Below are 72,089 nucleotides of genomic sequence, written 5' to 3'. Positions count from 1 at the left end.
TGTGACCTCCACGTCTCTTCCAAGGGGCATTAAAACCGTCTTGTTAAACCACTCTGAACTCCACAGCTCTTCCAAGGGGCATTGAAATGTTGTTTTTAATTACCTCTAACCTCCACGACTCTTCCAACGGGCATTGCATTTCCTCCTAATTTTAGTCAGCTTTTGCTTTTCAATGCATAGGCGAATACTAAGGGAGACGCACTCCCCAATAATGGGTAGAAGGTTTTTAGTACGCTGTAATCCACGTCTGTTTCAAGGGGCATTGCAGTTCCTCATAATTTTTGGAAAGCCTTCCATTCACTGCTTAGGCCAACAGTGCACAGGAGACCCAGTTGCTATAAATGGAAAAAACGGTTTAGTTAAGGCCCTCTGACCTCCATGTCACTTCCAAGGGGCATTGGAGTGCCTCGAAATTTTTGGTAGGCATTGCACTCACTGTATGCCCTATAACTGTGTAGCCGAACCGCTCCTTTTGGTACAGAAACATATCCTACAAGACATGTGTGGTTGACTGGCCTGATATTGATGTGAATGGTCCCTGTTCCTCCTGCTCTTTCTCCTTTGCCACCACCTCATCCATCATTCATCACCTGAAGCTTTGTTTTAACGGGAGTCATAGAACTGGGATAGTAGCAGGAAAACATCCAGCAAACCTCGGAAGAGGTAGGATATGTGCCAAAACGCTGACCACCTCAGGCCTAGCCGCTACTACATACATGCGCTTGCATTCCAAGGAACAGAAAGCTAAGGAGATGGATGGCCTCATGATCATGAATAATTTACTCTTTGTGTAGGAGGCCGACCACTGCTGCTGTCTACCTTCTGAACTTTGTGTTGAAGCCTGATTGACCCAGGACCCGCAATCCTCTATGTCTGGAGGATGTGTTGCATCCCAGTGTCCAACTGTGTCCCGGCTTCCACAATATTAACCCAGTGTGAAGGCGTCAGTGAGATGGACCAGTGAGCAGAACGCTGCCATCCAGCTTGCCATGCCGCAGACACTGAGAAGCTCCTCAGTGAAGCTCCTCAGTGTCTCGCTGTGACGGCATCCAGATGAGCCAAGTTCATGTCCAATGAACTCAACTCACCTCATGCACATCACTGACAGCGTGGGAGAATTCTCCTGCTCAAGCGGTGCCGGCAAATGACGTCACCGCTTGAGCAGGAGAATTCTCCCACGCTGGGATGGCATTGAGATGGCAGGCTGGATGGTAGCAGAACGCTGCCATCCAGCTTGTTATCCTTCAGAGACATTGCCTACGCTTCTCAGTGTCTCTGAAGGATGAGAAGCTGGATGGCAGCGTTCTGCTACCATCCAGCCTGCCATCTCAATGCCGTCCCAGCGTGGGAGAATTCTCCTGCTCAAGCGGTGATGACATTTGCCGGCACCTCTTGAAGCAGGAGAATTCTCCCACGCTGTCAGTGACGTGCATGAGGTGAGCTGAGTTCATTGGACATGACCTCTGCTCATCTGGATGCCGTCACAGCGAGACACTGAGGAGCTTCTCAGTGTCTGCGGCATGGCAAGCTGGATGGCAGCGTTCTGCAGTGATCCAGCCTGTCATGTCAATGTAGCAGAGCTGAAGACGTCGTGGGAACCATGGAAAGGTGTCACGCTGTCTCTGTGTACTGGAGGTAGGGGGCCTAAGCTGACCCTAAGCTGGGGCCCTGACTAATCCCTCAACCTGGAGGTACTGTTAAAGGTACAGAGGTCCAGGCCGCCAGCGTAACCCCTACCTCCTGAGGATCCCTGCACCTAAGTAATCTAGTCCTGAGAAGGACCCCGATCACAACAAAAGGGGACAAGTAATAATATGCCCACACACAGTACTTAGACGAACGAGACAGTACAAGGGAAAAACCAAAACCACCTTGCATACAAAAACTACACAACTACAACAGAGGGAACACCAACGGGAAAGGAGATAAATGATAAAGCGAGGAAGGGAAAAAACTCTCCGAATACACTTATCTCTGAAACTCCAAATACCACGATCCGCTGTTAGTCTGCATGAAATGCTTTCACCGACACTTCCCTAACAGACCGGCAGGCATATGAAGGAGTCTCACTACAGCAGCATTGATTGCAGCTGGGCGAGGCTGGACCTCGTCTAGCACAGAGAGAGAGAATTAACTCCCTCACTGCCGAAAAACACAAAGCACCAAAAAGTCAGCTGCGAGAAGTCAGGCTGTGTAATCGTGACGATCTTCGTGGCGACACACCTGTGACCGTACCCCCCCTTCTACGAGGGGCCTCCGGACCCTCAGGGCCAGGTTTATCCGGGTGAGTCGTGTGGAAGGCCCGAACTAATCGGTCTGCGTTAATATCCGACGCAGGAACCCACATCCTCTCCTCAGGACCATACCCTTTCCAATGAACCAGGTACTGAAGGGACCGGCGATTAAAGCGTGAATCGATGACCCTCGATACCTGGAACTCCAAGTTACCCTTGACCACCACTGGAGGGGGAGGTAAAGGTGACGGTACCACCGGCGCCACATACCTCTTAAGCAACGATCTGTGGAACACGTTGTGAATTTTAAACGTAGGGGGGAGGTCAAGACGGAATGCCACCGGATTAATAATAGAACTGATTCTGTACGGCCCGATGAACCTGGGACCCAGTTTCCAGGAGGGAACCTTAAGTTTTATATTCCTGGTAGACAACCATACCCGATCGTTCACACTTAGGTCCGGACCAGACACTCTCCTCCTATCAGCCATACGTTTGTATCGGTTCCCCATAGTATTCAGATTCTTCAGCACCCCTCTCCATACTGAAGCGAGTGATGAGGAAAATCGTTCCTCCTCAGGAACCCCCGAAGAGCCCCCCCTACTGAAAGTACAAAACTGGGGGTGAAAACCATATGCCCCAAAAAACGGGGACTTACCAGTGGACTCGCTCCGCCTATTATTAAGAGCAAACTCTGCCAGAGGTAGGAAAGAAGCCCAGTCCTCCTGGTTCTCTGACACAAAACACCGGAGATATGTCTCCATGCTCTGGTTCATACGTTCCGTCTGACCATTGGTCTGAGGATGAAAAGCCGATGAGAACGACAAATGCATACCCCGCCGTGCACAAAACGCCTTCCAGAACTTGGACACAAACTGAGACCCCCGATCAGACACCACCTCGGAGGGTACCCCGTGAAGCCTCACAATCTCCCCAATGAACACCTGCGCAAGAGTTTTAGCATTAGGGAGAGCCGGAAGAGCGATAAAATGTGCCATCTTGCTGAACCTGTCCACTACAACGAGTATGATCGTTTTACCCGAAGACGGAGGGAGGTCCGTAATAAAGTCCATAGACAGATGAGTCCAAGGACGCTCCGGGATCTTCAAAGGTAAGAGGGCCCCAGACGGACGGGTATGTGAGGTCTTAGAGCGCGCACAAACCCCACAGGACGCGACAAAAGTTACCACCTCCTTATGTAAGTTAGGCCACCAAAACCGACGCGAGAGGAGATCCACAGTTGCTCTACTCCCCGGGTGTCCTGCAAAAACTGAGTTATGGTGTGCCTCGATCACCTTTTGTCGCAACTGATCTGGAACAAACAGTCTCCCCGGAGGTCCAACAGGGGCGTCCCCCTGAGCCTCCAATACCTCCTCCTCCAGCTCAGAGCATACTGCCGAAACCACCACCCCCTCCTGAAGGATAGGAATCGGGTCGTCCGTATTCCCGGCCCCAGGGAAACTACGAGATAAGGCATCCGCCTTTACATTTTTTGACCCAGGACGATATGTAACGACAAAATTAAACCTGGTAAAAAACAATGACCACCTAGCTTGTCTGGGATTCAGACGTTTCGCGGACTCCAGATATAGCAGGTTCTTGTGATCGGTGATGACGATGACCGGATGGACTGCCCCCTCCAAAAAATGGCGCCACTCCTCAAAAGCTAACTTAATGGCCAAGAGTTCCCTATTGCCGACATCGTAATTCCTCTCAGCGGACGACAATTTTTTAGAGAAAAAGGCGCACGGATGCCACTTACCAGGGGACGAACCTTGTGACAATACTGCTCCCACCCCTACCTCGGAAGCGTCTACCTCTACAATGAATGGCTGTGACGCATCCGGTTGAATGAGTATGGGTGCCGAGGCAAAACATTTTTTCAAGGAGGAGAATGCTTGACAAGCCTTGTCAGACCACCTAGAAAAATCCGTCCCCTTTTTAGTCATGTCTGTGAGAGGCTTAACCATGGACGAGAAATTACGAATGAACTTCCGGTAATAATAAGAAAACCCCAGGAAACGTTGTAGTGCCTTAAGATTCTCTGGCCGATCCCACTCAAGAACTGCCCGCACTTTCCCAGGGTCCATACGAAAACCGGACGCTGAAACCAGGAAGCCTAAAAACTGGAGTTCCTGTACGGCGAACACACACTTTTCCCATTTGGCATACAGTTTATTATCCCGCAAGATCTGTAACACCTGCCTAACGTGCTCCTGATGAGACACCAGATCCGGCGAGTAAATTAAGATATCATCCAGATATATGACAACAAACTGTCCCACCAGGCGGCGAAAAATGTCATTAACAAAGTGTTGGAACACCGCCGGGGCATTAGTCAGACCGAATGGCATGACAAGGTTCTCATAATGCCCCTCCGGAGTGTTAAACGCCGTCTTCCACTCATCCCCCTCCTTCATCCTAATCAGATTGTACGCCCCCCTGAGATCCAACTTAGAGAACCATTTGGCGCCCACGATCTGATTAAAGAGATCGGAAATAAGTGGGAGCGGATACGGATCTCGGACCGTAATCCGATTAAGTTCACGGAAATCCAGGCAAGGGCGTAGGCCTCCATCTTTCTTCTTAACAAAGAAGAACCCTGCAACCACCGGTGAAGATGAAGGTCTAATATGCCCCTTAGCCAGACTTTCTGAAATATAATCCTTCATGGCCTGCCTCTCAGGACCAGAAAGGTTATACAACCTAGCTTTAGGTAACTTGGCCTCAGGGAGCAGTTTTACAGAACAGTCATACTCGCGATGAGGAGGTAGTTCCTGACACCCTTTCTCCGAGAATACATCCTCAAAGTCCGCCAGAAATGGAGGTAAGACCCAAGGAGTAACCGCACCGATGACCGTGTTCATGCAGTTTTTATTACAGAATTTACTCCATTGGCTTATCTCTCTGGTTTGCCAATTAATAACCGGGTTATGCTTAATTAACCAAGGAAGGCCCAACACTATAGAAGTGGGAAGACCCTCCAACACGTAGCAAGACAACAGTTCTTTATGTATCGCCCCCACTTGAAGTTTTACGTCATGCACAGCTTGCAAAAAACTTCCCTGACCGAGAGGCCTGGCATCGATCGAGAATATGGGGATGGGTTTAGCCAACTCACTCAATCGCATACCTTGAACCCGGGCAAACCGAGCATCAACCAGATTAGCCCCGGCCCCACTATCCAGAAGAACAGATATCCTCTCAGTTCTCGTACCCACCACCACCTCCGCCGGTACGAGAAACTGAGACGAACCTAGGGACGAAATACCTACTCCCAGATTGCCGTCCACCACACAACCTGGGATCAACAGTTTTCCGACGACTCTTCACTCTGCAAGGGACGGGATGGACACCCCCCAATAAAATGTCCCTTTCTCCCGCAGAAGAAACACCTTCCTGTCTTATGGCGCACCACCGGTCCCCTCCCCCGAAATGATGTCCCTCCTAATTGCATAGGCTCCTCTGGACTGACCAGGGGAACCACCATATGAGGGGACCTTGTAGGAGGTGGAGTCATCACAGGGGGTAGAGTTATCCCGCACCTCTCCCGAAGCCGTCTGTCAACGCGAATAGCAAGGGCCATAGCGGCTTCCAGTGACGCGGGAGAGTCATACTGTGCCAACACATCCTGTAATTTGTCGGATAAACCTTGACAAAACTGGCTCCTAAGAGCCGGGTCATTCCACTGGGTGTCCGTGGCCCACCTACGGAACTCCGAACAGAATTCCTCCGCCGGACGATCTCCCTGCTGGATCCTACGTAACTTAGACTCAGCAAGGGAGATCCGATCTGGGTCATCATATACGAGTGCCAGAGCAGCGAAAAACCTATCCACTGACTGGAGAGCCGGGGAGCCCGGGGGAAGAGAGAACGCCCAAGATTGTGGGTCCCCTTGTAGGAGCGAGATGACAATTCCCACCCTTTGTTCTTCACTCCCCGATGACCGAGGCCGCAGCCGAAAGTACAACTTGCATGCCTCCCGGAAAACAAAAAACTTGTCCCGCCCCCCAGTGAACCTGTCAGGGAGAGGTACTTTAGGTTCTGGTCCGGCTTGCTCCTGAGGATACAAAACCTTGGACCTAACGTCCGCCAGCTCCATGGACAAACTCTGCAACTGCCGAGCTAGACCGGCTACTGGATCCATGGTAGCTGGAGAAAAACTAAGTGGTCGGTGAAAATGTCACGCTGTCTCTGTGTACTGGAGGTAGGGGGCCTAAGCTGACCCTAAGCTGGGGCCCTGACTAATCCCTCAACCTGGAGGTACTGTTAAAGGTACAGAGGTCCAGGCCGCCAGCGTAACCCCTACCTTCTGAGGATCCCTGCACCTAAGTAATCTAGTCCTGAGAAGGACCCCGATCACAACAAAAGGGGACAAGTAATAATATGCCCACACACAGTACTTAGACGAACGAGACAGTACAAGGGAAAAACCAAAACCACCTTGCATACAAAAACTACACAACTACAACAGAGGGAACACCAACGGGAAAGGAGATAAATGATAAAGCGAGGAAGGGAAAAAACTCTCCGAATACACTTATCTCTGAAACTCCAAATACCACGATCCGCTCTGTTAGTCTGCATGAAATGCTTTCACCGACACTTCCCTAACAGACCGGCAGGCATATGAAGGAGTCTCACTACAGCAGCATTGATTGCAGCTGGGCGAGGCTGGACCTCGTCTAGCACAGAGAGAGAGAATTAACTCCCTCACTGCCGAAAAACACAAAGCACCAAAAAGTCAGCTGCGAGAAATCAGGCTGTGTAATTGTGACGATCTTCGTGGCGACACACCTGTGACAAAAGGTAAGGATGAGGTTGGTTTATTATTTTACTTTTATTGCAGGAGATCGTTGACTTCAGCTGGAATGGGCGTGACGGTAAGTAGAGTTTAATTTAGAACATTAAAGTATTGTGTCTTTATTTCAATTAAAGGACTTTATTCTGGGTGTTTGTGTTTTTTTTAACTTTCACTATGGGGTTAGTAATGGGGGTGTCTTATAGACGCCTCTCCATTACTAACCTGGGCTTGATGTCAGCTGGCATTATAAGCTGACATCAACCCCAACCCTATTACCCCACTGCCACAGCTACAGGGCAGTGGGAAGAGCGAGGCTAAGTGCCAGAATTGGCGCATCCTATGGATGCGCCATTTCTGGGGCGGCTGACGGCTGGTGTTTCTAGCCTGGGAGGGGGCCAATATTCATGGCACCCTTCCTGGGCTATTAATATCAGCCCCCAGCTGTCTGCCTAGCCTTTGCTAGCTATTAAAATAGGGGGGACCCCACATCATTTTTTTGGGGGTCCCCCATTTTAATAGCTAGTAAAGGCTAGGTATTCAGCTGGAGGCTGATATTAGTAGCCTGGGAAGCTCCGTGGGCATTACCCCCTTCCCAGGCTTCAAACATCTGCCCCAGCCATCTGCTTAACCTCCGCTAGAGACTAAAATTACGGGGAACTCCACGCCAATTTTTTTTTTAATAAATCCTTTATTTTAACACTAAATGACAAGTACAGTAACCAACACTGTCACTGTACTTATTATATATGTGACTGACATGTTTCTATCTATCTAATCTATGTGTGATGCTCTATTCTTTCTGTTCTAAATTGTCGGGTACCGGTGTATGCCGTTGATGAATTGCCGGCCGGCTTTTTTAAAGAGACGGGTGCATGAAAATCGGAGGGCACTAGTGTGTTCCAAGTGCCCTGCTATGTTTTTCATGCACCCTCTTATATACCCTGCCTGCCTGTTTGCCTATATATTCTGCCTGCCTGACGTTTAATTGAGCACTGTTCCCATCGATTTGGGCAATTTTTGACCTTCTGCAGACCGCCGGGGGGGACCGCCAGAAAAATGCTCGAGTTTCCCATAGACTTACATTGGGCTCGATGCTCGGGTCGAGCACCCGAGTATTCCAATGTGCTCGACCCGAGCTTTGAGCACCCGAGCATTTTAGTGCTCGCTCATCACTACTCTTTACCAATCGCTGCACACGTTCCTCACCCTGTCTTTCCCTGGCATTGGGCCCTGGCTAGGGAAGGAAGGGGATGAGCACTAGGTGATCCCCACTGAACACTAAAGACAACAAGGGAGGACAAACAAGGGAAAATTGCTTAGCTTTAGAAGACTCCAGACAAATGCGCACAGGTCCTCAAGCACCAGAGAGGAAGAAGTGCTGCTCTTGCTCAAGCCTTCATAAGGAGTAATGGATATCGCCGGCACACTGCAGGTATTTATACACCCAGGCCAGGGTGACACACCCGTGACAGTACCCCCCCTCTACGAGTGGCCTCCAGACACTCAGGACCGGGTTTCTCAGGATAAGAGGTGTGGAATGAACAAACCAACCTGGGAGAGTTCATCTCTGATGCTGAAACCCACATCCTCTCCTCTGGACCATAGCCTTTCCAGTGCACCAAGTATTGTAGAGAACGACGTTGGAGACGATATTACCATCAACCATTAGTGGGGGTGGTGGTAGAGGTGAGGGCTCAAGAGGTTCCACATACTTCTTGAGTAAAGATCTGTGGAACAAGTTGTGGACCTTAAGTGCCTGATGAAGTTCAAGACGAAACACTACTGGGTTAATGACGGCGGTTATTTTAAAGGGATCTATAAACGTAGGTCCGAGCTTCCAAGAAGGAACTTGCAATCTTATATTCCTGGTAGACAACCACACAAAGACTTTCCAGTCAGGTCCGGACCTGGCAAGCATTTTCTGTCAGCCATACTTTTATACCTGTCTCCCATGATCTTTAAATTACTCAGAACACTCTACCATACCAAGGAGAGCGACAAAGCAAACTGTTCCTCCTCAGGAACTCCTGAAGCTCCTCCCCAACTAAAGGTACCAAACTGTGGGTGATAACCGTATGCACCGAAGAATGGTGACCTGCCAGTGGATTCTTGACGATGATTATTAATGGCAAATTCTGCCAGCGGTAAGTAGAATGTCCAATCCTACTGATTTTCAGAGATGAAACACCTGAGGTAGGTCTCCAAATTCCGATTGACACGCTCGGTCTGTCCCTTCGACTGAGGTTGAAAGGCAGAGGAAAAGGACAGCTGCGCACCCAGACGAGAACATAATGCCTTCCAGAACTTGGAAACAAACTGGGTCCCCCGATCTGACACCACATCGGAGGGAACCCCGTGAAGCTCCACAATCTCATTTATGAACACCTGAGCAAGTGTCTTGGCATTTAGAAGTGCAGGTAATGCGATGAAGTGAACCATTTACTGAACCTATCTACTACCACCAAAACCACTGTTTTGCCTGCAGAAACCGGTAGGTCAGTAATAAAATCCATGGACAAGTGTGTCTATGGCCTACTAGGGATAGGTAGTGGAAGAAGAGTACCAGACGGATGGGTATGCGAAACCTTAGAACGTGCGCAAATACTACATGCAGCTACATGTTCCATCACATCCTGATGCAACCCCGGCCACCAAAAACGACGAGAGAGGAGGTCCACGGTTGCATTACCACCTGGATGCCCAGCAAGCACAGAGTTATGATGCTCCTTAATTACTTTGCAGCGCAGATTTGATGGTACAAATAACCTTCCTGAAGGGCAGGAGGCAGGGGCGTCCCCCTGAGCCTCCAACACCTCACCCTCCAGTTCAGAATACAGTGCCGAAATGACTACCCCTTTCTGCAATATCGGGGCAAGGTTCTCATGGTCACGAGGGAAGCTCCGGGACAAATCTGGCTTGCCTAGGGTTGAGACCTTTAGCTGACTGGAGATATGACAGGTTCTTATGGTCAGTAATAACAGTAATAGGATGGACAGCCCCCTCCAACTAAAGTCGCCATTCTTCGAACGCTAATTTGATCGCCAAAAGTTCCCTATTACCCACGTCATAATTTTTTAGAAAAGAAGGCGCATGGACTCCATTTACCTGGGGACGGACCCTGAGACAACACAGCCCCAACCCCGACATCCAATGCATCAACCTCCACAATAATGGGTTGGGAAACATCGGGTTGACTGAGTATAGGTGCAGTGGCAAAATGATTCTTTAAGGAAGAAAAAGCCTGGAGGGAGACATCCAACCATTTGAAAAAATCAGACCCCTTCTTAGTCATGTCAGCAAGGGGTTTCACCATTACAGAGTAATTTTGGATGAATTGCCGGTAAAAATTAGTAAAGCCCAGAAAACGTTGTAGAGCCTTCAGGTTCTCAGGATGTTCCCAATCAAGGACTGCATGATTCTCCGGATCCAGCCGAAAACCCGAAGATGACAACAAGTACCCCAAAAACTGCACCTCCTGAACAGTGAAAACACATTTTTCCAGTTTGGCATAAAGTTTGTTATCCCTTAATATCTGGAGCACCTGCTTAACATGATCCCGATGTGTCTCAAAATCAGGTGACTAAACCAAAATATCGTCCAGATAGACCACTCCAAACCTCCCCACCAAAATTATGGAAAATATGATTTATGAAATGCTGGAATACCGCAGGTGCATTGGTCAAACTAAAAGGCATAACCAGACTCTCGAAATGCCCTTCTTGGGTATTGAACGCTGTTTTCTATTCTTCTCCTTCTCTGCTTCTAACCAGATTTTAGGCTCCCCTTAAATCCAACTTGGATAATATCTTAGCTCCTACAACCTGGCTGAACAAATCAGGAATCAGAGGAAGAGAGTATGGATCACGGATGGAAATTTGATTTAATTCCCGGAAATTTAAACAGGGACGTAGACCGCCATCTTTTTTCTTCACAAAGAAGAACCCTGCCGGCACGGGCGAAGATGAGGGTCTGATATGTCCCTTCTCCAGACTTTCCTCAATGAAATCCTTCATGGCTTGTCTCTCAGGGTCACAAAGATTATACAGTCTGGACTTCGGTAGTTTAGCACCAGGTGTCAGGTTAATAGGACAGTCATAAGCATGATGAGGAGGCAAATCCTGACACCCCCTCTCAGAAAAAACGTCCTCAAAACCAGACAGAAAAGCAGGTAATATTTCCATAGAGACAGTAGCAAGGGAAATATCTAAACAGTTCTCATGGCAGTAATCTCCCCATTCAATAATCTCCCCGGTTTGCTTATCCACCAATAGATTATGTTTAACAAGCCAAGGAATACCCAAAACAATCGGTGTGGGAAGATTGTCCATGACATAGCTAGGGATTATTTCACAATGAACTGACCCCACCCTCAGTTTTACATTATGTACAATCTGAGTAAAAGCTTTCTGTGGAAGTGGCGCCGAGTCGATGGCGTGATGGAAATAGGTTTTGCTAAAGTTCAGCAAGCAAGACCATGAGTTTTCACAAACTCAGCATCAACCATGCTGACTCCGGCTCCACCGTCAACAAACACAGAAATTTTCTCGGTTTTGCTCTCTAGCACCACCTATGCTGTCAGGACAAAGCGGGAATTGCAGGTTAGCAACAAATGCACCCCTTGTTTATCCAACTCCAGACTACCAAGAGTTAATCGAGCCTCCTTTTGTTTAGGAATTGAAGGACAGGTCCCAACAAAATGTACCTTTTTCCCACAAAAAATAATACGCCTTTTTTCTTGCGAATCTCTGGGGAGATGCATGATGCAGAGACACCCCCTAACTGCATGGGTTCCTCCACCTCCCCTAGTACTGGTTCACCCCCAGACTGCTCCCCCGGCAGAGGTACACAACCCCAACAAGAAGGCCCCAGAGAAGGTGGTCTCACCCGTCTATCCCGAAGGCGTCTATCAAGACGTATGGCCAACGACATGGCAGCCTCCAAGGACTGAGGGGTTTCATATACTGCCAAGGCATCTTTCAACTTTTCAGTAAGACCCTCACAAAATTGACTTCTAAGGTCTGAGTCATTCCATTTGGAATCCGTTGCCCATCTACGTAACTCAGAACTGTACGTCTCCACTGACCGATTCCCCTGCTGAAGGCGACGTAGCCTAGACTCGGTCATTGTCATCATAGATGAGGGCCAGAGCCCAGAAAAAACCCTCCATAGACTGGAGACAAACCGAGTCCTGCGGTAAAAAAAATGCCCACGACTGAGGATCTCCCTGCAGTAGAAAGATCACAATTCCAACCCGTTGCTCCTCATTTCCATAGGAGTAAGGACGAAGCTTAAAATACAGTTTGCAGGCCTCCTTGAAAACAAAAAACTTGTCCCTACCTCCTGAAAACCTGTTCAGGAGGGCAACCTTGGGTTCAGGCTGGACAGGCCTACTTGCAGAGAGCCCCACATTGGCGACCTGTAGCTGCTGATGCTACTGCTGAACCTCACAGCCGAGGTCATTCACCTCCAGAGACAGACAGCGGAACTGCTCTGCGAGCTCTGCAACTGAACCAATACCGAGGAGAAAGGGAAAAAAAAGGTCAACGCCCAAAAACATACAGAGAAAAAATCCCAAAGTGTCAGTTTTTTTTTTCCCTTTCAAAATGTGCTCGGCCGGCGATAATGTCATGCAAGGTGTGGGAAAGACTTAGTGCAACACAAAGGGAAGAGGGAAAGGGAGCCAAGACTCTAGGGAAAGGGGGGAGTGGAAACCTCCTGGCTGATAGAATATCACCCTGTCTCCCCTAACGTCCCTACATTGGCTCTTCACCAATCGCCGCACGCATTCCTCGTCCTGTCTATCCCTCGCATTGGGCCCTGGCTAGGAAAGGAAGGGGATGAGCACTAGTCGATCCCCACTGAACACTAAAGACAACAAGGGAGGTCAAACAAGGGAAAATTGCTTAGCTTTAGATGACTCCAGACAAATGCGCATACGTCCTCAAGCACCAGAGAGGAAGAAGTGCTGCTCTCGCTCAAGCCTTCACAAGGAGTAATGAATATTGCCGGCACCTCCCTCTGACACACAGCAGGTATTTATACACCCTGGCCAGGGTGTTAATTAGCCAGAGGAAGGTAGCCACTGGGTCCTAGAGACAGCTTCTAAGAAGGTGTCTGCAATGCCAAATGTAGAGATTTCCTGCAACCAACTGCAGGGCGACTGTCTGTCACTTCTGACACACCCATTATGCTGTTTAACTGCTGCTTTCTAGTGTATTAAGAATGAAAAAAAAAGTATAACTGTAAGTGAAATGCAGCAGGACAAATGCTAGTCTGGCACTGCTGCTGGCACCTCCCCTATCGCTCTCTCTCCCTATCAATTGAATCTCTGAAGTATTTCCAGACTACTACTCATCTTCTTCAGAGCATCATCAAGCCACCGCCATTCTTCACTGTTGGTAGGGTATTCTTTTCAGCATATCATTCATTCTTCCTCCTTAATACATACTGTTGATCCGGGGGCCTGAAAAGTTAAAATTTTGTTTCATCTCTCTACAGAACAGACTCCCAAAACTTCTGTGTTTTTTTCATATGGTTCTGAGCATATTAGAAATGACTTTTCTTGTGCCTTTGGGTCAGCAGAGATGTGTGTCTTGGAGTTTGGGCATGGAGACATTCAGCGTTCATTCTACTACGCAAACAGAAACCTTAGTACCTGCTGCCACCAGACAGGCGATAGCTCCTTTTGTACCATGTCCAGGTAGTGTAGACAGTATTCCTTTAATTTTTAACTTGTGAACTCTGCTTCCAACTGCATCTCTAGGAATTCCTTTGCTATATTTTTTTTAATCCTTTTTGTTCTCTGCGCTACAGAATCATCTTTTAGTTTTTTATCACTCTCTTGACATATTTCTAGCTTGTAATCAAACATCTCAGTCAACAAACTCCTGGTCAGACCAGGGATTTGAATTTTCTTTTCAGCACAATTTCTTAGTCTCTCGATTAGTTGTACCAGGTATGCTTGATACAACCCCGGATTCACAAATGCGTGCTCTTATTACAGATTTTATTCTGATGATTGAATGTTTCTGAGTCTGTAGTAGTTGTTAAAGGGAATTTGTCACAAGGTTTTTCCTACCCCATCTGAGAGCAGCATAATGCAGAGACACACACTGATTCCAGCGATGTTTTACTTAATAGGCTACTTGCTGTCATTTTGATAGAATCACTGTTTTATCTATTGAAGATCTAGCAGTGCTCAGAATGTTGAGCTCTGTATAACCCCGCCCACACCACTGCTAAGCTCCTTTGTGCAAATGAAAAGTGTATGCAGAAAGCTGCCAATCAGTGGTGGGGGCGGGGTTATACAAAGCTCATAAATATGCTTGACTACCTGGCAGCAGGTTTACTAGTCCTCTAGTGAGAATCTCCTGCTAATAAAATTGTGATTTATCAAAACTACAGCAAGCAGCACAGTAAGTGATACATGACTGGAATCAGGGTTTCTTCTCTTACATTATGCTGCTCTCAAATTAGGTGGAAAAAAACTTTGACAGATTCCCTTTAAACGTGGCATTTTGTGTTGAATTTGGAGATTTTACTTGTGCTTAAACAAGAACAAGTGTATAATTTGTGTTATGTTACTTATTCTTGTTTCATTGCAAACATCAGAAAACTTGTAAATGCTGTTTAGAAACCTATCGTAATTGCAAGGTGGGTTAAATAATTTGGATTGAAAGTGTATGTATACTTGCACACACCACCACTTGATTTATATACTGTACATCTAGATTTCACTGATGTATAAAAGTAATTTATTGAGGATCCATCAGCTCTCCTGATATGTCAGCTTTAGTTTTCGTCATGAAATAATTCTAAAGAAACTTTTTAAGAAAAACTTTGGCCCCAGGTTATCAAACAGTTTTCACCAGAATTCTGGTCTAAAACTTTATAAAATGTTAAATATTTTTTCAACTCATAGTTGTGCAAACATTTTGCAACTTTTGCATGCCAGTCTGATGTAGGCGGCAAATTTATCATCATTTACACTACAGAAGTGTGGTAAATTAGAACAGAAATGTATCCCAGTCTTTTGCAGTGGCACAGAGCATCTGAAAGATGCGCTAAATTCATTGGGATTTGCACACCTCTAAGTTCATTTTTGCATCTTACTCCAGTGCAATGTTCATCAAGACCGGCATGCAAGTCACCAGTCATGATGAATCGGGGCTTTTGTGTTGTCCCGTTCCTCTGTTAGTCCTCCTAGGCTTTAATGATCAAAGCACCAGTCCAGCGTTTTTTTTACTGTACCGCTGGAGTGGTTCTTTAAGTGTAAGTCTCCTGCCCCCTGTCTCATACTCACCTGTCGTCCACTTCATTCTTTTCCAGAATTGCTCCTGTCCGTCTCCAGTGAAAAGTGACCTGCCGGCGCTCTCCAGAGTCTGCTGGAGCGCATCGGAGGTCACTTTTCAATACACGTCTATAAGAGCCTCGTTCTGACCTTGTTCTGGTTCTCACAGACTTGCATTGAGAGCGTGTGACGTAGCTTCTGACTCCTGACCAGTCAGAAGGTACTGTCACAAGATGGCGTCGGTAAGAGGTGAAACCGCCGGAAGGTGAGTACATGACCGGGGGCAGGGGACTTACAATTAAAGCGCCACTCCAGCCCTGAAAAAAACCCCACTGGAGTGGTGCTTTAAATTGACTACTGGGTGTTACCAGCTCCCCACAAAGTCTGTCAGTACTGAAAGTATCACACTTTGTAGCAAAATCCTTCTTTGACAAAGGAAATGGTGGAAACCAGTTGCAACATAGAAATGAGTTTATGTATGTGACCAGCCTGAGACACAGCACAGATAATGTATTGTTTGATTACACATGGTAATCCAGTATATGTAGCGCACTTAGCAAGTAACATATTTATCTGCTTTAGGATTTCCTATTTACATTCTGACTACATCAACAAGAACTCAGATAAGAAGCAGTTATCAGGCGTCTTTTAAGTGAAGTCATTAATTCAAGGTTAAGGCTAGGTTCACACTTGTTATGCGTCAGAGTCTCTATTACAAGTTTTGTCAATTTCATTGTAGGAAAAAGCTCAGAATGCTGCAATATGGTTTCTCTGTTAAAATGGCAGATAACCTATTGAAAACCAAAATTACCCCATTATAAGCCTTTTTCCAGCTACCCATCAGAAGTATGGGTCAGATGCCTCTACGTAAACTTCACAAGGCTAACAAAAAATGAGGAGGGAGAACTTAGGTCGCTTGGTGTTAACAGTGGTTGTGTGGATGGTCTGCACATGGTGTATTATTATAATAGCGCCATTTATTCCATGGTGCTTTGCATGTGAAAAAGAGGGTATACATAATAGAAACAAGTACAATAATCTTGAACAAAACGAGTCATCAACCGGTACAAGAGGAGAGAGAACCCTGCCCGCGAGGGCCATAGTCTACAAGGGATGGGCGAGGATACAGTAGGTGAGGGTAGAGCTTGTCGTGCAGCGGTATGGTGGAGCAGTGGTTACTGCAGGTTGTAGGATTGTCGGAAGAGGTAGGCCTTCAGGTTCATTTTAAAGGTTTCCACGGTAGGTGAGAGTCTGATATATGTGTATAGTGGAGCTATAGTTCACCTGTGAGTTAGTTTGGCTTAATGCCAATTTCACTTGGGAAAATTGTGATGTCCTGGAAGCCAGGCTTTGGACTTTGAAATTGGGGGCAATGTTGGATTGGAGGCTTATGCTAGCCATACACATCAGATAATTGTCGGCAGACAGTTCAGTAGACTATCGCTCTCCTGACTATAGCATAGACGCGAGTAATGAGCGTTCATGTGTTCTCAATGAGGAAAGAGGAAATAGCTATTACTAAAGAAGTATCCTCTTAAAATGAAAGGATTTTGCTGCTGAAAGTCCAACAGCCCAATTCCTCTTTCCTCCAACATCATCAGTCAGAGGACAGTCGGGAGGCCGTTATATCCATCCGATGATTGGCCAGTCCCACCAAAGTTGGTCGATTTGGTCCACTTTCATCTGCTGTGCATGGTGGCCAGTAGAGCTGTTTACCTGATGATGATTGGAGGTAGGCTGGAAACCCAATGGCGTGACAAAGGGCCTGAGGGTGCTCTCTTGAGATTCACCCGGTATATTTGGGCTAGTCTTTGGAAAGGAATTTAACAGGCTTAGCCGACAGGGGAGAGGATTTTGAGCTAATACAGTCACTGCTTATTTTTACACTAGATAGGAGGAAGACTGTCAGTGGACAAGGGTGCTTTGCAGTGTTCTGTGCTGGCAGTTCACAGATCCAGGGCACCACAAAATCTCCTTAAAAAAAAACTTTATTGATACCAGGGTACACCCAAGAAAAAATTAATGCGCTGTTTCGGCCACACAGGACCATTTTTGTGCAGATCGCTGAGGCAGTACAGACAAAATGTAATGTCAGCTTGAGTGGGGATAGCACTGTGGAAAGTCTATAATTTTAATTTAGAGGGAACCACGGAAGAGTTAGCAGTCCAGCGTTTAAGCCTGGGGGAGGCTAAAATCCCATCCAGTCAGTGCTATAAGAATAAGCCAGTTCTGCTGAGACTTAAAGAATCCAGTTCTGTGGACACAAGAGAGGATCTGTAGTGGAGGCCATACAGTCTGTGTGGCCCCGGAGCCGCTTGAGGACTTACCCATGCTACATACAACCATTGTTTCTGTTGGCTTTACTGATGGCGATGTTATATGTATGTTTTTATTAGAATGTTCACTACAAAGTAGAAAAACTCCTATTCATGAAGGTCCGTATCCTTGTCCATATAGTCAATGGGCCCAATTCATCAAAGCTTTCATGCCAGGATTCTGTCGTTAAAGCTTTGAAAAGTTGCAAAATTTAGATGCAACTCGAAGTTGCACCTAAATTTTAAGACTTATGGCGTCTTCATGCCAATTTCTTCCCGCTCTGCCGAAATTGAGGAGCTGGGGCGAGATAGAGGTGCAGCTGGGGTGGGATGCTGCAGCTCATCTAATTCATGACAAGCTGTGGTGTTCCCTATGCCAGAAATCTCACTCCATTACCTGACTGGAGTGAGATTTCTGGCACGGTACATGCACGGAAACGCACGCCCCTTGTAAGACGCTCCAGATTCATGAAGATTCTGACTCCAGCATGCCCCCTTGTGACCAATGTCGGTCTTGATGAAATCGGCACATAATGTTATAATTGTCACATCTAGTAAAATTCTACATGATCATTTTCAGGGCAGCAGACATGCAGAATCCATCCTGGACAGTACTTTTAGGATTCCCTACATGGACTAGACCAACTGGATCAAGTTCTTAAAGTTCAGACACTGTTTTATTATATTAGCATTTTGAGACCCTGACACTGCAATGGAGGAGCTATTTTATAATAAATGTTAATAATTCAAGGTACAGTGGGAGTACATTTGGTAACTCAGCTGAATTTATGACAATGTAATAAAACTTAGAGCAAATTCTCCTTAATCCTTGTAATAGCTGAATCTCGATGTTTTGTCTCAGTAGTAAAATTCCAACCAAAAACATATTCCAATTACACAGCATGAGAACTTGTTTCCTCCTGCTCCCAATTAACTATTTTCTTCTTAGTTTATTAATGTTGACATTAAATGTTTTTAACACCTTCCCTTCAGAACTTAGTCCATTTTGTCTTTTAGGACTGAAGAATTAAGTTTTCTAGCTTCCCACGTTCAGGCCTAAATGTGGCAAGCCAAAAAATGTACAAAATTCTATGATGTGACATTATGAAGCTTTTTCTTTTGCAGAACATGCTGTACTTTGTCATAACACTATGTTGGAGTACACGCTGTATTTGTCAGCTTTATTAATCATCTTTCATCAATATATTGTTAAGGTTGTTGAAGTTATGTGGCTACCAAATATGTATAAAATATTTGGTAAATATTGATTTTTTTTTTCAAGCCAATACGGAATTTTCTTTATTGATCAGTTTTCATTTGTTGTATCTAACATGCAATTTTTTCAGGAGAACCACAGAGATTCTGTGGTTCTCTTAAAAAAGAAGTTTAAATACTTCAAAACTCGTAGAGAATAAACTGCACTACAAATAGCTTTGCCTGATTCTGACTCCTTCATCAGATACACCTACTGTCTCCAAACTACCCGCAAAATAGGCCTAAAAGAGATTTATCTGACTCTGAAAAGTAAAAAAATTGTTACAAGTCTTACAGAGGGATGCACCACTCTAGAAATTGCTAAGATATTGGGGCGTGATCACAGAACCATCAAAAGTTTTATTACAAATAGTCATCAGTCACAAAAAATATGTGGAAAAGAAAAGACGCACGTTAACAGTCAAAGATTTAACAAGAATCAAATGTGAAGCGACCAGGACCCCATTATCCTTTAGTGCTGTCCTATTCCAGAACTGCAATCTCCCTGGAGGCACAGAAGTACAAGGTGTTCAGTGCTCAAAGACATGGCCGAGGTAAGGAAGGCTGAAACCCAGGGTCGTACATAGAAATCATGAGCAGATGTTCTAATTAGCCCCCCTAACAAAAAACAAACAATATTTGGCAGGTTCACAGAGAAGCATATCTCAACGTTGCAGCCCTTACGGAGTAATTTTCCTCCTATTGAAACCCTATATTCCCCTTTTATGGCACCCATAAAGTATGATGCCAACAAAGGTGCCACACAAATACTACAGGATACCCTCACAGTGGATTCCTCCACAGTACTCTCCACACGCACAGTATAATGACCCTATTGTACCCCACCTCAACTTCCCCGGCAAAGTATGATGACCCTAATACAGTATGATCCCCCAACTGTGACCCCTACATAGCCCTTCATGCAGTATAATGGCTCCACACCTCACCACACTGTATAATGGCCTCCACTAGCCCTCCAAACAGTATAATGGCCTCCACACAAACCTTCAGACTGTATAATTGCTTGCATACAGTATAATGGCCCCACATAGCCCCCCATAAAGTATAAAGGCACCCACATAGCCCTCCAAATATAATGGCCTCTACATAGACCTCCAAATACACTGCTCAAAAAAATAAAGGGAACACTCAAATAGCACATCCTAGATCTGACTGAATGAACTATTGTCATTGAATACTTTGTTCTGTACAAAGTTGAATGTGCTGACAACAAAATCACACAAAAATCATCAATGGAAATCAAATTTATTAACCAATGCAGGCCTGGATTTGAAGTCACCCCCAAATTAAAGTGGAAAAACACACTACAGGCTGATCCATCTTTGATGTAATGTCCTTAAAACAAGTCAAAATGAGGCTCAGTATTTGTGTGGCCTCCACGTGCCTGTATGACCTCCCTACAATGCCTGGGCATGCTCCTGATGAGGTTGCGGATGGTCTCCTGTGGGATCTCCTCCCTGACCTGGACTAAAGCATCCACCAACTCCTGGACAGTCTGTGGTGCAGCGTGACGTTGGTGGATGGAGCGAGACATGATGTCCCAGATGTGCTCAATCGGATTCAGGTCTGGGGAACGGGCGGGCCAGTCCATAGCTTCAATGCCTTCATCTTGCAGGAACTGCTGACACACTCCAGCCACATGAAGTCTGGCATTGTCCTGCATTAGGAGGAACCCAGGGCCAACCGCAACAGCATATGGTCTCACAAGGGGTCTGAGGATCTCATCTCGGTACCTAATGGCAGTCAGGCTACCTCTGGCGAGCACATGGAGGGCTGTGCGGCCCTCCAAAGAAATGCCACCCCACATCATTACTGACCCACTGCCAAACCGGTCATGCTGAAGGATGTTGCAGGCAGCAGATCGCTCTCCACAGCGTCTCCAGACTCTGTCACGTCGGTCACATGTGCTCAGTGTGAACCTGCTTTCATCTGTGAAGAGCACAGGGCGCCAGTGGCGACTTTGCCAATCCTAGTGTTCTGTGGCAAATGCCAAGCTTCCTGCACGGTGTTGGGCTGTGAGCACAACCCCCATCTGTGGACACCGGGCCCTCATACCGCCCTCATGGAGTCGGTTTCTAACCGTTTGTGCAGACATGCACATTTGTGGCCTGCTGGAGGTCATTTTGCAGGGCTCTGGCAGTGCTCCTCCTTGCACAAAGGCGGAGGTAGCAGTCCTGCTGCTGGGTTGTTGCCCTCCTACGGCCCCCTCCACGTCTCCTGGTGTACTGGCCTGTCTCCTGGTAGCGCCTCCAGCCTCTGGACACTACACTGACAGACACAGCAAATCTTCTTGCCACAGCTCGCATTGATGTGCCATCCTGGATGAGCTGCACTACCTGATCAACTTCTGTGGGTTGAAGAGTCCGTCTCATGCTACCACAAGTGTGAAAGCACAACCAACATTCAAAAGTGACCAAAACATCAGCCAGAAAGCATTGGTACTGAGATGTGGTCTGTGGTCCCCACCTGCAGAACCACTCATTTGAGGGTGTCTTGATAATTGCCAATAATTTCCATTGATTGTCTATTCCGTTTGCACAACAGCATGTGAAATTGATTGTCAATCAGTGTTGCTTCCTAAGTGGACAGTTTGATTTCACAGAAGTTTGATTTACTTGGGAGTTATATTCTGTTGTTTAAGTGTTACCTTTATTTTTTTGAGCAGTGTATAATAGCCCCCACATAGCCCTCCATATAGTATAATGGGTCCCTTAGTACTCCATAGAGTATACTGCACCCCATAATCCTCCATATAGTATGCTGCACTCCCCATAGTCATCCATACTAGTGTAATGCCCTCCCCATAGCCTTCCATGTAGTATAATACACTTCCCAAAGTCCTCAATATAGTATAATGCACTCCCCATAGTCCTCCATACAGTATAATGCACCTCCATAGTCCTCTATATAGTATAATGCACCCCATAGTCCTCCATACAGTATAGTGCACTCCCTATAGTTCTCCATATAGTATAATGCTCTCCCCATAGTCCTCCATACAGTATAATGCACTCCCCCTAGTCCTCCATACAGTATATGGCCACCACAATGTACTCATTGATGTAAAAAAACAACAACAATGCTTACCTCTCCTCCTCGTTTCCCCATTGCTCCGGTCTCTGCAGCAAGTGTTCCCATAGTATAATGTACTCCCCATAGTCCTCCATATAGTATAATGCACACCCCCTAGTCCTACATACAGTATTATGGCCACCACAATGTACACTGTTGGGGATTTATTCAAAATTGAAGGCATACTGAACCAGCATGGCTACCACAGCATCTTGCAGCGGCATGCTATTCCATCCGGTTTGCGTTTAGTTGGACCATCATTTATTTTTCAACAGGACAATGACCCCAAACACACCTCCAGGCTGTGTAAGGGCTATTTGACCAAGAAGGAGAGTGATGGGGTGCTACGTCAGATGACCTGGCCTCCACAGTCACCAGACCTGAACCCAATCGAGATGGTTTGGGGTGAGCTGGACCGCACAGTGAAGGCAAAAGAGCCAACAAGTGCTAAGCATCTCTGGGAACTCTTTCAAGATTGTTGGAAGACCATTTCTGGTGACTACCTCTTGAAGCTCATCAAGAGAATGGCAAGAGTGTGCTAAGCTGTCATCAAAGCAAAAGGTGGCTACTTTGAAGAACCTAGAATATAAGACATATTTTCAGTTGTTTCACACTTTTTTGTTAAGTATATAATTCCACATGTGTTAATTCATAGTTTTGATGCCTTCAGTGTGAATGTACAATTTTCATAGTCATGAAAATACAGAAAAATCTTTAAATGAGTTTAAATACGTTTCAAGCTCAATGGATGGAATCTCCCACATGAAGATGTGAGAATATGCAGTTATTTCTATGAAGAAAAATGCAGTTTTTTGTGATAGTTGTTCTGTTATGGAGACCTTCAGACATCAACACTGGGCAGATGAGTGGTAATTGTCTAGAGACTCATTTAAAAGTTTGAAGGCCGTTCTGTTGCATAATGGTTATAATAATAACCTTCCATCGATACCTGTTGCTCCTGCTGCTGATATGAAAGAGACATACGAAAACATGAAACTGCTGTTAGAAGAAATCCAGTATGCAAAATATAACTGGAATATCTGTCGAGATTTGAAGGTGATTGCTTTATTGCTTGTTTTGCAATTGGGTACACTAAATTTTGCTGTTTCTTATGTGAATGGGATAGTAGGGATAGGAAGTCTCACTATATTCGAAAAAAAAACAGCCTAAAGCTATGGCCCCACTATCAGTATTTGGTCAGTAGTTTTTCTCAGGAGTGGGAGCCAAAACCAGGTGAGGAACAATCAGAGAAAAGGTATAATAGAAACAAGTCACCAATTCTGCATTTATCACCCACTCCTGGTTTTGGCTCCCACTCCTGAGAAAAAAATACTGACCAAATACTGATAGTGGGGCCATGGCCTAAATGTGAATCTCTTGTTCCTGGACAAAAAAACCCGTGTCAAATATACCTTTAGTGAATCCTGAAGGATTGATGAAGCCATTAGTAAAAGCACTTGATAAAAATTCAGCTGCATTTATACATTTGAAATCTAAATTTCCCAAATGTATTGATGCGAAACCGAAAGAAGGCCACAAATGAGATTGGTGATGGATGATTAACAATTTCAGGAACTATTAAATCCATTGCAAGCCTGGCTGTGCTACAAACATGTCTCATCTTATTTTCTCAGAAATCAAACAGAAAACTACAGCGATATAGTGAGTCATCTTGTGAATTCATACCAAGCTACGGGATGCAACATGTCCTTGAAACTTCATTTCTTGGACTCTCCCATGGACTTCTGCCCAGAAAATCTTGGCGCTGTCCAAGACAAGTGGAGCCCCAGTATGCTGGCTGACCATTGTTGGACCACGAAGAGAGACATCCCGGAAGCAAAATATTCCAATAAATCATCATGAAAAATGTTATAGGTAAGCTGTATTTCATATAATGTTGACTACATAAGTGTTTTTTAATATTTCCATAAAACTTGAAATCTGTGTCACAAAACATCCGTGCCTGATGGGGAAAAAAAATAAATCTGAAAGCATACTCGAATTCAACGCGAAAAATATATTTGAATCCAGTTAATTTTGTTTTTGTAAAAGAAACATTTGTCAACGAATATAATATCTGTAACAGTGATACCTGTCTACATATCCATTCTGAAGATCAAATTAAAATACCCGATACATTTCTGGGCTTATTCTATGTGGCAGAGCTGAACGTTTCTGTCCCTTCCCTTTGGAACTACTGTATAATCTCCTCACTCGGAATAACTTTACTTTCTTCTTGGTGTAGCAGTTATAATTGAAGGGTCCATTAGTGAGCGGATGCCTGGCAACCGCAGAAGAGAAGCTCTTAATGAAGGACGATTACATGCTGTTTGAGTCTCTCCTGAAAATGATTAACGTGTGGCCTGTAGTAGAACTGCAGCGACCTGTGAAAATTGTCCTAAACGCTTACCCCGTGCTGTTCCAATTTCAGAAAATGTAATTAAATAAATTTTAACAAGAACATTTTCCCCGATCTTACCTCGCTTTTTAATCAGCTAGCAAATATATTTCTATTTAGTTTTTATTTGCCCATTATCAAAGCTGTAACACTAAGAGTTTGGGCCCCAATTCAATACTGGCATTTTGTACATCAGCCTTTATGAAGAAAGCGCTGGAGTCAGTAGCGCCAAAAATCACAGAGGCATGCGTCTGTTCACGAGTTTGGTGCATCTGTTAGTTGTTTGGTGCCACCGCCAGAAAATGTACACCAGATACTGGCATACATATCTGTAATTTACACCATTTTTATGGCGAAAATGATAATGGATTTGTTGGGCTCGATCAGCCCCACCCTCTCATGGCCGAGGACAACGCACGTTCCCTGTCGTCTAGGATTGGTGTAAAGGCCAAATATTGGTTCTGCAAAAATTCTCAACATTTATATGCCATAAAACTGTGGTAAGCAGCTCGCTGAATGAGCCCATTAGATTTAGTGGACTGAACACCACCACATTAGGTTCACACGAGGAGTGTATCGCCAAAAATACACAAGATACCCAAGAGCCTCACACGTCTATGTCATCTTTACTGCACATATTATTCCTCCAGTTTTTTTTTTTTTTAATTTTATTAACCCTTCAGCCTTCAGTAATGTGATCACTTCATGCATAAGAATATTGCCCATCACCACTCCGATCCTCTCCTGCACCATGTGACAGCGGATATGATTAGCCGGCTCTCAGCCGCTTGTATGTGGACCGGATGTTACTTTCTCAATGCAAGTTTATGAGACTCACAATGAACCTGCATTGAAAAAGCAATGAACAATCCAGTGTGTGAGCCGACCAGTCATAGCAGAAGCACATGGTCCTGGAAACAGACTGCAAGCATTAGAATACTTACCCAGGACCCAGAGGCTGCACTGTACATATTATAGAAGGTTAAAGGATTGCTTAACCTTTGGAGACATTTTTTTTTTACTTCAATGCATGTAATTTGGGCTAAGAATAATTGTGCAAAATTTGTAATGAAACTAAAGTTTGGCTTATTTAGGCTTTGTGTTGCGCTCCCTATTCCTTGCTGCAGAATGAGTTAACTCCTTAACGCTCCATTAAGTACCATTGGACTTTGGAACGGGCTAAGAAGCAGAGCCCACTCAACAGAGTAGATACCAGCTATATTATATAGCTGGTATCTACCTCTAATATAATCCCACGGCTCCAAATCAGAATCAAGTTGGAGACACAGAAGAGAAATATGCGCAAAAATAAAACAAATACATTTTATTTTATAATGTTAAAAATCTGTAAAATCACATATCCAAAATAGGAGGGAAAAGAAAACAGTTACCTGATCCACAACTACACTGCTCAAAAAAATAAAGGGAACACTCAAATAACACATCCTAGATCTGAATGAATGAAATATTCTCATTGAATACTTTGTTCTGTACAAAGTTGAATGTGCTGACAACAAAATCACACAAAAATCATCAATGGAAATCAAATTTATTAACCAATGGAGGCCTGGATTTGGAGTCACCCCCAAAATTAAAGTGAAAAAACACACTACAGGCTGATCCAACTTTGATGTAATGTCCTTAAAACAAGTCAAAATGAGGCTCAGTATTGTGTGTGGCCTCCACGTGCCTGTATGACCTCCCTACAACGCCTGGGCATGCTCCTGATGAGGTTGCGGATGGTCTCCTGTGGGATCTCCTCCCAGACCTGGACTAAGGCTATGTGCCCACGATGCAGAAATGAAGCAGAAAATTTCTGCAGCATTTCTGCATCTCCCTGGCAGAAAAAAACGCATGCAGATTGTGCATGCGTTTTTCCTGCAGAATACATGCGGATCCACATGCAGATTCACATGCGTTTCCGCATGCAGATTGACAAGCGCTTTCCAGGCGATAGCATCACTTGGAAAGTGCTTGACAACTAGGTCACACTGTATAAATCCATGCAAACAGCATGGATTTATACAGTGTGAACCGTAAAAATTAAAACAAATAAAGCTATACTCACCCCCGAGGCCCCGGCGTGGCTGCAGCGCTCATTCCTGTCTGGTTCCCGGCTGCCGGCATCTCGCGGGACAGAGCGGTGAAGGGCCTGCGGTCACATGACTGTGACGTCACCGCAGGTCCTCAACCGATGCCGGCATTCAGAGAGAACCCTTCGGACAGGTGAGTATAAACTTTATTTGTTATTTTATTCTTTTTTTACAGGTACAATGGTACCCAGGTCTGGATGAGAGTCTCCTCTCCTCCAGAACTGGGTACCATCCGCACATAGAGACGCATAGAAGCCGCTTGTAAAAATGTACACTCGCGGTTTCTATGCGTCTCAATGCAAGTCAATGGCGGGAGTTCCACTGCGCTTCCGCAAAATTAAATGACATGCTGCGGATTTTTGTACGCAGCATAAATGCTGCGGAAAAATCCGCAGCATGTGCATAGAACATGCGGAATCCCCTTGGGGACCATGGGGTGCGGATTACCTAGCGTTTTACAAGCGTTTCCGCTGCGGAAATTCCGCAGCATAAACGCTTGAAAAACGCTACGTGGGCACACAGCCTAAAGCATCCGCCAACTCCTGGACAGTCTGTGGTGCAACGTGACGTTGGTGGATGGAGCAAGACATGATGTCCCAGATGTGCTCAATCGGATTCAGGTCTGGGGAACGGGCGGGCCAGTCCATAGCTTCAATGCCTTCATCTTGCAGGTTCTGCTGACACACCCCAGCCACATGAGGTCTGGCATTGTCCTGCATTAGGAGGAACCCAGGGCCAACCGCACCAGCATATGGTCTCACAAGAGGTCTGAGGATCTCATCTCGGTACCTAATGGCAGTCAGGCTACCTCTGGCGAGCACATGGAGGGCTGTGCGGCCCTCCAAAGAAATGCCGCCCCACACCATTACTGACCCACTGCCAAACCGGTCATGCTGAAGGATGTTGCAGGCAGCAGATCGCTCTCCACGGCATCTCCAGACTCTGTCACATGTGCTCCGTGTGAACCTGCTTTCACCTGTGAAGAGCACAGGGCCGCCAGTGGCGACTTTGTCAATCCTGGTGTTCTGTGGCAAATGCCAAGAGTCCTGCACGGTGTTGGGCTGTGAGCACAACCCCCATCTGTGGACGTCGGGCCCTCATACCACCTTCATGGAGTCGGTTTCTAACCATTTGTGCAGACACATGCACATTTGTGGCCTGCTGGAGGTCATTTTGCAGGGCTCTGGCAGTGCTCCTCCTGTTCCTCCTTGCACAAAGGAGGAGGTAACGGTCCTGCTGCTGGGTTGTTGCCCTCCTAGGGCTCCCTCCACATCTCCTGGTATCTGCGCCATGCTCTGGACACTGTGCTGACAGACACAGCTACCCTTCTTGCCACAGCTTGCACTGATGTGCTATCCTGGATGAACTGCACTACCTGAGCAACTTCTGTGGGTTGTACTGTAGACACCGCCTCATGCTACTGTACCTCTAGGGGTGAGAGCAATGGCAAAATGAAAAAGTGACCAAAACAGCCAAAAAGGATGAGAATAGAGAAATGGTCTGTGGTCACCACCTGCAGAACCACTCCTTTATAGGGGGTATCTTGCTAATTGCCGATCATTTCTACCAGTTGTCTGTTCCATTTGCACAACAGCAGGAGAAATTGATTCACAATCAGTGTTGCTTCATAACTGGACAGGTAGATTTCACAGAAGTGTTATTGACCTGGAGTTACATTTTGTTAAGTGTTCCCTTTATTTTTTGAGCAGTGTATAATCGGCCTAGTGCTATGTGAAAATAGGTTACAACTCTAGATGATCACTCATTAAGCCACGTGGATACATAGTCCCCACGTCTAAGGTGCATTGTGCTGGAGACAAGAAACCTTAAAAAAAAAATCAAAACTACCGCATAGAAATGTATATTGGTACAAGACAGTAAACATAGTTCAAATAGAACATGGATTATAGGGAGCGGCCCATAGTAAAGTGCACAGTGCAAATGCTTAGGAGATTTTGATCCCAGTAGAACCAATTTGAAAAGGGCGGATATTCAAGACTTACTGTCAGCAGGCAGATCTAGATGTGGATGGACCACCGACTACGCCGTTTCACCAATGCTTCTTCCAAGGGGCGAACTAGCCCCTCTAATACATCTACTTCTAATAGCAGCAATTGGCACACACGCCGATCGCTGCTGTTAACCTCTTAAATGTTGCTGTCAAAGACTGACAGTGGCATTTAAGAACCACGATCCAGCCCAGACTTTAGTTGTGGCACCCATCAGCCCCCCGCGGCACAATCGCAGGGAGCTGATGGAATGCTATGACAGTGGGGATCCAGCCAAACACCCCAATGCTTGTGACTGGGCGTCATAGGAGAATGTCATCTTCACTATATACAGCAAGAATAAAGGCCATTTTTTTAACCATCTACACATACTTGTAAAAAAAAAACAAAAAAAAAAAAACCATAAGCGTGTGAAGAAAACATTACCAGACAAGCGTAACATACACAAATTATTTTATTAGAAAAACATGGCAATGACAAAGAAAGAAGACACTTTAAATAAGTAAAACACTATTCTAATGAATGCGAGTACATGGAGAAGGCAGTTACAGAAATCTCTGACATCTCCCAAGTGCATTTACACTGGAGAGATATTGGGATCAAATCTGGTAGCCGCTATTGCTAGGAATAAAACAGATCACTGAATCAGAACCTAAAAAGGCCGGCCGAGCCAAGAATGGCCGCCACGAGAGTATAGGACATGTGTACCCGTGGTGGGTGCAACCAGAAAATTCTTCAACTTTATCTAAATAGCTTCTAAGGTGACTTATGCTGAAAGCGGGGTGGTCTAAGAGAAGAGAAAAATAAATACTTTGCCAATATGGCCCACCATATTTGTTCTCAGAAGCCTGCTCAGCATAGGTTGCTTAGGACGATTACACACAGCAGCAGCTAGGAAAAGACCAGAGACCCTAAAGTATCACTGGAGGGGGTAGGTGGGGGTATTTTATTTTCCCAATGGATATGTATCAGTAATGTATGTTCCCCATGTGTAGGACAATACTTACCGGCTGCAGTCTTCTGCTGTTCTGCTTCGGTCCTACTCTGCAGCACATGACTGGAGATGTGAGCTGCCGGATCACGCCAGTGTCTGCTGTGCGGACCGGAAGACCCTTCCCAAGGTCGGTCTAAAAGACTCACAACGAGGCTTTCATACACGTCCATTAGTAGAGATAATGACAAATGACTTCTGACTAGTGAGGACTGCGATCACATGCCGGCGGAGAGCGGCCCCAGAACCAGTAGAAGACGGCGACCAGCAATTATTTGACTATACACAGGGAACAAACATTACTGTTACCACTCCGATGCTGAAATAGAAAAAAAATTAAACCGGGGATGTACTTTTAGGGTAGAGATGCCTATATCCCAGCTGGACTAGCAGTGCCAATATAGGGTGTGGCCAAGAAGCTGGGAGGTGGACGTTCATGTTTGTAGAAGAAAAGAGAGACAACCTAAAAGTATCATGTCCATCTTTTGGGACAATTTACTTTTCTTACTTAATTGCATGTATGTGGGGCTAAATATCCTATTTGCAGTTCAGTTTGATAAAACAAAAAAATATATATATCATTTGCCTTCTATAGCCTCTGAATTGCATAGCCTGTTGCACAATGAGTCAACTGAGAATCATGTCAGTGAGTTCATTGATGGTCAGACAGTTTATAACTGCTTTGTTTTTTTCTGAGCTTTTAGTTGATTTATGACTAGAGAAGTTTAATGTGAAGGGAAATAGCCTGTAAAAGCCAAATAGTACAACATTTTTAATGAAACCCAATCGCAAACATAATTTTGAACCTGAAATATATGCATTTATGTGTTAAAAAATGTGCCCAAAAGGTGGACAACCCCTTGAACAATTTATATCTGTGTGCTCGAGTATATGTCTTTATCGAGTACAGCGAGTGCTGATTTTAAACTAGGAAGAAAAATGACAGGACAAAACTTAAGACATCATAGGAAAACAAGTGTAATTTGAGGGAAACCATCAGTAGTGTTATTCAGATATGATCTTTTGCTTCATAGAAAAGGGAGTGATTTTCCTTTTCCACACTGCTTTTTCCAGGGTAAGACATAGAAATATGCAGCCAGTGCCCAGGATCGAGCATTCAGAGATAATTAATCCTATACTGAACATACTTTACATTTATGCTCGATCCTGGGCAGTCACTAACCTACATGCCCATCATTAGCTGCCTGTCTGGGATGGAGAAATACTTAAAAAATAAGCTTCTTTCCAGGCAAACGGGGCTTTGTACCCCCAAGAGACCATGTTGGAAGTCTTTTCTCTGCGCCGCCACTATGCAAAAGAGGCTTTGGATGTCACATAGCTGCCTGTACAACAAAGGCACCCAATCATCTCCTAATATCAGCTCGGGACTTCTGGTGGGACACAAGAACGCCAGCAATACCGAGGGTTCCCTATGATGCCGTTGTATCCTTTACTACATCTTAAACCCTATGCAGAGGTAAACCTCTATCGTATAAGTTCCCATAAGCCACTGGAAAAGTATTAGTACTTTCCATCTTCCATGAGTACTTGAATATGGAGAAGAGCAGTGATCTGCGATTATACTACAAGGCCAGAAGTGTGGTCAATGAGCCCACTACCTCCTCTAGGTCTCACGTTTCCTTCACCGACTAGGAGAACAAACAAAACATCAGTAATTAAAATGATGTGAAGGGGAAAAATGAAATACAAATATACACAAAAAAAATAGACTATACAGGGGAGTGCACCAGGGTGAAAAACCATGGCCAGTAGCCATAAGAATAACCTCGGTCCCAAGTAATTCTCCTCTCCTTTTTCTTCCTCCATTATGAAAGACCAGAAAAAAAGCACAGAATTCACAAAAATAAAAAAAAAGTTTTACTGGTATAAATTTAGGCCTAATTAAATTCTTTAGTTTTGTTTTTGCATGAGAGAAAAAAAAAAAAACGGATAGTTTTTCACCAGAGTGCTGGATCAGATTTTCAGCCATTTTTGATCGCGGTGTTTTTTTTGTTTTTTTTTTTACACCATCAGTTTAGCAATCGAATAAAGTACTGTAGATGATTTATTTGGTAGAATAGATTTAGACTGCAATACTATAGGGAGAAATATATATCCATAAGATCTGTAAAATATGGAACAATCTGCAGATACCCTGAAAAGAACGTGATAAATATATATTCAGTATGACATAGAATTTAGGAACTATTATCTACAATTAAATCAGCTCAGTAATCAATAGCCCAACCATATGGGAATCATTATTGCTTGCTGAGCAGAAATCTAATAAGAGCAACATCACTTCTATTACAGAAAACTAAAGTGAGCAATACTAATTATATGGTCCTAAAATACCAAAAAGGTCAGGTTTTTTGTTGTTTTTTTTCTTTTTATTAAAGTGCCTCAGTTTTTAGCCTGCACTCTAATCCACATGATTATGTACAGTCTGAAATGTAAATGTAGCCTGAAATGTATTCTTCTGATTGGAAGAGTTTAACACATTAAAAGGGGGCTGACACCATCAGCCCAGTGGTCTCCTTCATGAACTATAGCAGGATGCAAGTATGCTCAAAGTAAGACCATCCCCAGTCCTCGCTCTAGATCCATATAGTGAAAAAATAGCAACAGCCTCAACCAAGACCCATGTGTTTGTTGGGGATGAAACGTTGCCGTCTCCCTGTACTTGTGATGAAGTAATAAAGAATCAGATATTTATCGATTCTGGATGCTTTTGCTACTTTTTTTCACTATATGAACATTAAAAAGGACCTATCATATGTACATGTTGTAATATGTAAGGAAAGATGGAAAACGTGATTAAGGGAATGTTCACATGTAGCGTATTTTATGCAGCGTATTAGGTGTGTAAAATAAGCAGCGCTTTACAAAACCAGCACAATCAATGAGATTTCTGAAATCTGTGCGTATTTTGAAACCAGCCGTAACCCATTCTGATCATCATATTATATCTACCCACAAAAAGGGGATGGAACATGAAATATAATGTAATTACTAGTCTCCTCCAATCAGTATTTGTTTTTATACTGTTTTGCTAGATGTTTCAACACTTCTTGTGCACTAAAGGGGTAAAAAAAAAAAAAGACCTAGGAGCTGGAGGAAAAAATTGAGGAATTTCCTTGTTGAGTTTTCTGCAAACATACTAACACAATATTAAAAGGGCAAGAATACAAAACAATTCCAAAAACAAGTTCCATATGTCCTTATACCTCGGCATTATTGGCTTGGTAATGACTTAAGTAGAGGATGCTCCTTGCTTAATTCTGGCCATTGTGGGGAAGGTTTCTGCTGCTGCAAGCAACCTCTCACCCAGAAATACTGGAGGATAAGACACTGCAATATCCAAAAAATATTGTTGCACTTGTACCTGTAAGACATTTTACCATCCTATAAATTTGAATGATAGAAAAAAAAAGTGGAGTATTGGAGAATGCCACCTTAAATGATGATAATTTGTGTAAGTGAAATAAAAGGAGAATATTTAGGGAACATTCTTTGCAGATGTAGGAGACTTAGCAGATTTTAGACTATTATAAAACTAGCACGATTAAAATGACTGACAGAAAGATCCTATCCCGCCATGGCCTGAACACTAAAGTGAAGAAGTACACGTGTACGTTTTCGGTTTGACCACCTTTCGATTTCTCACGTTGGGACAATACACTAACCAAACAAATACCCACCTAAAAACAAACAAAAATAATCAGTCGCATTACAGAATTTCACAGTTTTGTAAAACGGAGCAGGTTACATATATTCTCAGTCTACATTTGTTACCAAGGAACACGGCTGACACAATAAGGACTACAATGAGCTACATTCGACATCACGAGATCCAGTATGCAACCACTGAAGACATCGGTACGTACACCCATGGCGTCTACATTTACAGGCCTGTATGTACAAACTTTCATGTGAGGTCTATTGTAGGATTTGTGGGACCGTACTTGTTAAACGATAAAATGGGGGTTTAGGGTGGCTTTTGAGGTATTCCATTTAGTATCACAATGCATACCATTCTGTAGGCTGGTGAATCCATCATACACAGCTGGAAGTCTTCCAGCCTCTAGGTATCATAGTAGACAGCTTGTAATAGCTCAGTAGTGTGGGCTGAAGCATAGTTAAAGGTAATGGTGGCGCAGGTAAGTGGAGACTAAGGCACCTCCTCCGTGTCTGGGAGAGCTGTGGCATTGCTTTGCTTCCCTACGTACAACAGGACCGGAGAAGTAACGGGCGATGCCCAGGAGGAGCGGAGAAGAAACGGACGAGGCCCAGGAGGAGCGGAGAAGTAACGGGCGAGGCCCAGGAAGAGCGGAGAAGTATCGGGCGAGGCCCAGGAGGAGCGGAGAAGTAACGGGCGAGGCCCAGGAGGAGCTGAGAAGTAACGGGCAAGGCCCAGGAGGAGCTGAGAAGTAACGGGCGAGGCCCAGGAGGAGCTGAGAAGTAACGGGCAAGGCCCAGGAGGAGCTGAGAAGTAACGGGCGAGGCCCAGGAGGAGCTGATGTACACAAGGGGAGAGTTGTACATAAGGTGCTTTCTTCTGGACAGAATCGAGTCAATTGCATCAACGGGGAGAAAAGCCTGTTGCCAAACTGCAACCCACTGTCGGTGTCATGTCCCAGATCTATAGAACAGAAAACCAAATATTACATTTCTGTATTTCAGACAGAAGAATACAATAAATGTAGTTAATGACCAATGTAGAATATATTTATAGATTATGAAATGCTTGTTTTACATCATAGAAGTTGTGCACAAGTGTCTTAGGCCTTGTTCAGATGATCACATTTTTGAATCGTGCACTAAAAGGACAGTATACAGACCAAATGTAAGTGAATGCACTAGTCTTCTGTTTATCAGACAATACTCAAGCAAAGAACATAATAGGTGCATACTCGTATGGCAGTGATTACATAGTAAATGGTATTAGGCCTTTTATTGTGATATATATACAGTGGTGAAAATAACTATTCACTGACGATTTTGCAAGTTTTCCCACCTACAAAGAATGGAGAGGTCTGTAATTTTTATCGTGGGTACACTTCAACTGTGAGAGACAGACTCTAAAAATAAAAAAAAACAGAAGATCACATTGTATGAATTTTACATATTTCATGCAATAAATGCAAATTAAAGTATTTGATCCAATAGAAAAACAGAAGTCAATATTTGGTACAGAAATCTTTGTTTGCAATTGCAGAGGTCAGACATTTCCTGTAGTTCTTGACCAAGTTTGCACACACTGAAGCATGGATTTTGGCCCACTCCTCCATACAGATCTTCTCCAGATCTTTCAGGTTTCGGGGCTGTCGCTGGGCAACATTGAGTTTCAGCTCCCCCCAAAGATTTTCTATTGGGTTCAGGTCTGGAGACTGGCTAGGCCACTCTAGGACCTTGAAGTGCCTCTTATAGAGCCACTCCTTGGTTGCCCTGGCTGTGTGTTTCTGGTCATTGTCATGCTGGAAGACCCAGTCTTGACCCATCTTCAATGGTTTTACTGAGGGAAGGAGGTTTTAGGCCAAAATCTCACAATACATGACCCCATCCATCCTCCCTTCAATACGGTGCAGTGATCCTGTCCCCTTTGCAGAAAAAGCACCTCAACGTATGATGTTTCTCCCACCATGCTTCACGGTTGGGACGGTGCTCTTGGGGTTGTACAAATTCTCCTTCTTCCTATAAACACGGCGAGTGGAGTTGCTACCAAATATTTTGGTCTCCTCTGACCACATGTTCTTCTCCCATGCCTCCTCTGGATCCTCCAGATGGTCATTGGCAAACTTCAAATGGACCTGGACATTTGCTGGCGTGAGCAGGGGGACCTTGCGTGCCCTGCAGGCTTTTAATCCATGACAGCTTAGTGTTACTAACGGTAATGTTTGAGACTGTGGTCCCAGCTCTGTTCAGGTCATTGACCAGGTCCTCCCATGTAGTTTTGGGTGGATTCCTGACCTTTCTCAGAATCATCCTTCGCTCATGAGGTGAGATCTTGCATGGAGCCCCAGACCGAGAAAGATTGAGAGTCATCTTGTGTTTCTTCCATTTTCTAATAATTGTGCCAACAGTTGTTGCCTTCTCACCAAGCTGCTTGTCTATTGTCCTGTAGCCCATCCCAGCCTTGTGCAGGTCTACAATTTTGTCCCTGGTGTCCTTAGACAGCTTTTTGGTCTTGGCCATGGTGGAGTATGATTGATTGAGTGTGTGGACAGGTGTCTTTTATACAGGTAAAAGAGTTCAAATAGGTGCAATTAATACAGGTAATGAGCGCAGAGTAGGAGGGCTTCCTAAAGAAAAAATAACAGGTCTGTGAGAGCCAGAATTCTTGCTAGTTGGTAGGTGATCAAATACTTATTTCGTGCAGTGTACCTATGATAGAAATTACAGATCTCTCCATTCTTTGTAGGTGGGCAAACGGGTATATATATATAATTTTTTTTTATTTTTATTTATTTATTTATATTTGTGGATGTAAAAAAACAGATGTCATATGAATGTCTAACAATAACCGTGCACCATCTTTGTATGAAAACTTGCATATTTTCAGATCTGTTACGGTTTGGTGAAGCTTATTAATAGTTTGCCTTAAAAAGTTTCCTGCTGCTTGAACCATGGGTGGCCTTAAATACGTACAGGGTCCCTCATTACAGAGAGCGATTTGCCCTGAAACAATGCAGCATTTTAGATAAAGAATAGAATTAAAAAATGAGCCAGGCACAGGGAGAAGTGCCCACTTCTCCCCACCCCGCTTGAATAACAGGTCTCTACCTATACGCAAATATGGAGAGTCCCATTTATCAAGCCAAGTAGATATGGAAAAGCAGCCCAATGCACACTTCTCCCTTTGCTGAATCATTTTTGAAAACAATATTTTCTACAAAGCGTTTCAGAGTAAAACGTAGTTCTTACAATAAAGGACCCAGTTGGGATTTAAAGGGGTTTCCTACTACTCTGACAACCACTTCTGAATCCCCATGTGTTCCCCCAGTAAAATAATAACACTTATACTCCCCTCCGAGGCTGGCGCTGTTCCAGCAATGGCTCTCCCGAGACTCGCATGAGCCTGATCAGTTCTGGCTTCACTCTCCCCTCTTTCGGACAAATCAAGACATCCGGGGGAAGAGACAGCAGTCGCAGTTCTCACTTCCTTCAGTTGCCAAATATGTCCGTAGGACAGGAGAGTGAAGCCAGCACTGAGTGGCCAAAGGGATCGTGAGCCCCAGGTGAGAGTCCGTGTCGATACCACTGGAACAGTGCCGGCACTGGAGGGGAATATAGGGGTTATTATTTTACTGGGGGCTGCTAGCACCTCTATGACTGAGAGTGAGCTAGTCGGGAGGAATAAATTTAATTTCCTCCCGCCAGCGGGGCTCTCATTGCGGGCACTGCACGATGTTATAACACTATTAACCTGCAGATTAACAGCGTCATCTTACATGTCAGGTTCCCTTTAAAGAGATTTCCTGGAACTGTAAAATATCTGCACATGGACACAAAAAGTAAAATACAGTATACTTACCAAATCAACTTCAGCCCCCTGCCAACAGTGCCGTCCACCCCCTCTACTCCTTTTGTTCCCCTGACATGATGTACAGTCATAATGGACAGTGTGCACAGAGGAACATCATCAGGAGCGAAGGGGGATGCACAACACTGACCTAGCTGAAATTTCAATTCCCCTTTTAACTAGAGAAATCCTTTGCTAATTGCTGGTTCCTTTACTCTCCAAATGGCTTTCTCAAGTTACTATATCGCTAATTCATTCATATGTGGTCAGTCAACGTAAATCTAAATCTTCTACAGCATCTTTTGAACAAAATTAAAAGACAAAACAAACCACATACCTTGACTAGTCGATCAGTGCCACACGTAACCATAAGGCCTCGGGAGATATCCATTGTCATAAAGCAGATGTTGTGTTTACCCTCATGGAATGTGGCCAATGATGTTCGGCTAAACAGAAGTATTGGAGGCAAAAAGGTTATTAGTGTCAATTTGTCTGACAACCATTATCCACTGCCAGTCTACACGCCAAGATGCCACTCTGTACATGTGGTAGTTCTGCCGATACAGGTCAGTTCTTTTCCCTTAAAACACATCTATACCAGCCAACGTAACCTAATAGGGTCTGATCCACAAAGACTGGCGATGTTCACACCAGTCGTAATGAATGCAGAGCTGGAGTGATGCGCCAAATTCATCAAGACATGTGCATGTCACTTATAGGGAATCTGTCACCAGTTCTTTTGCTACTTCATCTGAGAATAGCATTATGTAGGGGCAGAGACCCTGATTCCAGTGATGTGTCACTTACTAGGCTGCTTGCTGCAGTTTGAAAATAATTTTTTTTAAAAAAAAATCAGTGTTCTCTGCTTGCTGGGCTCTGAATAACCCGCTCTCCCTACCACTGATTGGCAGCGTTCTGTGTACACAGTGCATAGGCAGAAAGCTGCCAGTGGTGGGGGCAGGGTGTGGATTACATGGCAGTAGGACAAGTAGTCCTCTAGTGATCATCTCCTGCTGATAAAACACCAATTTCATAAAAACTAAAGCATGCAGTCCAGTAAGTTATACATGGCTGGAATCAGGATCTCTGCCTCTACACCATACAGCTCTCAGATTACGTAGAAAAAGTATTCTGACAGATTCCCTTTAATGATTTAAGTGCATCTTACAATTGGCGGGCACCGACTCAAGAAATGTTCCTACAGTCAGGAACTGGAGTACATTACCAGCATAATTTTTGATAAATTTGTTTGGCAGGCGTCACCGCGCCTTTTCCCACCCACATTTGCAGATCTTGCTGAGACTGGCATAAAAACATCAAAAGAGAATTTTTGGTCAACTTCGAGTTATGCAAAAAGTTTGTGACATTTCAAATGTGTTTTACGCTAAAATTCAGCTCTAAACACCTCGATGCTCATAGACTTTAGAAACAGAACTAATATTACGCAGCCATTATTGCTGTAGATTTCAGACTGGATTTTTCTCTGAAGATGATTACACGCACAATTACACTGAAGTGTTGAACTGTCATTCTGTTAAGCCCTGTTCACACTGCGCTGCCGCAATGCTTCACCGGGGTTCTGCCCAAATACTCCTAAAAACAGGATTGAGACGAACCGCCACCAGGGCAAGAGGCTGCAATGACACAAACGGAGTTCAAATTAACTACTTTTGTAGGTTTTTTTTTTTACCCTGAACGCATTTTTTCAGACTGCCACAGATGCGGACTAAGCTTCTGCGCTCGTCTGAAGAGGCAAACAATTTATAAAAAAAAAAAAAAATACGAAAACACTTTCATTTGAACTCCCTTTGTGTCTTTGCTGCTTACTGCCCTGTCGGAGGTTTCGTCTCAATCCCGGGATTCAGGTGAAACCACTGAACACATTGCAGAAAAGCAGTGTGAACAGAGCCCAGTTATTAGAATAATTCAATAGAGGAAGCCATCATGTCCAATGCTTGTCTGAATAATGATCATGACATAGTTGCTTCCAACCAACCCCAACTGATTTTTAAAGGGTTTGCCCGTTACTAGTTATTCAGGTGGGTGCCGGTCCCCAACAACTACAACATCCAACCACAGTGAAGATGCTAAACCAGACCTGGGTCATCTATAACGACCCAAGTAAGGCTGTGTGCCCACGATGCGTTTTTTAAGTGTTTCCGCAGCGGCAAAAACGCTGCAGAAACGCTTAAAAAACGCATGGTAGAAGGCCTGCCATGTTCCCCAATGATAATCCGCATGTGCTGTGCACATGCTGGGGAAATTTCCGCTGCGGATTATCATTGCGGGAAAAAACGCCGCACTACCAATTATTTTGCGGAAGTGCTGCATTTTCGCCGCCATTGACTTGCATTGGAACGCATGGATTCCGCATCACTGCATCTGTAGATCCGCATTCCATGCGGTTCAATGTGCGGATGGTTCCCGGGTGTGGAGGACAGGAGACTCTCCTCCGGACCCGGGTACCATAGAACCTGTAAAAAAAAAAAGAATAAAATAAAAAATAAATATTATAATTTACCTTCTGATGGCCCCCGGTCTCCTTGTCTTCCCTTGCCGGCAGCTCGCGGTGGACTGAAGGACCTGGCTGGCGTCATTGTCATGTGACGGCAGGTCCTTCAGTGTAGTGTACCGGAAAGCCAGGATGGAACGAAGCAAGACTCCGGGGGCCATCAGAGGGTAAGTATAGATTTATTTTTTTATTTTTAAACATTCTTTAAAGGTCACACTATATAAATCCATGCTGTCTGCATGGATTTATATAGTGTGACCAAGTTGTCAAGCACTTTCCAAGTGATGCTAAAATCGCTTGGAAAGCTCTTGTCAACCCACATGCTGAAATGCATGTGAAGAACGCTTCACATCCGCTTGTCCCTGGCAGGAAAACGCATGTACAATCCGCATGTACAATCCGCATGTGTTTTTTTCTGCCAGGGAGATGCAGAAACGCTCAGGAAAAAATCCAGGGCATTTCTGCATCGTGGGCACATAGCCTAAGGATCACTAACATCACTGTCTGAAGTGGGTATGACTAAGGCTGACAAGACCCGCTGACACAGCACACGTTTGCCAGTCATCTGGCGAGGGGGCATGTTGCGCTATGTGGACACGCCAGCAGCATGCTGCGGATAGCTTTTGTGCGCCAGCCAAACATTTTTATACCGGAAAACCTCTTTCGTTTAGATTTGAGGGTTGACCACAATATTATTAAGAACATAAATACGGGACTGAACAACACCAATGCAGCCTTTCCGAATACTCACTCCTCGTCTTTTATGCTCTCATAGCAGAAGTCACACACCCGCACCTGGAACTCGAAACCCATAATGGGGTAGCTGGACCTCTTGGAGCTGCATTTCCCACAGACTGCCTGTCCACATTTCCTGCAGTGATGCTACAGAGACAAAAGAGCAACACAAAGCTCCTCAATATATCAAGAAGTAGGACGCAGACACTGCGTAATAGTACTGACACGGGGCAGAGGGAGGACATCCTTCTCTCCATCCTATTACCTGGCGTAACCCCATAGTCCTCGTGTCCCACATCTGTTTTATGTTCCAAAAGAAGGGCTGGGCACACTTCTGGCAGGAGTCGCTTTCCAACCATTGAGGAGCCTTGAATACAGAAAATAGGGAGAAATTAATTCCAATTTGTAAGCAAAACACCAGGGAGCTTGTAAGCCTCTGTTCACATCTGAGCTGTGGTTCCACCATGCAGTGTCAGATGCATCACACAAAGGATGAAAGGACCTTACTGACTTATAATGAAATGTGAGGATTGGCAATGAAGACTCCTGAAGGAGTCACCAACAAATGGCATCTTAGCTTCCTATGAAGCGACACAGGAGAACGTCAATTACATTATATACTACAATACTGCAGTTAAATATAAGTGATCTAATGATCGCAAGTTCCAAGTTCCTTAAAAAGATTTAAAAAATAAAGCAAATATATTAAAAAAAATTACATAAAAAAGTATAAATTGCTTTCTTTTCTTTGTTTAAAAAAACAAAAACACTATACTTGGTATTGTCACTTTCATAGAAGTCCAATCTAGAGGGAACCTGTTCACCAGGTCAAGAGTGGCATCAACAGAGAAACAAAAGTTATGGGTCTCAGAAAATTTTCTTTTGGTGTTTAGATTTTTTTTTTTTTAACTACAAAAAAAAAACCAACCCGATAAATTTGGTATTGCTCTAATAGTACTGACCTGGAGAAGTACATTGCCAGGTCACTTTCACTGTGCAATGAACACTGTCAAAACAACCCACCCAAGCCCCAGAAAAAAAATATGATGGTAGAATTGCATTTCTTTTTTCTCTTCATTATTTCACCTCACTTGGATTATTTTTCCCTTTTTTCAGTACATTGTATGGCAAAATAGATGGCGTCTTTAAAAATTACAACTCGTCTCGCATAAATCAAGCTCTGATACAGCTATGTCAACAGAAAAAAAAAGTAGGATTCTTAAAAGAAGGGAAGGGGAAAAAAAGAAAGAGGAAACTTGGAAAAAAAAAATCTGAAAAAAATTGGCAGGTCTTGAAAGGATTAGTGGTGAAGCGATTCTGCCAGGATATGGCCTCATGTATGCTGCCTGAACAGAGCCACAAGATATCGGTATATCTTGTGCCATAAGGAGCCTCGGACAGTGGCATTATATTCTTTCATAGAAGCAACTCTGCTGTATCATCACAGGCTGTGGTCCTCTACACTGACAATATTGAAAAGACAGATAAATGTACAAGACTGAAGACCAAGACTGAATTGTTCTGTTACCTCTTCTCTTTCGACATCCATATTCCAAACACAGATTCCTCCATCGACTGAACAGGAGACAAGCTGCCGAGTGAGCTGCAGATAGCACAGGCCTTGTACCTTATCGCTGTAATACAGAGAAGAGACATGGCTTACCATCACTTCCATCTAATCCAGAGTCTCTCCCATATCAAGTGTGCAGAAAAAAAAATCATTTTCCAATACTACATAATGACAAGTGACATTTCATCTGTGAATCACAGATAGTGATGGTGACGGACAATGACGTCTGGTGGCTACCTGCTCTTTAAGTCATCCGGCCTAACATTACCAGCACTTCAGTATTGAGTCGGTGGACGTCATTCAACATCTTCAAAGTAGCCACTGAACTAAATTAAAGTGAGGACTTGGCTTAGGCCCAGAAATCGCTGCTCCAATATCTGACAGAGAACAATGTCACGCACTTTCCTGGAGCGGCACTACGCCAGCCATGCTCGCTTAGCAAAAGCAGTGTGAAATTCTTACTGGTGTCCTTGTAGGATGAGTGTTCGTCCTTGTCTCCCTCCAATATCCCACAAGATGATGCTGTGATCAGATGAACCTGAAAACAGAAAGCGCTGGACAGGATCCCAGTAAAGACACGAGATGCTGCCTAAAATGAGAAAAAAAAAGTAATAAATCTGGTTCATAGTGAATGAGTGAAGAGAACAGTCTGATAGGGGGGTTTTACGACTGCTCCTATGGGGGAATTTATCAAAGCAATTAGTTCATTTTCCTTGGTTGCATTTTTTTTGTGCAACCCTTTCAATTTTTATGCAGCCCCAGCTCCTTAGTAAAAAGTAGTTGGATCTTTATAGTAATGGGCATGGCAAGATAGACTTTCTGGGGCAGCCGCATTGCACAAAAATAACAAAGATGTGCCACATTTATTAGGAGGTTCATAAGTTACCGCACCTTACTCCAGTGGGATTATGGGCAAGACGGGCATAAGAAGCATTACTCTAATGGATTTCCCCCATAGAGACATCGAGGGGAACGTGACAAAGAACCAATGAGGTGGTACTGGAAATGTATGACCTGACAGTCTTACCTATTAAAAGGTCAGGAGTAAAACTTTTTGTGGATAATCTATAAAGTCACAAACCCTTTTTTCTCCATAGAAAGTACCATAGACAAACAGCTGCCAACAGCCCAGGTCTCCACTGATTCAATTCTGTACTTGCCTCCTCTAATAGCTCCCTTAGCAGGAGATTACATATAACACCCACGCAATATTGTACATCTAATAAGCAAAACACCCGTATAACATGTAGTCCTGTGGAGCATCCAATGCGGGGTTTGTAGATATGAAAGAAAGAAAAAAAATCTAAGTAAATTTCACGAGTATTCAGCTCTAGTCCCGGGACTGCTACCATGAGACCTTCCTTCATAAATCCTCCTGTTTAGGCTGCTGCCATTGCTGACAGGCTACTTGCTTGTAGCGCCACCTGCCAGTTCCAAGAAGTATTGTACTGAAGTCTTAGTGATCATTAGGCAGGAGTTTTATTCCAGCCTCGGGGACAGAAGCTCCATTTCACATTTGTTGAAGACAAAGGTTACTTTTTTCATACAGTGTAATCTAACACAAAAATATCTGCCCGCACTTTACTGGATGATCACTTTGAAAATCTGCAATCAATATATGCAATGGTTGAAATTTGCAGCAAAATCCACACTGAAGTCTTCACCTCCCCCAAAAAAACAAAAAGAGGAAAGGCTTGGATACTATATTTTCTACAGAGTAGACTCATAGGGATTCAGAAGGGGTTGTCTGAGTAGTGCACGACTTTAAGTCTGTTTCACTCCAGTAAAACAATAACACCTATACTCTACTCCAGTTCCGTTCCAGCAGTGTCATCACTGGCTCTCCAGGAGCCACGTGACATTGTTATGGTACACGAGCCCTGCAGCCAATCAGCGCTGGCATCACTCTCCCCGCCTTCGGACAAATCAAGACATCCGGAGCAAGTGAGAAAGCAGCCGCAGCTCTCTACTCCAGATGTCAAATACATCCGAAGGAGAGGAGAGTGATCCCGGCGCTGATTGGCCACTGTGATTGCATGGCATAATGTCACGCAAGCTCTGGAACAGCCAGTGCCAACACAGCTAGAATGGCACCGGCAAGTGTTATTTTACTGGTGGAAACACAGGGATTCTGAAGGAGCTGTCTGAGTAATGGACGACCTCTTTAAAGAGTAACAAACCTTTGCATGCAATTAAAGCAGGACTGTGGAGTTGGTAAGCCAAACTTCTGACTCCTCAATTTCCATGACTCTGACTCCCTCATACATGGCTCATGTTTAAGTGATAAATTTACTGTAGCACAGATTCATCTCAGCTAAAAGTCTAGACCCTTAGATCAGGAATAGGACATTTCATAACTTACCCAAATTCTTATGAAAAAAATATTCCCCACAAAGCGCATTGAACTACTGTACCCAATTTATTATATATTTTAGGAGTTGGGAGTCGGTCCATTTTATACCGACTCCAATTTCGACTCCGACTATACAGCCCTGAATTAAAGGTGTCAAATATGAAAAATTATTTTCCGATATCTCGTGGTCCAGGTCCTGACACCCCCCGCCGCTCACTCATCAGACCTGTAAGAGTGCGCAGCTCATGAGACCGAAGCGCTCAGCGTGCTCCTGTCGCCTGAGCACTGCACTTCTCGAAGGTCTATCGAGTGATCGGTGGGAGTCTAAGGGCCTGAACACCACCGATCTGTACTCAATTAAAGTGGCTGCAGGATATGAAAAAAAAATATTCAGAGTTTAGTTAGTATGACTGTGCTATGCAAGAAATGAAATGTGAAACAAAATCTAATCAGAAATCTGCCGCTATAGTTACATGTATGGCTACACTGACCATAGTTTTCATTTTTTACTTGGATTGAGTGAATTTTTCTCCAAAATCCACTAGAAATACTCAAATGGCAAAATGCTCCTATGGTGCACACGGTGCAGTTTTATCCACATGTTTTTTTTGAGCATTTACCGATAACAAAAGGAAGTTTATGTCATTATTTAGTCATTTATAGTGTGGAGTGTGGAGCAGAATATTACAGCAAAACCTAATTTAGTAAAATAGAGATTTGCATCTGAAGTTACCTTCATGACCTTTGAGGGTCGAGATGACAGAGCAGGTGTCCAGTTTCAACAGCGTAATCTGGCCAGAGAAGTCTCCCACAAAAGCATATTTTGTTTCATCATCATACCTGTACAGGGGTCGTTAGGGATCATGTGGCTTCATACAAAGGAAACACATATAAAATAACCCCCTCAAAAAAACGTATGTATTTATTTGTATGTTGTGCTTTCCCTCGAGCTTAGGCTTTATTTCACTTACCATCACTGAAGGTGTAACCCTGGGAATAGCTATAGGTGATCTTGGATCTGGATATTAACATCTTTAAATTTTTTTGCCACTATTCGATGTTTTGACAGCTTTTTATTGTTTTTGGGATTTTTTTATTTTTTTTTAATGGGGAAAGAAGGGGTGATTTGATTTCTTACTTGTAAAAACTTTTTTTTTCCCTCTATACTTTGTTAGTCCCTTTGGGGGACTTGAATCTGCGATCATCCGATCACTTATACCATTGGCTGCAATACTATGCACCTGCGCTTCAGAGGAAGATCAAGATGGAAGTGACGAGGGGCTTCAGCAGGCACTTGCCTGTCATAGTAACTCATCAGCATCCTGCAATCACGTAAAGGGACGCTGATGGGAGCCAGCGCACACTGGCTGGGACGTCATTTAAGTGCTGCAAAAAAAAAAAAGGATTGACAGTGGCATTTAAATGTTTACAAGCCAGAACTCAGCTATGGGCATGGTTGTTATACATAGGTGCCGGCTATCTAATATAGGCGGTCTCTAATATGTGGACAGAGCTCAGCTCCTGAGCCCTCTCTATACACAGCAACCTAGCGCAGGATGTAAGCTACGCCCATAAGACAAAAAAAGTTAAAAATAACAATGCTACCATACACTGCCATGCGAGGGTGTAAGCCTATTGGACATGTTCACATGCTCAGAATTAGGTCAGTATTTAAAAAATAAATAAGTAAATAAAAAAATAATTGGTTTGTGTTGATTTGTGAGATTCATGGCGTTTTTACTTTTTTGCCGATGTAGTTGTGTGAAGGCTTGTTGTGCTGAGCCGTATGTCTCATATTGCTGACGTCTGCAAAGCGCTGTGTAATTAATGGCGCAATATCAGCGAGTAAAATAAAATATCATTCTATGATACATACGAAGTTTTAATCATTTTTCGTTGCATTTTCTTGCGGGGAGATGAGGTGATCAAAAATCAGCAATTCTGGCACATGGATTGTTTCCTCTTTATTACATTACCTTATGGGCAAATTTTATATTTACAGACAGATCAGACTTTTACAGTTGCGGCAATAGTTCATTGTTTTGTTTTTTAAAAAGAAGGGTGTCAATTTAAGCTTTAAACTTTTTTTTTCCCTTATTCATTTTCTATGGGTGTGGTTGGGCTTTACAATTGTGCAAAGATGGCAGCAACAGGGGGCTCTAGTAGGCCCCCAGCAAACCATCAACTTATCATCGGATCACAAGTGAGGGGCCAATGGGCTCTGGAACGGTCATGGCACACCATCTTGCCATCTGCATGCTGCGCTCAGAGATTGACATTGGCTAAAGAGAGGCGATCGCAAGATATGGCTGGGTAAAACAGCACCTGCCCTGTATGGAGCGGGCTCAGCACCCTAGCATACACCCGTAACGGAAGTGTGATGAATGGAGGCAAATATGTATGGTAATGCCCATTCATAATAAAGTGAAAAATATCCATCTTAAGCATTTATGGTGTCTACTGCATATGCCACAAATGCCGATAGGTGTGGGATCCAACATACCGTAATCTCCAGTAACTCAGAGAGTGCGGTGGCCGTGCTTGAATGGAGGATTACAGAAAGAGGTGAACAAGCAGCTCCCTGAGGCTGTTCTCCTCGGCTCATTATAGAAGAGACTGGAGTGATACAAGGGCAGTAGGGAACTGCTGACAAAAAAATTTCACTTCAGCAACGAAAGTCAATTTGCAGAAAACGTCTACCCTGGCAGTCTGAGAATAGAGCTCAAGAGCCAGCATTGATACTTCCGGGCTTGTATAGCTCGCGGAAAGGAGCCCCGACTGTAAAATGAATTACAAGACAAAGAAAAAATTAACTCAAAACGCAAGATAAACACGGCCATAAATAACTCAGAAAGTATTTACAACCCATACTGATCCTTCATAAAAAGATACGACGGCTTGCAAACAAAACATGATGTAAAAGGTATTCCAGCCCAGTATGTGTTTTATTTTCCATTAATTCTTACTTGATGAAAAGCTGCCAAAACACTTTATAAAACCGCTAACTGCTGATTTTAATATTTCAGTGAATTCATGCAATGTACGTTTATTTATAGGTTTTAACCCGAATAATAAAGACCAGCTTTTTATGGCAAGAAAATAAATAGGAAATTGAGAAAAACCCGCTCACCGTCTTGAGGACTGAGTTGCAGGCTGCGGTAAACTAGGCAGCATCTTGCTTGCTGCTCTTAGCCGCCATATTCAATGCAGGAAAAAACTCAGTAAGATCCTATGATACTCGCTTCAGCACTAAAATCGGCAGCCTAGCAGCAGGAGCAGGACGCTGCCTAGTTTAGTGTGTAGCCTATACCACAAACCATGACTGGTCCGTGCTGCAGGTGAATAGCAAAATTGTGTAATAAAGCGATTTAAAAATACTATTAGGCTGTGTGCCCACGATGCGTTTTTTAAGCGTTCCGGCAGCGGCAAAAACGCTGCAGAAACGCTTAAAAAACGCATAGTAGAAGGCCTGCCATGATCCCCAATGATAATCTGCATGTGCTGTGCACATGCTGCGGAAATTTCCGCTGCGGATTATCATCGCGGAAAAAAATGCAGCACTACCAATTATTTTGCGGAAGTGCTGCGTTTTTGCCGCCATTGACACACATGGATTACGCATCACTGCATCTGTAGATGCGCATTCCACGCGTTTCAATGTGCTGATGGTACCTGGGTGTGGAGGACAGGAGACTCTCCTCCAGACGCGGGTACCGTAGTACCTGTAAAAAAAAGAATAAAATAAAAAATAAATGTTATATTTACCTTCTGATGGCCCCCGCTGCGCTCGTCCTCCCTTGCTGGCAGATCGCGGTGGACTGAAGGACCTGCGCTGACGTCATAGCCATGTGACGGCAGGTCCTTCAGTGTACCGTGAGCTGCCGGCAGACAGCGAAGCAAGACTGCGGGGGCCATCAGAAGGTAAGTATAGATTTATTTTTTTATTTTTAACCATTCTTTAAGGTCACACTAAATAAATCCATGCAGTTTGCATGGATTTATATAGTGTGACCAAGTTGACAAGCACTTTCCAAGTGATGCTAAAATCGATTGGAAAGCGCTTGTCAACCCGCATGCAGAAATGCGTGTGAAGAACGCTTCACATCCGCATGTCCCTGGCAGGAAAACGCATGTACAATCCGCATGTACAATCCGCATGTACAATCCGCATGTGTTTTTTCTGCCAGGGAGATGCAGAAATGCTCAGGAAAAATCCGAAGCATTTCTGCATCGTGGGCACATAGCCTTATACTGCAGTGTCCAGCATTATGGTAGGTTTTCTTTTGAGAGTGGAGGTACGCTTTAAAGTTAGGTCAGCTCTATAATGTCACAATCTATATATTCCATGCTTAATCTAACAACCCGTACAAAGGATACTGGAGGCAGGAGGCCCAGGAAGTGAATGCATGTCGTCCCACCAGCGACCCACTCTGCGTGCACATCCAGGTGAGGAATTTATCCTGCCCGGTGCTAATCACCCACTCAGGGTCAGGAGAGAAAATGACCTCGGTCACACGGCTTTGATGAGCTGTAATGGTTAATCACAGGTACAATAACTAGCTGAACTTCGTGAGAGACGGTGAAGTTAGTTATAACTGACCTATTAAAAGGCAATACAAGACACCAGTACATAGGACATTCAACTAAACTACAGAAGAAAACCAGTAGTACCACCTGCTCCCTCCATCCTAACCTACACAATATCAATGGGATCTCATGCTTTAGAATGAATACCTTTCACTAGGATTATGTAGGGAAGCAGAGGAATCTACATACCAGGGTACGTCTTCACAAAGCTCATTTTGTTAAAGTCGTCGGAGACCAAAAACTCCTGGACAATAAGAAATGTAAAGAAAGATGTTAGACACAATGTCATACTACATAAGAAACCAATACAGAAAAACGTAGAATAGTCTTCATCCTTGTCAAAATATAGGAGCAATCGAATTCGGCTTTTATGACTTATAAGAGACCGAGACTGGAACACAATGTACAGACCTCCTGCTGGTCTCCTGGCCCAAACTCAACAGCCTCATAAGATATATACACACGAGGCTGCTGAGATCGGGTCAGGACAGGAGACCTGCGATCAGTCCGTGCAGCACAGTTCACACCAGGCCAGTGAAACCGGCCTTACAGATACTTACAACAATCGCTCCGCTATCTTGCCCCACAAAAATCATTCTACTCTCATGGTGGTATCTCAGAGCTGAGCAAGGTGCTGAAATAAAAAATAATGAGAATGTTAGATAGAAGTAAGCCACAAACAAAATAAAAAAAAAATTATGTATAGACATAATAGTCCCCTTAATGGACTTGAAACTGCGATTGCTCATCGCTTGTACTATACATAGCAATGTATCAGCTCCAATATGTATAGGTAAAATCATGATCTCCTATGAATGTCAGCTAAAAGCACACCCCTATCGACAGAGATTTGACAGCAGAATTTAACAGGTTAACGGCAAAGGTCAAATAATGTTATGTAATTTGAATATTCTGTAACAGACATTTCCTGATTCTATAACTGTCATCTCCCCCGGAAACAGATGGGAGATTCCGCAGACAGCGTATATGGCCTTCATTCATTGTCAGGTAGCAACACTAATACACTGGGTTTCCAGGATCTCACAGTATACACAGGAAAGCCTGGCTTATTTACACAGCACTGACACAAATACATTGTGTTTCCACACCGCCTCCTGCTCAGCCATCAGTGAATGTTGCACTTCAAAAGTGAAAATTTAAAGGGATATGTCAATACTGATAAAACGTACCCAGATGCCAGACCAGGCTCCACTATCTTTATATACACAAAGTGACATTGGGGAGGGCAAAAAGTAATGTAGCTCTTACATGACATGGTGTGATAGATGCTGGGCCAATACTGCCCGCTGTCTCTCTTCAGCCATATTCGTAGTGTCCTGTGGATACAAATGAAGCTTTTATACATCAATGTTATAGTACAAAACTAAAAGATAGTTCAGGAAAGTATTACGTTCCAATAGTGTTTCCACAGTTACAATAGAGAAAACGTTTCAACTGTTATATATTAAAGGGAACGGTCACTAGATTCATGCTGCCCGAACCATGGGAGAGACCTGTCAATCACCTGGAGAGGGGCGGGGAGAAATCAGAAAGGGGCTGCCCTTACTTCATCAGCCAGACTTCTAAACAGGTTATTTTTTTTTTCTTTTTTAAGACACCTCCTTTAACTCTTCGGTGTCATAACCAGCTTTTGCCTTTATGGCAGACTATTTTTTTTTTCATTTTTCTATTGCCACGTTCCTGGAGCCATAACTTTTTTTTGTGACCAAATTAATATGAGGGCTTGTTTTTTTTTTTTTTTTTTATGGATCAGTTGTATTTTTCAGTTGCATCATTCTGGGGTTAAACTTTTATTAACTCTTCCTATGAAAGAATATAAACAAAACAGCAGTTCTGCCAGTGATTTTTTGTGTTTTGTTACACTATTCACCACGCTGCATAAATAAAGTGTTAAAGAAGCACTCCTCCTCCTCCCATCAAAGTTTTTATCCTCTTAATATATTACAGTCACCATATAATATAGCACTGTGCACTTACAATTGCTTTTTGCCTCTCTACCCAGCTAATTCTTCTCTGCTCTTTGTAGAAACAGGAAGTCTCTTGTCCCTGCATTTATCATTCCCCTCTTCAACTCCTGACCCAGCTGCTCCCTCTTCCTCCTGCCATTGACTTTTGCAGTGATTCATGACTCATAGGCTGTGTGCCCACTATGCGTTTTTTAAGCGTTTACGCAGCGGCAATTCCGCTGCAGAAACACTTAAAAAACGCTTGGTAGAAGGTCTGCCATGTTCCCCAATGATAATCCGCATGTGCTGTGCACATGCTGCGGAAATTTCCGCTGCGGATTATCATTGCAGAAAAAAACGCAGCACTACCAATTATTTTGCGGAATAAAGGCGTTTTCGCCGCCATTGACTTGCATTGGAACGCATGACATCCACATCACTGCATCTGCACATGCGGATATCATGAGGTTCAATGTGCGGATGGTACCCGGGTTTGGAGAAGAGGAGACTCTCCTCCAGACCCGCGTACCATAGAACCTGTAAAAAAAAGAATAAAAAAATATATATATACATTATACTTACCTTCTGATGGCCACTGATGTCCTTAGCGATCCGTCCTGGCTTGCCGGCAGCTCGCGATAGTCTAAAAGGACCTGCGGTGATGTCATTTAGTCATGTGACGGGTCACGCGTCCGCCGACGTCAGCAGGCCATCAGAAGATAAGTATAATATTTATTTTTTTACCATTCTTTTACGGTCACACTATATAAATCCATGCCGCTTGCATGGATTTATATAGTGTGACCAAGTTGACAAGCACTTTCCAAGTGATGCTAAAATCGCTTGGAAAGCGCGTGTCAACCTGCATGCGGAAATGCAAGTGAAGAACGTTTCACATCCGCATGTCCCTGGCAGGAGAAGCGCATGTACAATCCCGCATGTACAATCCGCATGCGTTTTTTCTGCCAGGGAGATGCAGAAACGCTCAGGCAAAAAGCGTCCTGAGCATTTCTGCATCGTGGGCACATAGCCTTACTGGAAAAATTCAGCTCCTGTTTCTACATAGAGCTTAGAAAAATTCAGCTAGTCAAGTCTTAATCACATGATGTCACAGACCTAATGGAAAAGAGAAGAATTAGCTGGGTAGAACGGCAAAATGAGCAATTGTAAGTACACAGTGCTGTATAATATGATGATTTAATATATTAAGAGGATAACAATTTTGATGGGAGGAGTGCTTCTTTAACTTCATTATATCGGTGAGTATGAATATGGTAATACCAAATTTATATAGCTTTATTTTTTTTTTTTATTACTTTTGTACAATTAATACACTCTCTGAAAAATAAAAATATTTGTTTTGGGGGGTCGCCATATTCTGAAAGCCATAAGCTTCCAATTTTCCATCAGTGGAGCTGTGTGATAGCTTAATTTTTGCGGAACAAGCTGTAGTTTTCATTGATGGCATTTTGTGGTACATTTGACTTTTTGATCACTTTTTATTAACGCTTTGGGAGGCAAAAAAATCCAGCAATATTTTTTTTATTTCCAAACACCAATCACAGCTTGACATATCTTTATTATGCAGTATTTCCAAATTTATTTGTGTTGCTACTTTTGGACAAGAAATTACTTTTTTTTTTTTATTTTGGTCACCTTATTCTGACACTTATAACTTTTTATTTTTCCATAGATAGGGCGGTATGAGGCTTGTTTTTTGCGAGATCACTTTTTGGCATGAACAAAAAATATTAAATCTGTTTGGCTTTTCAATTTCATTTATTTTCTCCCCAGAGTTCACTGTGCAGTATAATTGACAAGTTATTGTTATTTTGCTGGTTGATAAGATTATGGTGATACCCAATTTATAACTTTTTTTTTACTACTTTTTCTACAAGTAAAATCCCTTTTATTTATTTTAGTCAGTGTGGGGGAGGGTGAAAGCTGACAGCACTGAGAGGAAATGCTGAAGTGTCTGTAATGATACATAACTCAGCCCTTCTGTATCTCTACACTGTAGGTGCAGAGATCAGTGAAAAGGGCGTGTACATTTCTCCCCTGCATGACCATGCCTGCTTATGATTGGTAAACCTCATGCAGGGGAAGAAGTACACGCCCCCAGAGACAAATCACTTGTAAAGCCCAGTTGAACTATGCCAAATTATAACTTAAACTATACAAGCTAATACCTCCACAGCATAGAGAAGAAATGTAAAAATAAAAACTACATTTTACTCAGCTAAGCAGCCACTATTCCATAATGTTGCCATACTCAAACTGTGAAAGCTCCTCTTAACAAAAACTGCAATTATGAGGAGAAAAAAAAGCAACAAATACAACTTGGCAGCTACGATGAGGCTCTGTCTGCACTGGACACATGTGAATGTTGTGAATATGCAATATCTACACACAAGATGCATTTTTATTTTAATGGGATAGCTACTAATTTTTTATTCATGGACTATCCTTAGGATAGGCCATCTACGGTATATCTGATAGGTGGGGATGCGACACCCGTCATCCCGCTATTACCGGCACACTGCAACTCTGCCAAAACTTTAGTGACTGTAACGGAGTACTGCAGATCCACCCCCTATTCAAATGAAATCAATGAACAGCCGCTATAGAAATGATGGAGCCGCTATGGTCTGACTACATCCGAGAGTTTCCGGAAAGCTTGGTAACAGCTGATCGGCGGTGGTGCCGGGTGTCACACCCCTACCGATCATATATTGGATAGGCCATCAATAAAAACGTAGTGGTCAACCCCTTTAATTCAACTGAAAAGTCATGTCTTGTGTGAGCTAACAGTAAATAATATTTATTTGTAGGACAACTCCTTTAAATGTCACGCCTTTCACGACTCCTCTTACACTTCTCCCTTTTTCTAGAAACCTTTTCACTCTGCCAATGAAAGTGCAAAAAGTGTGAAAAGTAAAATTATTTTTCCCAAATTTGTGGCAGAATTGTGGAGCATTTTAGTAAGTACGCCACTGTGGTTCTTATATGAGAACAGAAGCAGGACCCTTCATACGCCTAAGGGAAAGCAGGCCAAGTATAAAGATCACATGAACAGGGTGAAGGGTTAAGTGTGACTCCTCACTTCACATGTTATGTATTATACAAGAATTCCTTGTTCTCCAGGGAAGTAGCACAACACCCTCTTTATTCTCAGGCATCTACAGCTCATCAATAGGGTTTAACAGGAGCATAAAAACACTGAGAAGACATTGTGACACGTCTGCGGTGGTAAAAATGCCCAAAATAGGAGAGCTGAGAAGTAGTTGTGCATCAGAGACATGCGGAGCTCCTGCAGATCCACAATTCCTTTATGCAGTAATGAATGGGATTTACTAAGTACTGTCCATGGCGGCTGCGTTATTCTGCACCACAGAATATTCTCCTATCCGTGCAGCGTTTACATGGATTGAGTGACAGACGGCCTTTTATTTGCCATAGTTTGTCATTTACTTACCTGGTGTAAATGTCGCTGTTCTCCTGAATCTGGCTGTTATTGCTTTATTCGTACACCGCTCTATTCCGGAGATATTATTATTGTAGCACCATTTATTCTAAGGCGTTTTACATGTGAAAAGGGGTATACATAATAAAAAATAAAATATATGGTCTCCTCTTCCTTGTATGTAAATCTAGTCTTTTTAGTCAAGTGGGCGTGGTACTCAGCTCTTCTCTGTGGGAGTCTTCTTGAGGAGGGAGGGGGCCATATCTCATTAATGAGGAAAAGTTACATCAGATTCAGCTGAACGTCGACATTTACACCATGTAAGAACATCACTTATTTAGGACAAGTCACGGATCCCGTTTGAGCTCTGTGCACACTGAGCCCTACATTTGGTATATCCACTGGAAAATGCTCCAGAGTATACAGCACAACAAATGTATCTACAGGATTCGCTCTACAGATGCCATAAGTAGTTTGCATAGATATATTTTTTCCCTATTATATTAGAAAGCCCAGTAGTCTGCCTTTCCCTACAGAGTGTACTGTACAGTATATAATCCTACCTCCGATGAAAGGCTACAACGTAGTGTGCATGGTGCCGAATACCACAGGGAAACGGATGTGACGTGTTTGGCATGATTATGGCTGCAGTACAGACTTCACCAATTCTCCAGACCGGCACACTGCACACTTACTACATAAGCCCCAATCTGTGGTTACACAGAGGCCATAAAAAAACTAAAAAAGGTGAAAATAAAAGACCCTGTTTCCTGAAGGACGACCCCATTGTTGTCATCTAGAGAGATTTTCTTAAGCCATCTGGAATAAAGAATCAGCCGGACATATAAGTATCGAACCTCGGCCACCGGCCACTATAAGGGCTCGTTCATACGAGTGTATTTTCGGTCCGAGTGCGATCTGTGACAAAAACAGACAGCACTCGGACCAATGTTATTCAATGGGGCCGTGCAGATGAGCAATTTTTTTAACTGACCGAATCGGAGAGTGAAAAAAAAAAATTAAAATAAATTGCAGTGTGCACTAGCTTCTTCTGTAAATCAGATTAGACTATTCAAGTCTATGGGTGCGTGAAAAAAATTGGATGCCATATGGAGACAGTATTGAATCTGATTATTACAGATACATTGCAGTTCTGTAACAGGAAACTGTATATGGTCCTGTAAATGATTAATAGCTGCTGCAATAAAGAAAGGGATTGTATATGGATGACAAGCGAGATAAAAATCCTCAAACTTATGGATGAAACTGAACAATTTTTTTTATACGCTCGTGTGAACCTGCCCTTAGGTAATCTGATGTTTCTGAGTTTAGCCGCAACAATACCTCCTGCTACAATACATTTTATTCCAGGTTTGATTTTTGTATCTGTCTGATCTTTGAATCAATTTTACAAAGTGTATATTTGTTGTTGGCTTGTTGTTTAAAAAAAAATAAGAAAAGCAACGACCAAGTTTTAAAGGAGCTTGTTATCCTTGGGATAGGTCATTCATTTCAGATCAGCGGAGTACAGACATTCACGGTCCCCATCGATCCGCTGAACGTGCGGAGAGGACCGCCACATTGTCTTTTCCGAAGCTGCAGAACTCTCGATCACGAATGATGCCTTATAGTCGTCAGGTGTTTTTTGTTGTTTGCTTTTTTTCAGTACTTCACACCTGATCTAATGATCAGACAGTACAAAAAAAATGGAATAAGGGTATGTGCACACGATGCAGAAATGAAGCAGAAAATTTCTGCATCATTTCTGCATCTCCCTGGCAGAAAAAACGCATGCAGATTGTACATGCGTTTTTCCTGCAGAATACATGCGGATCCACATGCAGATTCACATGCGTTTCCGCATGCAGATTGACAAGCGCTTTCCAGGCGATTTTAGCATCACCTGGAAAGTGCTTGATAACTAGGTCACACTATATAAATCCATGCAAACAGCATGGATTTATACAGTGTGAACCGAGAGAGTGTATATACTTACCTCCGATGGCCCGCGCTGTCCTGCTCAATCTGTTCTCCCTCGCCGGCAACTTTGAATTGAAAGACCTGCCGACGTCAGCGTCACGTGACCCGTCACATGACTCTGACGTCACCGCAGGTCCTACAACTCACTGCAAGTGCCGGGAACCAAGCGGGAGCGCTGCGCGGGCCGACAGATGGTAAGAATACATTTATTTTTTATTTTATTCTTCTTTTAGGCTGTGTTCACACGATGCGTATTTCATGCGTTTCCGCGGCGTTTTTGCAGTTGCGGAAACGCATGAAAAACGCATGGTAGGAAGCAATGTTCCCCAATGGAAATCCGCATGTGCTGTGCCCATGATGCGGATTTTTCCGCAGCGTTAACGCTGCGGTCAAAAATCCGCAGCATGTCAATTAATTTTGCGGAAACGCGGCGATTTCGCCGCCATTGACTTGCATTAGAACGCGCCAATTCCGCAAGACAGCATTTGTACTTGCGTAATTGGTGCGTTCTAATGTGCGGATGGTACCCGGGTGTGGAGGAGAGGAGAGTCTCATCCACACCCAGGTACCATTAAAAAAGCTGTAAAAGAAGAATAAAATAAAAAATAAATGTATTCTTACCATCTGTCGGCCCGCACAGCGCTCCCGCTTGGTTCCCGGCACTTGCAGTGAGTTGTAGGACCTGCGGTGACGTCAGAGTCATGTGACGGGTCACGTGACGCTGACGTCGGCAGGTCTTTCAATTCAAAGTTGCCGGCGAGGGAGAACAGATTGAGCAGGACAGCGCGGGCCATCGGAGGTAAGTATATACACTCTCTCGGTTCACACTGTATAAATCCATGCTGTTTGCATGGATTTATATAGTGTGACCTAGTTATCAAGCACTTTCCAGGTGATGCTAACATCGCCTGGAAAGCGCTTGTCAATCTGCATGCGGAAACGCATGTGAATCTGCATGTGGATCCGCATGTATTCTGCAGGAAAAACGCATGCACAATCTGCATGCGTTTTTTCTGCCAGGGAGATGCAGAAATGATGCAGAAATTTTCTGCTTCATTTCTGCATCGTGTGCACATACCCTTACAGCTTTTTTAATGGTACCTGGGTGTGGATGAGACTCTCCTCTCCTCTACACCCGGGTACCATCCGCACATTAGAACGCACCAATTACGCAAGTACAGATGCAGTCTTGCGGAATTGGCGCGTTCTAATGCAAGTCAATGGCGGCGAAATCGCCGCGTTTCCGCAAAATTAATTGACATGCTGCGGATTTTTGACCGCAGCGTTAACGCTGCGGAAAAATCCGCATCATGGGCACAGCACATGCGGATTTCCATTGGGGAACATTGCTTCCCTTCTACCATGCGTTTTTCATGCGTTTCCGCGGCGTTTACGCAACTGCAAAAACGCCGCGGAAACGCATGAAATACGCATCGTGTGAACTCAGCCTAAAAAGGTTTTTATCTGTCACACTAATACAAACAGGAAAATCTGTTAATAGCACTTCCTGCAGTTAGACAAAAGATTAAAAAAAAAAAATTTCTCCGACAGGTCAGTGTTCACACCAACTCCGAGTGGTTCAGAAAACCTACCAAAACCTGGCCCATGGTACTTCTATTGTCAACTATCGCCCCTAACACTATGTGTAAGGGGGGCACGTGCAGACCCCAGGGAATCAGCCGGTCACTTCAGCATCATATATATCCCCTCTACCACCTTGTATAAGGGGGGCACGTGCAGACCTCAGGGGCTCAGCCAGTGACTTCAGTATCATGTATATCCCCCCTAACACTTTGTATAAGAGGGGCATGTGCGGACCCCAGGGGCTCAGTGACTATCATGTATATCCCCTCTAGCACCTTGTACATGGGGGGGCATATGCAGACCCCGGGGCTAAGACAGTGACTTCAGTGTCATGTATATCCCCCCTAACACTTTGTAAAAGGACAGCACATGCAGGCCCCAGGGAATCAGCCGGTGACTTCAGTATCATGTACAGTGCCTACAAGTAGTATTCAACCTCCTGCAGATTTAGCTGGTTTGATAAGATGCAAATAAGTTAGAGCCTTCAAACTGCAAACGAGAGTAGGTTTTATGAACAGAAGCATAAATCTTACAAACCAAAAAGTTATGTTGCTCAGTTGAATTTTATTAAATTTTAAACATAAAAGTGTGGGTCAATTATTATACAACCCCTATGTTTAATATTTTGTGGAATAACCCTTGTTTGCAATTACAGCTAATAATCGTCTTTTCTAAGACCTGATCAGGCCGGCACAGGTCTGTGGAGTTATCTTGGCCCACTCCTCCATGCAGATCTTCTCCAAGTTATCTAGGTTCTTTGGGTGTCTCATGTGGACTTTATTCTTGAGCTCCTTCCACAAGTTTTCAATTGGGTTAAGGTCAGGAGACTGACTAGGCCACTCCAACACCTTGACTTTTTCCCTCTTGAACCAGGCCTTGGTTTTCTTGGCTGTGTGCTTTGGGTCGTTGTCTTGTTGGAAGATGAAATTACGACCCATCTTAAGATCCTTGATGGAGGAGCGGAGGTTCTTGGCCAAAATCTCCAGGTAGGCCGTGCTAGCCATCTTCCCATGGATGCGGACCAGATGGCCAGGCCCCTTGGCTGAGAAACAGCCCCACAGCATGATGCTGCCACCACCATGCTTGACTGTAGGGATGGTATTCTTGGGGTCGTATGCAGTGCCATCCAGTCTCCAAACGTCACGTGTGTGGTTGGCACCAAAGATCTCGATCTTGGTCTCATCAGACCATAGAACCTTGAACCAGTCTGTCTCAGAGTCCTCCAAGTGATCATGAGCAAACTGTAGACGAGCCTTGACATGACGCTTTGAAAGTAAAGGTACCATACAGGCTCGTCTGGAACGGAGACCATTGCGGTGGAGTACGTTACTTATGGTATTGACTGAAACCAATGTCCCCACTGCCATGAGATCTTCCCGGAGCTCCTTCCTTGTTGTCCTTGGGTTAGCCTTGACTCTTCGGACAAGCCTGGCCTCGGCACGGGAGGACACTTTCAAAGGCTGTCCAGGCCGTGGAAGGCTAACAGTAGTTCCATAAGCCTTCCACTTACGGATGATGCTCCCAACAGTGGAGACAGGTAGGCCCAACTCCTTGGAAAGGGTTTTGTACCCCTTGCCAGCCTTGTGACCCTCCACGATCTTGTCTCTGATGGCCTTGGAATGCTCCTTTGTCTTTCCCATGTTGACCATGTCTGAGTGCTGTTCACAAGTTTGGGGAGGGTCTTAAATAGTCAGAAAAGGCTGGCAAAAGAGATCTTTAATCCACACATGTGAAGCTCATTATTCTTGGTGCCTGAACTACTTCTTAATACTTTAGGGGGACCAAACAGAATTCTTGTGGTTTGAGGGGTTGAATAATAAATGACACTCTGAATTAACTTTTAACGTTTAAAAAAAAAAAAAAAAATTTGCTGCAGTGCATTTCCCACTTCCAGGCTGATCTACAGTACAAATGTCACAATGCCAAGTTAATTCCACATGTGTCAACCAGCTAAATCTGCAGGGGGTTGAATACTACTTGTAGGCACTGTATATCTCCCTCTAACACTTTGCATAAGGGGGGCATATGCAGACCTTTGGGGCTCAGGCAGTGACTTCAGTATCATGTATATCCCCCCTAACACTTTGTATAAGGGGGCATGTGTGGACCCCAGGGGCTCAGCCGGTGACTTCAGTATCATGTATATCCCCCCCCCTAACACTCTGTATAAAGGGGGCATATGCAGATCTCAGGGGCTCAGCCAGTGACTTCAGTGTCATGTATATCCCCCCTAACACTTTGTACACTGGGGGCATAAGCAGAACTCAGGGGCTCAGCCGGTGACTTCAGTATCATGTATACTTGGTTATTTACAAACCCCTCAATGAAATGTGGAGCTGCTCACAGCGACCAATCACAGTCCACGTCTCAATTTTCACAATTCTATTGAAAAATGAAAGCAAGCACCTGATTGGTTGCTATGGGCAACTCCAGCTTTGCTTTGCACTAGTTTTCTTCCGCACAGGCATACAGCCGCTGAGCCCCGCGCACTCCGACCGTGACGTCACCAGGTGATACAGGACAATGGCCGTCACCCTGCATTATTATCATCTCGCTCAGCTAGGAGTATAATTACCGGTCTTCGCTAGCGGTGATGACGCCGTCCTCTCGCGGGATGAGGCAGGCAGAGGTCACGTGCTCCCGGTGCCCGGGTATTTTGGTGAGGAGAACAGGGCCGCAGGGAGACCGGGAGTGGATTTCAGCCGCCATCTCGAGTCATGTGACCTGAGCAGGCCCGTAGCCGTAATACAAACCATAGCTGCGCACCATCCCTGGGATGCACCGTAATGACCTGTGTAGGAGCGCCTGCTGTAATTACTGGTGTATGGCCGGCTGTGATGCACGATATTTTGGGGTGGTTACAAAGCTTTGAGAGATTCTTATTGAATTTCATGAAAGACAAAAAAAACACAATACTGGGGTTTAGATTTTTCCTCATTATGGCGTTTACAGATTGGGTTAATTCATATTTTGACAGATTAGACGTTAACGGATGTGGAGATGCCACATGTTTATACTTTTTATTTTTAAAGGGGGAAAGGAAGGTGGTTCGAACTTTTATATTTTCTTTTTGATATTTTTAAAAACATAAAACATGTTTTGTTACTTTATTTGTTAGTCCCCTTAGGGCACTTGAACCTGTAAAATAGGAACAACCAGCTCCCCCTGCTATATGACTGAGATCCTTTTGCTAGGTTGTGACAGAATCACAGTTTTCTCTGCTGCAGATCTTGCAGGGCTCAGTTGTTGAGCTGTGTATAACCAGTCCATATCACAGCTTTGTGTACATTGTATAGTGACAGAGCTGCTAATCAGTGGTGGAGGTGTGATTGGACTAGGAGGCTGGAGGGCAGTTGTCTTGTAGTGAAAATCTCCTGCAGATAAAACACTGATTGTATTGAAACAGCAAAACACAGCCCAGTAAGTGACACCGCTGGAATCAGGGTCTCTGCTCCTACATTATGGTGCTCTCAGATTACATAGCAAAAACCTGCTGACAAATTCCCTTTAAAACAGCCGGGAGCAACAGATTGCATAAGTAAAATTATGGATGACATTATCCAGGGCTGGGACAAGGTATTTTGGAACCCTAGGCAGATGAAGCCAATGGCGACTCCCCCTCCCCCCGATGAACTCTCAGACCCAAAGTAAAGGAATAGGTCAGAGACTAAGGTAACAGGACCCTTAACGCGCCGCCCTCTGCCCCTCCGATGGGTCACGTAACAAGCTCTGACGACCACTTCCACTAGAATTATTACCTTTTCACCAAAAATAACAGTAAAAGTTAAAAAAAAAGTGATGTACTTTAGGGGTGAGGCTCAACAGGTAGTATATTTTCAATGTTAGATATAGAATCATTCATTGTTTTCGGACCATTTACACAATACAAGGAATAAATAGCGATAGTCATCCCTGACGTGCTATATTTTTAAATGTCAAACCCAAGGAGGGTCATGGAAACTAATGTAACTTAACTATAATGGAGACCGTTTGGTTTCAGTTAAGGTGTCCATCATTTGGCGGATACCCTAATGGAAACTAAACTGACCCCATTATAGATAAAGGGATACAAATGCGTATGATTGTTTTTAAGTCCGTCATGTGACAAATACAGTTTGTGACAAAACTGATGGTAGTTCTGGTGCTCTATTTATGTACTGATGATCTGGTGCCATATTCCTGTATTGATGGTGGTTCTAGTGAGGTATTCATGTAGTGATGGTGCTTCTTGTGTCACATTTCTGTACTGATAGTGGTTTTGGTGATGTTATTCATGTAGTGATGGTTGTTCTGGTGCTGTATCCATGTACTACTGATGGCTCTGGTGATGTATTCATGTAGTAATAATGGTTCTGATGCAGTATTCATCACCAAAACCATTATCAGTACATGTATGCGAAACCAAAATCATAATCAGTGCATAAGTAGAACACCAGAGCCATCATTAGTACATAAATACAGCACCAGAACCATAATCACTTAATAAATAGGTCACTAGAACCACCATCAGTGCATGAATACTGAACCAGAATCACCATTGGTACATGAATACATCAACAGAACCACCATCAGTACATTAATGCGTCACCAGAACCTCAATCAGTACATGAATACATCATGAGAACCATCATCAGTAAGTAAATACAGCACCAGTACCATCATCAGTACAAGTATACGTCACGAAAACCACCATCAGTACATGACTACATTACCATGCTTGGCTCTTGAAAGAAGGGGAGGAAAAAACAAAAAGTAAAAAAATGGAAAATAGCCATGGCATGAAGGGGTTAAGCAGTGAAGTTTTCAATATGTGGTAATTTGTGGGGGTTTCTGCTATCTGGCACCTCAGGGGCCCGGCTAATGGAGCCCATAATCTATTCAAACCAAATCTACGTTCTAGAAGCCAATAAGCGCTCCTTCCCGTTTGATCCCTGCCGTGTGGTCAAAAATTGCGTAACAATTGTCTTGTCCATCTCCTATAATCTCCCATGTGAAATACACTTAGAAGGGAAGTAACATTTTAGTGGAAAAACCCTAAATTTTTCATTTTCACGGCCTAAACTTAAAAAATTATCTGATGTAGTTTGTGGGATAAAATCCAATAGCACACCAATAGATGAATTCTTTATGGGGTTTAGTTTGTTAAATGGGGTCACTTGTGGGTGTTTCGGCTTTTTTGGCACCTCAGGGGCTCTGCAAATGCAACATGGTGTACAAAGTTGCATTCTAAAAATTAAATAGTGCTCTTTGCTTTCCAATCTTTGCCATGTGTCAAAACATTAGGTTTTTGACCACATATGGGGTATCACTCTGTTCGGGAGAAATTGTATAACAAATTATGGGGTCCATTTTATCTTATTACCCCTTGTAAAAATGATGCATTTGGTGCTAAAAAATATTTTAGTGGAAAGATGTAAAAAATTTACATCTAAATGTTATAAAGTTTTGTGAATCACCTGTGGGTTAAAAATGTTCAGCAAAACCCCTGAATTCCATGAGGGGTCTGGTTTATAAAATGGGGTCACTTGGGAGTGTCTGCTGTTTTGGCATGTCAGGGACTCTGCAAATGCGTCATGGTATCCACAATCTGTTCCACTAAAATTTACACTGCAAAAATCAAATAATGCTTTTTCCATTCAGAACTCTGCCATGAGCCCAAACAGCAGATTTTCACCACATATGGGGTATAATCGCGTTCAGGAGAAATTGCGTAATAAGTTTCGGGGTCCATTTTCTCCTATTATCCCTTGCAAAAATTACAAACTTGGAGCTACAACAACATTTTTCATTATCACACCCAAATGTTATAAAGTTCTGCGAAGCAGCTGTGGGTTCAAAATGCTCAATATTCCCCTAGATAAATTGCTCAAGGGTTCTAGTTTTTAAAATGGAGTCACTTGGGGGAGGTTTCTGCTGTTTTGATACCCCAGGGACTCTGCAAATGCAACATGGTGCCCACAATCTATTCTAGCTAAATTTACACTCCAAATACCCAATAGCGCTTCTTCCCTTCCGAGCCCGGCCGTGTTCCCAAACAGCAGTTTTTGACCAAGTATGGGATATTAGGGTCCATTTTCTCCTATTATCTCTTGTGAAAATGAACAATGTGAAGCTAAAGCATGATTTTAGTAGAAAAAATGTAATGTTTCATTTTTTTTTCAGCAATCTACAGTCATGGCCAAAAGTATTGAGAATGAGACAAATAGTAATTTTTCCAAAGTTTACTGCTTCATTTTTTGTAATGGCAATTTGCATATACTCCTGAATGTCAAAGAGTGATCAGCTTAACAGCAATTACTGTACTTGCAAAGTCAATATTTGCCCAGAAAATGAACTTCAACCCCCAAAACACATTTCAGCATCATTGCAGTCCTGCCTTAAAAGGAGCAGCTAACATCGTTTTAGTGATTGATCCATTAACACAGGTGTGGGTGTTGATGAGGACAGGGCTGGCGATCAATCAGTCATGATTAAGTAAGAATGACATCACTGGACACTTTAAAAGGAGGCTGGTTCTTGGTATCATTGTTTCTCTTCAGTTAACCATGGTTATCTCTAAAGAAACACGTGCAGCCATCATTGCACTGCACAAAAATGGCCTAACAGGGAAGAGTATCGCAGCTACAAAGATTGCACCTCAGTCAACAATCTATCGCATCATCAAGAACTTCAAGGAGAGAGCTTCCATTGTTGTCAAAAAGGCTCCAGGGCGCCCAAGAAAGACCAGCAAGCGCCAGGACCGTATCTTAAAACTGTTTCAGCTGCGGGATCGGACTACCAGCAGTGCCGAGCTTGCTCAGGAATGGCAGCAGGCTGGTGTGAGTGCTTCTGCACGCACTGTGAGGCGGAGACTCTTTGAGCAAGGGCTGGTTTCAAGGAGGGCAGCAAAGAAGCCACTTCTCTCCAGAAAAAACATCAGGGACCGACTGATATTCTGCAAAAGATACAGGGAGTGGACTGCTGAGGACTGGGGCAAAGTCATTTTCTCTGATGAATCCCCTTTTCGATTGTTTGGGACATCTGGAAAACAGCTTATTCGGAGAAGAAGAGGTGAGCGCTACCACCAGTCTTGTCTCATGCCAACTGTAAAGCATCCTGAAACCATTCATGTGTGGGGTTGCTTCTCAGCCAAGGGAATCGGCTCACTCACAGTCTTGCCTAAAAACACAGCCATGAATAAAGAATGGTACCAGAATGTCCTCCAAGAGCAACTTCTCCCAACTGTCCAAGAGCAGTTTGGCGCCCAACAATGCCTTTTCCAGCATGATGGAGCACCTTGCCATAAAGCAAAGGTGATAACAAAATGGCTCATGGAACAAAACATAGAGATTTTGGGTCCATGGCCTGGAAACTCCCCAGATCTTAATCCCATTGAGAACTTGTGGTCAATCATCAAGAGACGGGTGGACAAACAAAAACCAACAAATTCTGGCAAAATGCAAGCATTGATTATGCAAGAATGGACTGCTATCAGTCAGGATTTGGTCCAAAAGTTGATTGAGAGCATGCCAGGGAGAATTACAGAGGTCTTGAAGAAGAAGGGGCAACACTGCAAATATTGACTTGCTGCATTAACTCATTCTAACTGTCAATATAACCTATTGGTACTCATAATATGATTGCAATTATATTTCTGTATGTGAAATAAACATTAGACAAACACTAATAAAAACCAGAGGCCAGCAGATCATGTGAAAATATAATTTTGGTGTCATTCTCAAAGCTTTTGGCCATGACTGTAGAATAATTTGAGGGGTGCAGTTTTTAAAATTGTATCGCTTCTGTGGTTTTTCCGACATATAAGTCCCTTGAAAGCTGAATATGTTCATAAAAAATAGGATTTGTAAGTTTCCTTGAAGAAAATGAAAAATTGCTGCTAAATTTTAACCCTTGTAACATCCTAAACAAATAAAAGTAAGTTTGAAAAATTATCCTGACATAATATTTCCCATATGTCTAATTTATTTATTAATTATTTTGTGTGGCATGACTATCTGTTTTAAGGATAAAAGCATTCAAAGATTTAAAATTGCTAATTTTTCACCAAATTTCACATATTAAAAAAAGAAAAGAAAAACGTATCAATCTAAATTTACCGCTAACATAAAGTACAATATGTCACGAAAAAACATGCTCAGTATTACCGGGATATATAGATGCATTTCATAGTTATTACCACATAAAGTGATATTTGTCATATTTGAAAAATTGGGGCTTGGCTCTGTCACTAAGGGTTTAAGCAATACTAGGACAGATTATATGAAAAGTTTTAGAAGTGAGTCGGATTTGGAAGCCTTGCCCACCTTTTTGTATAACATTCATGTGTAGCAGACAAGTGGTACAGGGGCTTCATACACATGGCACTGGGTCTGAATGTCTGTATATTAATAAGGTCTAATCTATGATGAAATCTATCCAGCTAATGTTGTTGTTGAGATTACACCATGGACTTTACATGTACCACCCGTCAGGACAAATCATTTCAGTTGTAATATCCCTGGATGTGTCTGTATTATGTTTGCTTGTGGCGCTGTTCTTTTTTCTCAGACCCTTTTATGTAAAGGTTACGTTTTTCCATTATTGCGTCTTTTAAAAATGTAAAATGAAACAAGAATCATCTCAGTTATACCGCAGCCTCGTTGTATTGGCAGAGCGCCCGGCTGTTCCAGACAGTGCAAAAAGGCGGAGGCTCATTGAAATAACAGCGGCCCCCGCATGTGGTCTTAGCTACGGCCTCAGTATTGGGAGTTATTGTTTCTAGATTCACACATTGTTTGTGCCCATTTACCTGCAAAAAACAAAAACGTACGCTGCTAAAACATCTGTCAAAACGTGATATAGTTAGTATCGGCTTACAGGGCCGGCTCCAGGTTTTTCTGGGCCCCAGGACGAAAGAGTCTCAGTGGGCCCCTTTAACACATACCATGATTCATGATGCACAGATAACGCAGAGAAATATATATATAGTACAATGCCGAAGATTTCACTTACTACATTACATGAGTGATCTCTATTGCAAATTCTACAATAGCCCAGAAACCGGCGACTCACTCCACATAGAATACTGTCCCCCATAAAATGCTCCATACAGAATACTGGCCCCCATATAATGCTCCATACGGAATACTGGCCCCCATATAATGCTTCATACGGAATACTTGCCCCCATATAACGCTCCATACATAATACTGGCCCCCATATAACGCTCCATACAGAATACTGTCCCCCATAAAACGCTCCATACAGGATACTGGCCCCCATATAACGCTCCGTACAGGATACTGGCCCCCTTATAACGCTCCATACAGGATACTGGGCCCCATATAATGCTCCATGCAAGCTGTTCCCCCAACATAATGCCCTATGCAGGCTGTTACCCCCTTTTAATGGCCCTTGCAGGCTATTCCCCCCCTTATAATGCCCCATGCAGGATGTGTGATGCCTCATTTCTCGAAAGAGCCCTTTTTAGTTTTGAGTTTACCCTGGGTGATGGGGGACTCGGTGTCGGGTCCTGTGACGAAGAGATGGGATGTAGCCGCGGCCCGGACCCGACCCGTGCTCAGGGCCGTCACATGAAAAGGAAGATGTTATGGGCTCGTCCGGGTTGAGTGGCTTATTTTAATGACTACGCCACCTGTGGTGCCTGGTGAAGGGTCACCAGCGCCGCTGCAGTCCGCCGAGGCCCGATGTCATGGTGGCCAAAGTTCTCACTGCTCCCCACAGGCGGAGCAAGGCCTCGTGGCAGGCAGACAGGATGGAGGGGGTAGTAGTGCGGGAGTGCGGGCACCGCGTCGCATGGTATGGCGCATAAAGAACAGTCCGGAGGCCATAGGGGTGAACTTCCAAGGCTTTACTCACTTAGAGATGATAGCGGGAAGGCGACTCCCTGCTCCCCGCGGAGTCCTGCGGCTACCAGGGACGGGGATCCGACTACCTCCGAGAAAGTCCAGCATTCAGTCGTGTCCCTTCACCAGAGTGTTCCTGCACTACAGACTTCACCCTTTCCCGTCTGTGCGTGTGTAGATAGGCCGGGTCTCCCTCTGAGCTCCTCTCAGGACTAGGGCATGGGTGGCAATTCCTCTCCATCCGATGCCCGGTGGGATCCTCAGGGCCTAACTAGGCTTTCCCGTCCAGGACGTAGAGTACAAGGTCAGGTGTCGGGGGCCGGTACCCCTCTTGCAGCCGGAATCCCTCTGAATAGATCAGGTAGGCGAGGACAGGTGGCGTACTCCGCTCCGTCTACATCCTCCCCGGGATCCATTTGCTAGGGAGCCACACTCTAGAGCTCCCGGGCCTTCTTGATCCTGGTCCTTGGCCGGGTTGAGACATTCCTTGTCTACAACCTACCTCTCGTCCCAAGGCCAGGGTACGAGGGCTGTGTCCCTTGCCGGTGTAGGCCCACACAGGATCTGCGCTCCCGGAGGGAAGTCACATTACACACAGTATTATGACAGCACAGTACGACCAACTAATCAACTAGGAAGAATTAGCAGAAGGACCAAGAACCAAGATGGCTCACTATTAAATATGAAATTTAAGGTGTAACTAACTTGTAAGTCCGCCATCCACACCCACTAACTGGTTCCTACCACTTTGTGTTCCCCAGTCTCCCTTTAACCAGGGGAGCAGCACCTAGTGCATACCAGCTCCCTCTGGTGGAGAAGTGTGGTGTTGGATGCAAAAGGTTAGGTCACAACTACCATACTGGCCTTACCTCGGAGGAGGAACACCACACTCCATTAAAGAAGTGCAGCATCCCTGTGGCGGTCGAACCCTCAGGGGCGCCACATTCCCCCCTGGTAAAACACAGCACGTCCGCGGGCTGCAAAAGAAGTAACACACAGGAAATTTTCTTTTTATAATAACAAAACTATCTTCCCTTTATGGGAGGCACATTTCTTAAACGTTGCATAACAAGGTATATAGTATAAAAGTACAAAAGTATAAAATTATAAAAGTACTAGCATTTTCCAGAGACATTAGTGCAAAAAGACAGGTTAAGGTGCAAAGACACAGAGTCAGTTGAGGTAGAAATTATCCGCGGTTTTGTATAAAACCAATAAGGAGCACCTAAAAAGATGCAAACTATATACATGTAGAAAGAGTCTGTCTGCTGCCAGTCCGCAGGGACGCATGTCTCTATAAAAACCGGGTAAGAATCAAACCATAATAGCAAAAGTTAACACATAAAACGCAAAACTGCAGCTACAGCCGGGGGCTGCTTTAAACCTCGGGCTGTCTTCTTGGAAAGGGCTCATTCCTCCCGACAGAGGCTAGCCGGTCCCCTGAGGCTGAGCGCGGGGTGGCGTCGCTCCCGGACACTTTGTGTACGTCCAGGGCGTACCACCCACGCTCCCCCTGGTGGCGAGAGAAAGTCACCGTGTCGCCCAGGAAGAGGTTCCGACCGGGGTGTCCCTTCTTGAGGCGCGGCTCTACGTCCCGCCGGCTGACGAACACATCGTCCTGGAACTGGGGACACCGGATCAACCCCCACCCCGCCTCATGGTGAAAACGTACGACTTGGCCTTCGTACCGGGGACTGGGACAGGTGGCCTCCTCCTGACGCGCCTGAGATTTAGCAGCTTTGGTCCGGACCTCCAGGCACTCGCAGCGCTGCTCCCGCCGACGCTGCTCCCATGCAAGCTGGAATATCTGGTCGCTGCACCACTGGCTCCTCCTCCGCGCTTCAGCCCGGGTCTCCCGGGGGAAGCCCATTAAGTCACCCCCCTGGTTTTCCCAGGCCCACTCCTCAGCCTCGGGCCAGGTTACTGCTGGTGCGGGTAGCGGGGTTAGAACGGGTTGCTGCGAGTCCTCTGTAGATGCGGACCAGTCCGGGTTGGAGCCGGTAGTTTCCTCCGCAGCTTCAGGCACCTCCGAATCAGGGTTTGGGCGGCATCGCAGGTCCCCACCCACAGCTGCCAATTGCAGCTCTGGAGCCAACGCTTGCTCCCAGGTGACCGCGTGGGGAATTAGGTACTCCGACATGAGGTCCAGGATAGTCACGGTAGGCTCTGCAGCCGGGGCAGGGGTTGCACACTCACCCGCCGCTGGGCCGCTCTCGACCTCTGTCACCTAGTCGACTTGTCCTGGGGCCTCAACTCCTTGGCCACGGTCCCGGATACGCAGCAGCATCTCTTCCCGCCACGCAGCCGTCGCCGCCTCCTGGGCCTCTCTTTGCCTTTTTAGGAGTCACGGAGCTTCCTGCTGGAGAAATGCAATATCTCCCGGGGTCAACACGCTGCCGCCTTGCTCTCTGCCGGTTGAAGGGCCTTAACCGGGTTCAGTAGACGCGTGGTCTTGTTCCCCAAAGGCATCCATGTCTGCCTCTGTTGACTGCCAAGCTTCGACTGCAATGGCCGCACCTTGTTGCTTTTCTTCTTCCTTCTCTTTCGGGGCAGTTCCTGGGCGGAATGCTGACAGGCCCGCCTTCGTTCAGCCCATCCATTTTGACGGGCATTACCCCGCGGACAGTCTCTGATGGAAGGGGCAGTCCACATTTTTGGCGCCAAGCGGGAGCCCAGCCCACGATGGGAGGCATTCAAAGACAGTCTTTTTACAGCATTATGGCGTCTGTTCTTCTTGGGCGGGCGCCATTTTAAGTGTAAAACAACAGTTCAAGGTGTAAGGCACACAGTTCCCAATAGCAATGGGCACTTCTTCCTTTGCTGCGGGCACACGATCCTGCCGACTACGCCAGAATGTGACGCCTCATTTCTCGAAAGAGCCCTTTTAGTTTTGAGTTTACCCTGGGTGATGGGAGACTCGGTGTCGGGTCCTGTGACGAAGAGATGGGATGTAGCCGTGGCCCGGACCCGACCCGTGCTCAGGGCCGTCACATGAAAAGGAAGATGTTATGGGCTCGTCCGGGTTGAGTGGCTTATTTTAACGACTACGCCACCTGTGTTGCTTGGTGAAGGGTCACCAGCGCCGCTGCAGTCCGCCGAGGCCCGATGTCATGGCGGCCAAAGTTCTCACTGCTCCCCACAGGCGGAGCAAGTCCTCGTGGCAGGCAGACAGGATGGAGGGGGTAGTAGTGCGGGAGTGCGGGCACCGCGTTGCATGGTATGGCGCATAAAGAACAGTCCGGAGGCCATAGGGGTGAACTTCCAAGGCTTTACTCACTTAGAGATGATAGCGGGAAAGCGACTCCCTGCTCCCCGCGGAGTCCTGCGGCTACCAGGGACGGGTATCCGACTACCTCCGAGAAAGTCCAGCATTCAGTCGTGTCCCTTCACCAGAATGTTCCTGCACTACAGACTTCACCCTTTCCCGTCTGTGCGTGTGTAGATAGGCCGAGTCTCCCTCTGAGCTCCTCTCAGGACTAGGGCATGGGTGGCAATTCCTCTCCATCCGATGCCTGGTGGGATCCTCAGGGCCTAACCGGGCTTTCCCGTCCAGGACGTAGAGTACAAGGTCGGGTGTTGGGGGCCGGTACCCCTCTTGCAGCCGGAATCCCTCTGAATAGATCAGGTAGGCGAGGACAGGTGGCGTACTCCGCTCTGTCTGCATCCTCCCCGGGATCCATTTGCTAGGGAGCCACACTCTAGAGCTCCCGGGCCTTCTTGATCCTGGTCCTTGGCCGGGTTGAGACATTCCTTATCTACAACCTACCTCTCGTCCCAAGGTCAGGGTATGAGGGCTGTGTCCCTTGCCGGTGCAGGCCCACACAGGATCTGCGCTCCCGGAGGGAAGTCACATTACACACAGTATTATGACAGCACAGTACGACCAACTAATCAACTAGGAAGAATTAGCAGAAGGACCAAGAACCAAGATGGCTCACTATTAAATATGAAATTTAAGGTGTAACTAACTTGTAAGTCCGCCATCCACACCCACTAACTGGTTCCTACCACTTTGTGTTCCCCAGTCTCCCTTTAACCAGGGGAGCAGCACCTAGTGCATACCAGCTCCCTCTGGTGGAGAAGTGTGGTGTTGGATGCAAAAGGTTAGGTCACAACTACCATACTGGCCTTACCTCGGAGGAGGAACACCACACTCCATTAAAGAAGTGCAGCATCCCTGTGGCGGTCGAACCCTCAGGGGCGCCACAGATGTCACCCCCCCATATAATGCCCCATGCAGGATGTCACCCCCCAAATAATGCCCCATGCAGGATGTCACCCCCCATATAATGCCCCATGCAGGATGTCACTCCCCCCCATATAATGCCGCGTGCAGGATGTCACCCCCCCATATAATGCCCCATGCAGGATGTCACCCCCCATATAATGCCCCATGCAGGATGTCACCCCCCATAAAATGCCCCATGCAGGATGTCTACCCCCCCATATAATGCCCCATGCAGGATGTCACCCCCCCATATAATGCCCCA

At 44.5% G+C, this 72,089-nt stretch overlaps 1 protein-coding gene across 1 annotated transcript; it reads right to left on the bottom strand.

The window, feature by feature from the left end:
- Positions 1-28,926: 28,926 nt before the first annotated feature.
- WDFY1 (WD repeat and FYVE domain containing 1) lies at positions 28,927-60,523 on the bottom strand. Its single transcript, XM_073674595.1, has 12 exons — positions 60,330-60,523; positions 50,030-50,097; positions 49,321-49,394; positions 48,950-49,004; positions 48,551-48,701; positions 44,907-45,013; positions 42,283-42,409; positions 41,779-41,884; positions 40,516-40,617; positions 40,267-40,397; positions 37,341-37,449; positions 28,927-34,123 (listed from the first exon to the last, which is right to left on the bottom strand). Exons 1-12 carry the CDS (start codon positions 60,461-60,463, stop codon positions 34,064-34,066), a joined length of 1,224 nt encoding a protein of 407 aa, XP_073530696.1. The 5' UTR covers positions 60,464-60,523; the 3' UTR covers positions 28,927-34,063.
- Positions 60,524-72,089: the final 11,566 nt, after the last annotated feature.

This window comes from Phyllobates terribilis, unplaced genomic scaffold (assembly GCF_046119375.1).
Source record: "Phyllobates terribilis strain yellow unplaced genomic scaffold, ASM4611937v1 Scaffold_3__8_contigs__length_932513732, whole genome shotgun sequence".
Taxonomy (NCBI): Eukaryota; Metazoa; Chordata; class Amphibia; order Anura; family Dendrobatidae; genus Phyllobates; species Phyllobates terribilis.
This window is presented reverse-complemented; position numbering and strand designations above follow the sequence as displayed.

Bases quoted from the DNA above. Each gene is read 5' to 3' on its own strand.
- WDFY1 (XM_073674595.1), bottom strand. From the start codon at position 60,463: ATGGCGGCTGAAATCCACTCCCGGTCTCCCTGCGGCCCTGTTCTCCTC. The intron at 41,885-42,282 runs GTAAGAATTTCA...TCTGTATTACAG, and splicing joins CTCATCCTACAAGGACACCA to CGATAAGGTACAAGGCCTGT. The intron at 40,398-40,515 runs GTAATAGGATGG...TTGTCTCTGTAG, and splicing joins GGACTATGGGGTTACGCCAG to CATCACTGCAGGAAATGTGG.